Raw genomic sequence first — 72,089 nt, forward strand, 5'->3', positions numbered from 1 at the left:
GCTCCAGTTTCATCACTAATTATTAAAAAAAAAAAAAAAAGTCCTGCTAATGTTTCAGCATTATTGTTCTTTGGAATCCAGTCCTTAAAGTCTATAGCTGATAAAAATAAGAAAAACGCTTACTTCACTCTGTATAATGGGCTCTAATTTCATCCATCTCATTAGAACTGATTCAAATGAATTCTTTTTAATGGCTGAGTAATATTCCATGGTGTATATGTACCACAGCTTCCTTATCCATTCGTCTGCTGATGGACATCTAGGTTGCTTCCATGTCCTGGCTATTATAAACAAGTGCTCGGGGCTGGTGCACTGGGAAGACCCAGAGGGATTGGGTGGAGAGGGAGGTGGGAGGGGGGATAGGGATGGGGAATACATGTAAATCCATGGTTGATTCATGTCAATGTATGGCAAAAACCACTACAATATTATAAAGTAATTAGCCTCCAACTAATAAAAATAAATGGAAAAAAAAAGAAAAGGCAAGGCACAAATGTGAACAGGAGTTTCTGTTTCTCCTATGCTTCTTCAATCTCTCCAGCTTAACAGTACACGTAAGTTATGACTTGAGGAATATGGCAGCATTGGATGGGAAGCAGCAGTGAAAACTCAGGTTGCTATCCTGAGAAATGTGTCTTAGGACCCTTCCCCATTAGTCCTTATGAGGAAAGAACTGAGATAATCATATTGGTGAGGACAGCAGGCAAGTTGCATCTTGTGTGTGTGTGTGTGTGTGTGTGCGTGCGTGCTCAGTCATGTCTGACTCTTTGTGAACCCATGGACTGAATGGGATTAGTGGAATCTTCCAGGCAAGAATACTGGAGTCAGTGCCATTTCCTTCTCCAGAGGATCTCTCTGATCCAGGGATTAAACCCATTTCCTGCATGGGCAGGCAGATTCTTTACCACTGTCCTACCTAGAAAGCCCTCCAATCTGTGTACTCAACTTTCAAAGTCATTGCCCAATAGGAAGAGAGAAAGGGTTCATGGTCTGTAGTTGACCTAAAGATAAATGAGATAACATAACTGTGATAGTTAAAGACCATTTAAGACCACCTTGGTTAGTTTCATATGCAGAGCAAAGTGATTCAGTTTTATATGTAGTGGAGGACAGGGAAACCTGACATGCTGCAGTCCATGTGTTCACAGTCAGACACAACTCAGCAACTGAATGACAATATATATGTGTGTGTGTGTATACACACACACACATACACAGGGCTTCCCAGGTCGCACTAATGGTAACGAACCTGCTTGCCAATGCAGAAGGCATAAGAGACAAGGGGTCTATTCCTGGGTCGGGAAGATCCCCGGAGGAGGGCATGGCAACCCACTCCAGTATTCTTGCCTGGAGAATCCCGTGGACAGAGGAGCCTGGCTGGCTACAGTCCCATGGGGTCACAAAGAGTTGGACATGACTTAGCAACTAAATAGCAGTATGTGTGTATGTGTGTGTGTGTGCTTTCCCAGATTCTTTTCCATTATACTTTATTACAAGATATTGAATACAGTTCCCTGTGCTATACAGTAGGTCCTTGTTGCTTATTTTATATGTAGTAAAATGTATTTGTTAATCTCAAACACCTAATTTTTCCCTTCTCCATCCCCTTCCCTTTTGGTAACCATAAGCTTGTTTTATTTGTTTGTCTGTTTCTATTTTGTAAGTTCATCTTATCAATTTTTTTTTTTAGATTCTGCATGTAAGTGCTATCATATGATATTTGTCTTTCTCTGCCTGACTGACTTCACTTAGTATGAAAATCTCTAGGTCCACCTGTGTTTCAGCAAACATTTTTGAGTACTTGTGATGTTCCAGATGCTTTTCTGGGAGCTGGGAACATAGCAGGAATCAAAAAAGACAGAAAATTTTGGCCTTATATTCTAATGAAAGATATCAGACAAAAAAGAAGTACTTAATTTAGAATAAAATTGAAAAATGCTATGGAGATGTTATTCACAATAGCCAAAGGGTGGAAGCAATCCAAGTACTCACTCTGCCCTCTTTGGAGAGCTACGAATGTCAAATAAAATAACAGAGAAAACCACTTTGGGTAACTAACCATTCTAGGGCCTCCCAGGAGATGCAGTGGTAAAGAATCTGCCTGCCAATGTAGGAGACACAAGAGACTCAGTTTCAATTCCTAGGTTGGGAAGATCTCCTGGAGTAGGAAAGGGCAACCCATTCTAGTATTCTTGCCTGGAAAAATCTATGGAAAGAGGAGCCTGGCAGGCTATAGTCCATGGGGTCACAAAAGAGTCAGATATGACTAAGCACAGGTAGGCACACACCCAGGCCCACACAACAAATCATGGGAGTGCAATGAACAATCATGATTGTTGTTATATTCTTTCCACTGTCATTTTGTAACAGAATTCTTCTTCCTCTCTCCAGCCTGGGGAAAGAAAAAAAAAAAAAAAAAAGTCTGCCAAGAGTCTGAGCAAAGGGAGGCTGTAAAGTGAGGTGTGCAGTTTATTTGTCAGGGTCCCTCATGAGGAATTTAAACCCTTTTGAAACATCTGTTGCATTTCAACATAGCAAGTGCAAATAACAGAGAAATAGTAGCATCTGGGTGAGACATGAAAAATATCTGCTCCTATTTTAAAAGAGAGAGAGACGAAGTAAGATGGCTGTATTTCTTAAGCTATAGACTGAGCACAGGATTGCTGGGAATCTCGTTCATCTGCTGCTCAGGTAGCTGTGTGATGAATGTGCCCCTCACATCGCCATCTGCTCCGGAGTCAGCTGGGTTCCAGGGCCCCTTGCTGGCTGGGTCAGCACTTTTCTCTGTGGCGGGTGCTGAGAAGTTGACTTGCTCCGTTTCCCACTCCCTCCTTTGTGCCAGTCTTTGCTTCTAGGAAAGAAGGAAGAAATGGTCCATGAAGTTTCATTTGCCTTGGGAAAAAAAAGAAACCTCTTGGCGATATTGCAGGCTGCGATGCTGGCAGAGGGGAGCAAAGAAGGGAACTGTAGCCAGCCCAGCCCGCTGACTGGAAGAAGCAGAGGAGACGGATGGGGACACAGCACATCTGGACTATTTTAGGGGAAGAAAAAGCCTTAAAAAAAAAAAAATCTAAGCAAAGATTTGTTTATCCCCCTTTCGGAATGAGTTTCCTGGAGCTGTTTGGGGTCTGGCCTGCAGCAGGTGGGCGCAGGGGCAGGGAAAGATGGACCAACTCGCCCCCTCCCACCTGACCCAGATGTCCGCCCCGAAAACTGGACATCAGGACAGGTAGCTGTCATCACAGGAGGAGACGAGCCTGCGGCACTGCAGCCAGAGATGGATGCTGGGGTTCTTCGGGGAGCTCAAGGAGCATGCATCTCGGGCGGGGCATCGGCGTGCTTTTCCTGGTCAATCACAAACTCAGCCCACCCCTGAGTCCTTTTGCCAGACTCTGGGAACCCATGACACGTCCCTTCCCAACAGGCACTAGGACATTTAGGCACACTCCTCAAAGCTCTTAACTTACACAGCAAGGACCGGTAGGACCACCTGGAGCTCATATTATTCTTATTCAGTCATGATTTTTGCTCCACAAATTCTATTTTGAAACCGTACACCGTGCTGAAATTTTATGGTGGCTCTTGAGGTGGTTTATGCTTTTATCACAGATTGTTCCTTTACTTTCTAAAGTTGTCACTGAATTTCCTTCCGTTTCCTCAAACTATAGACAAATGTGTATAAACATAAAACTAGGTAAGTGATGACATCAACTTGGCTTTTTCTAAATTTTAAAGGATGGTAGTTATCTCTTGGTCTTAGGAACCAAAAAATTGGTGCAACTCCAAATAAAAGTAATAAATCTATTCTCTTCCTTCACCCTAGCTACCCTGTTCCTATTAGCAGTACCTATTATAATAACAAGCACTGACACCCCTTGAGTTTTTTTTTCTTCAAAGTAGATGAAATTTAGTCCTTTCCCTTCCCATTCTCTTATTTCTGAAAAAGGGAAAGAGAGAGAGAGAAGGGGAAAGGAAAGAAGGAAGGAAGGAAGAGGGGGTGGGAAAAGTGAACTGGCAATGGTAATACCTCTTTTAAAAGTCAGAAAAACTAAATTCTCCCAATACTTAATAATCCTTTTTCCTCTTTGTAGGGACTGAAGGCTGAGTTATGCAAAAGTGTGACAATTAAAAAAATTCTGAGTCAGGGAAAGTTTACCTTAGCCTGATTTTATGCCTTTAATACACGCTTATATTCTAAGATCTGCATTTAGAAAGGGGTTTTGAGATAGTAAAGAAGTTAGGAAAGCCACGAAATACATTTTTTTCTAAATCATATAAAAAGCACTTCTTTAACTCACAAAGATGTGCAAGTGAAATCCATGGAGGACTTAACTAAGTACTACAGCAGGGCGGCTGCCATGGTAGGTTTCATGGACTGAAGAAAGAAGGATCTACCTGAAAGACTGCATTCCCCCATCCATCTCTACCCACTCCTCCTCACCTTCATCCCTCCCCTGGACCAGGGCAGGAACTTCCCCCAGTTACTGGTGTCTCGTTTCCTTGATTGCTTCCCTACAGTCCACTCCCCTTCAAAAGGTCAATGACCTTTGAAACTACCATCAGAGCACATTAACTCTCTCGCTCAAAACTCTCCAATGCTGCTGCTCAGTCTGAAAATAAAACCCACCCCCCTGGCCCAGGACCTGGCCAGCCCCCCATTCGAATTTCCACCTTAGCTCTCCCAGGCTGTCTCCCCTCCCCCCAGGAAGCAAGGGCACCATGGTGCTTTTGATTTCCTGTTCCTGCTGCAAACCTGCCTTGTTCTATCTTAGAACAGTATCCTTCAAATACCTTGGAGATTCTTTTTGTAACTAAAACTGGAAAAATTGTGCTGCTAGCCCAAGATTTTGGCCATAGGACAGGGATGAACTGTGTAAGAATCAGGTTTCAAGGAACAACGATATAAAAAAAAAAGAAAAGAAACTCGATGAAGCCATATTCTACTCACACACTTCGGAGCTCAACTCACTGAAACCAGCAGTCATGCATTTATTATTTGTGTTTCCCATTTGCCAGAATGAAAGCCCCAGGGAGCAGCAACCTCACCTGTCTCATCCTCTCCCTGCCTAGAACCACACTGGGGACTTAGTGGATACAACATAGCTGAGTGAGAAAATGAGAGGAAAAAATGGACACTCACACATTACAGTTTTACATATTGACTCACAGCTGTTTCATGACAAGGTAGGAGAATGAAGGATACAAATTCTAAGTTGAAAAGAAGTTTCCTCTTTTCCTCTCATTTAAAAGATGCAAAACCAAAAATGGTGACATTTTCAAGCCCTCATGGATCTACCAAAATAAGCCCAACTTCTTGCAAATCCTTTGCAAGATTTGTGGCCTTTGGCACACCCTAACTGACACAAGTTTGAGGCCTTTGGCACAAATCCTTTGCAAAGACTAAGGCCTTTGGCACACCCTAACTGACCATTCAAACAACTCTTCAGTTCAGAAGGAATTGCTTGACCCATGGCGGTGATTTAGCTTTCAGAGAGATTTGCCGAAAGGCCATGTGATGGAGTGGAAGGGTTTTGCAGCAGTATCTGCAATGCTGGCAATTCCTGGATGACTCAAAAAAAAAGCCTGTGAGTCTCAGGTTCCACATCTACAAAAAAGCATAAGATCTGCCTCGACTTTCCTCTTTAGCATCTTTGGAGGTGTTAGATGTCTATCAAACCCTGTGAACTTCCCTGGGGGGGGGGGAGGGGGGAACATAGCATAGGTATGAAGTACATCTACCTTTTTCATGGTCTTACCTGTGTGATTAAGTTAAAATGTGATGTACTCTTATTTCTGCAAGATGTGCTCTTCCTCAAGGAGCACAATAAGATTATTTTTCCTAAAAGTCAATAAATCTGGGAGCAAGACAAAGAGGAATGTAGTTGAGACTCTGGCCTTGTAGAAATCTAGAAGATAATTCCAGCTAAGAACCAGGTTGAAAATGTGGATTCAGTTTCCTGAGTCAGCACTCCATTGTGTATTCTTGTGATTTTGCTTGATTTGATACAAATTCCCAAAACATCCAATTCAGTCCTATTAAAAAGACCATATAAAGACAGACTACAAAAAAAAAGGCTACAAAAAAAAAAAAGGGTCCAGGTGGCTCCCATTGCTGGCATCACTTAGACCTCCTCTTCCTTGTGACCATGTGAACAAGTACATTGTCCAAAACTTATTCTCCTTCCACAGTAAAGCTTAAGTAGACAGTGGTGGCATTCCTTGTTCATTGTCTAACTCACATGCATTCTTCTTTGTTTACAGAACTCTCAATTGTTTTCAAGCAGCAATATACCAGCCCCAAGCAATATACTCACTTGTCCAGTTTCTTAGAAGTTCAAAATACTGATATGATACAGTTCTGGCTAGTGGGATGAAAGTCAAAGTCTATTGGGAGCCTCTGAGACAGGTTTGCTTCTGTGTGAAGGGGTAAATACTAATGGCTCCATCCCTCCCTTACTATCTTGCATAGCCGGCAGTAGATGCAGTGGCCACCTGGTAACCACAGGAAGCTACTCTTGTCTTCTCTTATCTTGACCAGGGCCCTGGTATGGAGGTCATAGCACAAAGGTGAAAGAGTTTGAGTCAGAGATGGCATCCCTGAGCAGCACCTAGTCCTCTTGATGTCTGAGAACAAGGAACATCTATTTATCACTGAAATTAATTCATGCAATAATCATAGTCAAAATTATTACTAAGTGACACAATGACCATATTATCTGAGAGTAGAGAAATTGTTCTATAAATAGAAATAGCCTCCTGGATCATTACAAATGAAGGTTCCCTGAAAGATCCCCCGCTTCCAGGGAAAAATATCCCTAAATCATCTCCACCATTAGTCTCTATTCTTCCTGGTTTAAAAACAGAGATCAGAAATATTCCTTACAGCCTGAATCCTTAGCCCCCAGAGCCTCATTGTTTCCCACCAGCCAATTCCCTCAGCTCTTCCACATCTGCCCTTTGTGATTTTCCATCCATCAGTCATTTGCTTTGTCCACGTTTACAATTTTCCAAACTCTGCCCGTTCCAATTAGATGCCATGGTGGCAGACATAACCCGGCAGCCACAACCTGCAAGGGGCTAACATCAGAGGCAGCAGGATTCCTGCAGGCTCTATTCCCATGTATGCCATCCTGAGTCCAGGACTAGATAATTTCACTCATCTAGAAAATTAAGGTGAATAAGAGAATAGAAAAAACTTGAATGGCATATGGTCTAGCTTCCTGAATTTGTGTGATTATCCATTATCAAATAGCAGGCACTGAGTTATTAAGTCTATTGACAGATGCAATGTAATTTTCCTCAAACAGATAACTGATCCTGGAGCTGATAAGGTCTGACTGTGCAGTGCATACTCCCTCATATTTGGATCAGTCCTCACTTTCTTCATTCACTGCCCCATGTTATCAAATTACTGGTACAAATATATACACAGACACAGAAGTAAAGCAACATAGAAGGCCTTAAATTTATACTCAGGGCTCTCATTTACTTACTTAAAATTTCCTGACTCTGAGCTAACTTTCTAGTCTTTGGAACAAGAAAAATAAAAATAAGTAGGAAAATTACAACATGAAATGTTAAAAAGATATCTGGGTCTGGGAAAGGTTTGAAATAAATTCACAGAAATATGTGAGAATGGGCTCCAAGTTTAGACCATTTTAAAGATTTCAAAGTTTAGAGACAACACTGTTGTGATACTGCTAAATGTGTGAAGGGCTTGCCTTTTCCTTTTATAACCTCTGGCAAGTAGGTTCACATTTCAGTAATAAATCAACACTGAAATGTATCTCAAATTACAAAAGCAAAATAAAGTCATTGGGACAATACCTAATACAAACTGACTGAGAAGATATTTTGGAAACATTTGAAAAACTCTCCTCTGAGTATACACAGGAGGCACTCAAAGGGCAAGCCTGTTTCCAGATTATTTTTCAGAAAAAAATCTTCTTAGCTTTTGAAACCAAAAAGCAAAATCCTTCTTGTCCTACAATATAGCCTCAGACTCTAAGTCAAAACAGTTGTTTTTTCTCTGATTTATCTCCCCAGCTACAATGACTTTGTCCATGCTCTGGGTTCCAAAGTGTTAATGATAACTTAAAAAGAGTATCTAGGTGTTTACTTACCAGATACACACTATTGTATATAAAGTAGATAAACAAGGACCTACGGTATAGCACTGGGAACTATACTCAATATCTTGTAATAAAATGGAAAAGAGTCTGAAAAAGATTTCCTGATGGCTCAGCAGTAAAGAATTCTCCTGCCATTGCAGGAGACATGGGTTTGATCCCTGGGTCCAGAAAATACCTTGGAGAAGGAAATGGCAACCCACTCCAGTATTCTTGCCTGGGAAATCCCATGGACAGAAGAGCTTGATGGACTACAGTCCATGGGGTCACAAACAGTTGAACACAACTTAGGAGCTAAACAACAACAAATACATACATATATATGTATATGTATACATATATATAAATAGAGACGCACATATTCTCTGTATCTATATTTTCTATACCTATATTCTATCTATATTTATATTCTATCTATGTGTGTGTATATATATATATATATATACGACTGACTCACTTTGTGGTACACCTGAAACTGACACTACATTGTAAAACAATTGTACTTCAGCTTTTTTTAAAATGGGTAAATAAATATCCATAAAAATGGGTCTGTGTGTGTGTTAGTCACTCAGCTGTGTCTGGCTCTCTGTGACCCCATAGGCTGTAGCCTGCCAGGCTCCTCTGTCCATGGAATTCTCCAGGCAAGAATACTGGAGTGAATTGCCATTCCCTTCTCCAGGGGAACTTCTGACCCAGGGATTGAACCCTGGTCTCCTAAATTGCAGGAAGATCTTTACCATCTGAGCTACCAGGGCACATTATGATTAGGAATTCAGGAGATTATATCACGGCCCCTTTGGGAGGAAATAACATGCATCGGTGTAGGGGTGGGAATCTAGCTATTTTTGTGAAGATGTAGGTAAGACCCTGTGCCTTCACTGTGGACATTATAGATTGGGGTTGAATTCTTACTGGAAATCAAAATATTTTAGCAGTTCAAATATGTTACTTTTTGCTTGACAATAATTAACTGTGTATTGAACTCCAAAATAAATCATCAATTATATCTGACTATAAGAATATACTCAAATATAAGATCAGATAAGAATATTATTTAAATCTAAACATAAGACCAGAAACTATAAAACTCCTAGAGGAGAACATAGGCAAAGCACTCTCCGACATCAATCATAGCAGGATCCTCTATGACCCACATCCCAGAATATTAGAAACAAAAGCAAAAATAAACAAATGGGACCTAATGAAACTTAAAAGCTTTTGCACAACAAAGGAAACTATAAGCAAGGTGAAAAGACAGCCCTCAGATTGGGAGAAATTTTTTAATCTCAAAAATATACAAGCAACTCCTCCAGCTCAACTCCAGAAAAATAAATGACCCAATCAAAAAATGGGCCAAAGAACTAAACAGACATTTCTCCCAGGAAGACATACAGATGGCTAAAAAACATGAAAAGATGCTCAACATCACTCATTATCAGAGAAATGCAAATCAAAACCACAATGAGGTACCATTACACGCCAGTCAGGATGGCTGCTATCCAAAAGTCTACAAGCAATAAATGCTGGAGAGGGTGTGGAGAAAAGGGAACCCTCTTACACTGTTGGTAGGAATGCAAACTAGTACAGCCACTATGGAAAACAGTGTGGAGATTTTTAAAAAACTGGAAATAGAACTGCCATATGACCCAGCAATCCCACTTCTGGGCATACACACCGAGGAAACCAGATCTGAAAGAGACACATGCACCCCAATGTTCATTGCAGCACTGTTTATCATAGCCAGGACATGGAAGCAACCTAGATGCCCATCAGCAGACGAATGGATGAGGAAGCTGTGGTACATATACACCATGGAATATTACTCAGCCATTAAAAAGAATTCATTTGAATCAGTTCTAATGAGATGGATGAAACTGGAGCCCATTATACAGAGTGAAGTAAGCCAGAAAGATAAAGACCATTACAGTATACTAACACATATATATGGAATTTAGAAAGATGGTAACGATAACCCTATATGCAAAACAGAAAAAGAGACACAGATGTATAGAACAGACTTTTGGACTCTGTGGGAGAAGGCGAGGGTGGGATGTTTCAAGAGAACAGCATCAAAACATGTATATTATCTAGGGTGAAACAGATCACCAGCCCAGGTTGGATGCATGAGACAAGTGCTCGGACCTGGTGCACTGGGAAGACCCAGAGGGATCAGGTGGAGAGGGAGGTGGGAGGGGGGACCGGGATGGGGAATATATGTAAATCCATGGCTAATTCATTTCAATGTATGACAAAAACCACTGCAATGTTGTAATTAGCCTCCAACTAATAAAAATAAATGGAAAAAAAAGAATATTATTTAATAAACATAGTGATCATGGCCTTGGGATTTCAAATATTCAGATATCATTGCACATTTAAGAGACAGTCCCCAGGTAGCCTCTTTGTTTTCCTAGCTACCAGCCTTTGATATATGTTTGAGGATTTAGTTAAGATTTTTCCCCTTTTTAAACCTACTAGGAAAACATTCTATTTCTTCTTGACTGGTCATTTTCAAAGATGAAAGCATTCAGGCTATTCATTTTCTCCCATGAGTTGAGTCTTTATTCTGCAGAACTAAAGTTCCATAGAACATTTCAGTTCTCAGAGTTCTACGTGAAGTGTTGTTAGTGTAATAGATTTAGGAATGATTTTGTTTCAGAATTCCTCTTCCCTTCTTGAAGTACCACATTCAGACATAAGTTCAAGTTGGAAGAAGAAAATAAAAATATTAATTACCCAGAGCTGCCTTGATCCTGACAGCTGCATTGAATGTGTGGGACACTGGTGGAGGCTTCCAAGGAACATCAATATTTATTATGAAGATATGCGTATTGATTGAGCTGTAAAATGATTCAAGTAATATATGCCATCCCAATAATTGAGTTCCATTCAAAAGAACACCAATGTAGCCACAATGAAAATTGAAAAAGATGATTTTGATTTATTAAATTACTCTATGCAGCCACAAGATATTGAACAAAGAGAGGAAAAGTTAATATAAGTCTATGGTCTTGATGCCTTAAAAAGAAGGACCAGAGATGTATTGTGCAGCATAAGTAAGAGAAACCAAGCAGGATCCTGTGGGGCTCTGGGACATGGAAGCCTTTCTGCCCACCTCCAGCCTCCATGAACTTCTCTGAGTTCCAAAGAGCAGATTAGGACAGTCCATAATCCGTATGGGAAGGGAGGGGATGCAGAGGCAAGGGAGGAACTGCCAGGAAACCCTACTGCAGCCTTGGGGCATGGTCCTGGTTCCACCTCAGGGGATACACAGAACAATGTCTTTAAGCCCTTTGTAGAATAAAACCCAACAATGGCATTCTTCATGCCAGAGAAGACCATTTGAGGCCAGAATAAAGGAACAAAAGAAGCTCTAAGATCACCTGATACACCCCCTAATCTTATCAGCAATGCCATCCTTGAACCATTGCCATAAAACTCCTCACCAAACTCCCCAGGGCTGGGACATAGAGTTTTTGTGGGCAGGAGCCTGCTGTGTCTGCCTCTGCCTGGCAAAGCAATTAAGCTATTTTTTTCTACTTTACCCAAAGCTCTATCTCCAGGATTCAGCCTGGCACTGGTACACAGAGGCCAAGCTTTCAGCATCAGGATCTGGCCCCACATTAGTTGGAGGATAGATATTCTTTTGAAAGAGCATTTGGTGGCCCTAAGGCCACATCTTCTTCCTTGAATAGCCCATCCCCTTTCCTGTCCCTTCTCCCATAAGACCTTCCCTGATCACTCCAAGTTTTCTCTTTCTCTTTGCTCTGAACTCCTATATCTGTAGGTGGATATGGTGATAAAGGTGGGTAACAGGTTGAAACTCACATTTAAGAAAAGTCTATGTAAAAATCCTCAACTAGCCAGAATTCCTCCATATACTTTGTATAAATACAGGACAAATCTCATGTATATCATGTACATTCATGGAAGAGATGAGGTCAGTTGGCATGTTTTAAAGGACTTTTAAGAGTCTGTGTCATGGTCAATAAATGCATCTCAGCTTTTTCCATTCTCTTTATCTTTAGTTAATAGTGCAAATTCATATTCAGATGGGGAAAGCTGCCTGTGATATTATAGAGATATCTATTATTAAAGAAACACATAATTAACTTCATAATACCATCATTACTAGATATAAAAGTAAACAGAAACAGGTTTAAATGTAGATCAAAACAAAGAGATTTTATGAAAACATCAACCAAAAATGTTAACTTCTCCCAACTAACCTATCTTATTATTTTTGTTAATAGGGGTATATCGGGTTGAATGGTGGCCTCCAAAATATAAGTCCACCAAGAATCTTTAATATAACCTTATTTGGAAAAGGAGGTAGTTGCAGATGTAAGTTAAAGATCTTGAGATGAAATCATCCATCTCGAGATTGTTTTCCAAGTGAATTCAAAAATCCAATGACAAGGGTCCTGAGGAGATCTAATGAAAGAGACACAGAGAGAGAGAGAGAGAGAGAGAGAGAGAGAGAGAGAGACGGCAGAAACAGAGCTGAGAAGTTTGAGGCCACAAGTTAAGGAGCCCTGGAGCCACCAGACCTGGAAGAAGCAAGTGTCTGCCCCTAATGCCTTCAGAGGGAGCTTGGTCTTGCTGACACTTTGATTTCAGACTTCCATCCCCCAGAAATCTGAGAGAATAAAGCCACCACATTTGTAATAATTTGCTGTAGCAGCCCTAAGAAACTAATACATCATGTTTTATTTGATTAAATGTCACTCAATAAAGGCAAATAAAGTATAATTAAAGATGAAGATTCTTCAACAAGGCATTCCACAAACACATAGTAAGTGTTACCATGTGTCAGGCACTGTGTGTGACTCTGAAGATACAGTAAACATTTTTAAAGATATTCTCCTCTGAGGCCCTCACGGACCTTACTGTGAAATCTGAAAAAGTGTTTTTTCCCCAGTTCTTGTAAAACAATGAAAAGAAATATCAGAGATTTTAAAGAGGAGAATATTACCTGAGGTGGGTGAATGGAGTTCTTTTGATATAAAAGGTCTTTCTTATCAGAACTAAGAGAAGGCAATTTTAATGTGCAGAAAAGATACTGTCACTAAAGAATTGCACAAAGGCTTAGAGACATTCAGTTCAAACCCAGACCTTATCAGTCCCCAAAGATGTAGTTGTTTTCCTTGTCCTCTGTTGATTACAAAGGAAAGAAGAGCAAACCTGGACAAGAAAGACCTGAACGCTTTCCCAAGTAACTATCCTAATGAAAGAGATCTTTTCCACTAACATATTCAAAGAATTAGAAAGTAAAAGTGGCTTTGAGTCTTCTGTTGTTTTTCTACATTTTCCAGATGATATTTTGCATTATGATGTGTCATACCATGTTGTATCAATCACATTACAATATGTCACTTAATGTAACATAAAGCAAAATGATTGACATAATCTACTAGGGCTTGTCACAACATTGCATGTCAACCAGGACATTTTTATGGGTTTTGTAAAGAAAAAAAAAGTTAACATATTTCACAGAACATCACATCCAAGGTGCAACGGGGAGGGGAAAAAAGGCTCCTTTGAAGATTTTTGCAACATTCCTGTGGAGGAAACTGATAAACATCTGCCTAGTAAATGGAGTCAAATGTCATCCTTGTACACATATCAAATGGGCACAATAAACTATTGCCATTCTGTCTCAGGTTCATGGTCAGCTCTTACTGCTCCCTGTTCTTGCTTGTCACAATTAATCCAAGACACCTTATAAGATCACCTTTAAAGGAGGGACCAGAACTGTCAAACCAAAGGCTCACGTCTGAACCAAAGGAGACAGTACAGGTAGGCAGGACTTGGGAATGTTCTAGAAGCCATTATTAGTGCACGTGTGGCTGCACGCAACTACACAAAATGACTTATCAAAAAGGTGGACGTTATTATGAGGACATGGGGAGTTCTCAAGAAACAGAGGATAGGATAGAACTAGACCTTGAAAGGGCTAGAAGCAATAAATACAAATTCAGCAGTATTCCCTCCTCATTCCTGTTTCTGCTTCTCTGTCCCACCTGCTTTCTTTTGGTCATTCTACTACTGCTCACCCATTTGGTAGAATTCACCTTCCATGAGGATGAGCTTTACAAGATAGAGTCCCAACCACAAGGGAGATTTTAATGCATATTTATTGATTTCCTCTGTGAGATGTAGTTCCTCCTCTGGACACTATTCCAGTTTCCCAGCATGCAGTGTGAGAGACTGACCTTACCTCTACTCTAGCTGCTGCTGCTAAGTCACTTCAGTCGTGTCCGACTCTGTGCGGGAAACTCAGTCGGCTTCAGTCAACCAGTGGATTCCCTGTCCCTGGCCAGTGATTGGTTCATGGAAAGACATCGGCCTAAATAGTTAGAATTGGACTGAATCTAGGGTAGGCTTGTCTAGAAAGTTAGGACATGGTCTCACTCTTCTCCTCCAGCTCTATCTGAGTGAGAATGTGAGTTTGGAGCTGCTGTCACCTGCTACCAAGAAGGGAGTAGCCTAGGAGTTTGAGCCAACTCAAAGGAAAGGAAGCCAAGACTTGGCTGACATCATTTTTGAGTCCTCCATCAAATCACTCCAGCAGCCCAAGTCTCTTTGTGAGCAGTTTGGGTACATAAGTCAACAAAATACCTTTATACTTAAGACAGTATATTAAGTTTTCTATTCCTTGAAACCAAAAGAATAGTAGCCTATGTCAAAGACCAACTTACTATCTTCAGAAAAAAATCTCTGGCCAACCTACCTTGAGCCAGTCAGTCTAATTAATTGGCATCTCAAGAGTACAACCATACTTGCTAGGTGCCAAAGTTCGTGGACCAAGTGGGAGAAGAATTCTCAGAAAAGGGGGAAGGGTGGCATCTTGAATAAAATCTATTACCAGTGAAGATACCCATTTACTGGGTAAGTCTGGATACATAGCCCTCTCTGCTTGGGGTTTGGTTTGGTTTTGTTTTTCATTTTTAAGCTGGTCTGTCATATCTCTGCACTTTAAATTCTTCCTGGTATGCCAATGAGGGATGAATTGACTACTCACTCTAAGTAGATTTTCATACCTCACAGATAGGTTTTCATAAGAACGATACATCCAGATGACTTTTGACATTTTTCACAACTCTTTCCCTTCTCTCCCTCTGCCGCTACTGTTTGTGTATGGAGGAAAACAAGGGAAAAAAATTTAGATTCTTCAATTTTAAGATTGCACATTCCCTCACTACCCCACACTCCAAGTTTCTATGGAAATACTCCTCTAAGAACACCCTCTTTCGAGGCTGGTCGTGTGGTTCATCCCCTACTGCTCGAGGTGCAAAGACTCAGCCTTTCTGGCCTTTCTGGATAAAACTTTGACATGATGTAGCAAGAGGTTTAAAACTGCTCATACCCTTTATGAAAAGAATTTCTCTTGGAATTTTACAAGAAGCAAAAATCAGAATCATGCATACAGAATTATGAGCTCTGTTTATTCAAGTGTTTTGCTTTTCTATATTATTTTTATTGAAATATAATTGATATACAATATTATATAACTTACAGATGTTAATAATAAATGTTAATAATAAATCTGTATAATATAGTGATGCACAATTTTTAAATGTTATACTTCATTCATAATTATTATAAAATATTGGCAATATTCCCTGAGTGTTTTGCTTGTTTCAAATAATTTTTAAAACCTGGCTCTGTTGCACAATGGATAGTGCATTGGACTTCTACAATAATGATTAAACACTGGGAACAACTGAATGTTAAAAAACATTGACTTTGTTAAACAAAGTTTGATTTATCCTTTTGACGGGATTCTATCAATATTAAACAATTAAACTCTTATTTTGGAGAAACACTTAAGGAAATGGAAAAATGCATGTGAGGCACAAGTGAAAGAGGCAGTTACCACAATATATATACAACATGATGATCAGTTCCACATACATTCACACAAACTCAAACTGGAAAGAAACTGGTATTGATTGTGGTTACCTCAAGATTCTCAAGAGTAGAATTATGAATGGACTTTTTTTCTTTTTGACATATTTTTCTACATTTTTCAAATGAATGCACAGTGAATAAATTCCACTTAAAATTTGCAGGGGTATTAAGAGCTCATCCTATTTTTGTGGATGTGAAATACAGTTTGTTCTCTAAATTTTGGTTTTAGAGACAGTAAAAGCATGTCAACATAACATAGTTCTGAGATAATATCAATGCCCCACACTTCAGTCATATTAAAGAAAATCTAAGAATAGCTGAAAACAACAGAAACAAACATCACCCACCCAAGTAATGAAAGGGTTTTGTTGTTGTATTCCCTGGCTGAAGAATTTTATTTTTAGCAGAAAAGTGTTCACTTTCATTTCTACCTTTGAAACGCCTCCAAATCAAAGGTCAGAACAACTTCCTTTTTGCATCACTGTAGTATGGCAGCTGTATGATTTATAACTCTGATTATATTTTTGTCTCCTCCAATATGCTAAAGCGAGTGAGGTCAGAGATTCTGCTTTCACTCAGGTTCCTTGTTTTGGTGGCTTGAAGTCAAATTATTCATATTACTTTAATGCAGTTTTGTTTAGCTTAATTATATACTGAAAGTCTGGTACACATAATTAATCAATGCATTGCTAGTGACTGTTGAACAACCCGTATCTGTTGGAAATTTTATTACAAAATACCGGATGTGAGGGGAAGGCTGACAGGAACAGATGAGAGAGAAAAACCATGCCATCTCTTCCTCAGACCAGCGTTATCAAAGTGGTCGTGTGTGTTGAGAGAAATCAATTTAGTTTTACAGATTTGTCCTCACTTCTGGAAAACCCAAAATATATCTTCTATTGTTCGTCCTCCTACCAGGCAAATACACCCAAAAGACCTGCCTCAAATATTTTTACTTCACTTTACACAGATAAAAAGATGCATTCTTGTGCACATCACACAAAAATCCTAGGCACTACTGGTGTGATTATATAACCCAGCACTTTCTCAAAACCTTCCTCTTCTCCCCAAAGTATTCAATCATTAGTTTAATGCCTGCTCCTTTCTTTCATAGGAGAAAGTGGGGGAGACAAATGGCACTGCACTTTTTTTTCTCAGTAAAGGTCTTTTTTTGTTTGTTTGCTTCCTCAGACTTCATGGACTTTTAAGGAACTCTATTTTAAGAATGTGTTTAAATTTATTTTTAAATTTTAAAGTTTGTTTCATCGTACATTGCCATGAGGAGGCGGTAGACATTAGCATCTAGTGCTTTCTTTAAATTAGTTTTTATGGAGTAGAGTTGCTTCACAATGATGTATTGTTTCTACCACACAGCAAAATGAACCCACAGTACATTTACATGCACCCGCTCCATTTTAGACCCCCTTCCCGTCCAGGTCACACAGAGTGTTATCTATTTTATACACAGTATATTCTGAGCACCTCTTTTAATGATAAAGTTCCATTTGTCCATCATTTAACTATCTTTACCCACTGCCTACTGGGAACCAGGCACCAGGCTCGGCTCTCAGCTTCATTTGATACAAAATAAGGATGCTTGTTTCTACCCTGAAAGAGCTTGGGGGAGAGTGATAGAATAACCAGATAAACCCAGGGCTACGCACAGTGAGACCAGTGTGGTTACCAAGGAGGGCAGGGGTCCACCCAGCACCCCAGTGGTCCAGGAAGGCTTCCCCGAGGAGGTGACATTTGACAGCATTTCAAAAGATAGATATCAGGCAGCAGGGATATAAAACCCAGCCCTTTAATTTCCTGGTTCCTCAGTGATTCTTACAGCATTATCAACTCCATTCCAGAAATGAGAATCTTGAGTTGCAGAGAGGTTAAAAGATGAACAGTGTTACACGCCCAGAGAGTAAAATGTCAGGCTGCAAAGGAGCAGCCTATATGCCAACCTTTGCCCTTCCCACTGAGTCGAAACAAAGAACCCAGCGTTTTGCTAGGGTGTGCAATGCCACACAAAGGCACTTCCCAGAAAGTGCATTATTTGTAAATAAAGATCTTTATTACCTCTTAGAGATACCAAGTGAACTTAAAAAAACTGCTTCCTCCAAGCACTTTCCTCAGCCAAAACCAACGCAGCACACGTTAAACACCCAGCCCTAGACGATGATAACAGGGAAACTGGGAATCCCAACGCACATGTTCTTTTCATTCCCCTGAAACACTGATGATTGTGTAACGGGCTCCTGGGCACTGACCTGGTTATTTCTCCATTTTGCATAACCCCAATCTTGCACCTGCAACCTAGTCCCTTTCCTCTTCTGCTTCATTGTTATGGTCATTGCCACAATTCAGCGAAAAAGAAAATATGTCTGTACTGACGTGTCTCTTTATTTTGTTGTATTTACTCAAAAGGAGAGGGAGAAAGAGACAGGGCAGAACTGAAACTAGCAGAAAATAATTCTGTTTGACAAAAGGCAACAAAATTACAAAAGCAGTCAAATTCCACAGAAGTCAACCAAATTTGAAAAGGCTGGGATCCAAATGTGCTTCTGACAGAACCATTGGCTTTAAGAGCTGTCTGAGGCCAGAGTGATTCACCACCCCAGGTCCCAGACACATTTCAGCTACTTCGAGAAACAGACCGGAGCCTTAAGCAGGACATCTGGATTTGGTCACGATCATGATGGTGACTTCCTGTCATTACTGAGCTGGTTTTCCAAAGTGAAGACCCCATCAAAAATGGAGAGCACGCCTCAGAATGGGAGGCCCTGACACTCTCAGAAGCAAGTAAAGGACGTGTGGAGTCCATTTCTGGGCTCCCCATGGGTCAGAAATACTCCCATCGCAACTTCATCTTGTCACACCTTATACACTACTGATACTATGTGTGAAATAGATAACTAACGATTGCCTACTGTCCAGCACAAGAAAGTCTACTCGGGTCTCTGTGGTGATCTAAACAGGAAGGAAATCCAAAGAAACAGGGGATATACATATACATATAGCTGATTCACTTTGCTGCACAGCTGAAACTAACAGCATTGTAAAGCAGCTATATTCCAATATTTTTTAAGAGACTATAGGAAAAAATTGGCAAAATATTGCCCAAAAAATTTAATAAAATAAAAAATGTGAGAATGGGAGAGAAAAGAAAATGCTTCCAGAGACCAATAATAACATTTATAATAATAACATTTATATTGAGGTTTCCATTCTCTCCCCAATACAAATGTCATCTCATAGCTGTTGTTTTGTGGTGTTATGTGTTTTAACTTCACTGTTAAAAAAAATTTTAAGCAAGTGTAATTGAGTCAAACTTCAATTTGAACACAATCAGTTAGAAATGAGTATGAACACAATCTCTCAATTATTTGTCTTATTCAAAAATTTGTGTTTAAAAAAAAACAGGAAAGAATTATTTACCAGCAAGGTATTCCCTGTGTGGGAGAATCACAACTCTGCCATCTGACACTGTTAAACGTGAATACAGTGCCATGTAACCAATGAAAAGACACCCTGCCCTCTTTGTGGAGTCATTCATGGTCCTTGCTCTGTACCAAGACACTGTCTACTTCCAATGGGCCAAAGAACCCCACCAAGTGACCCTGTGTCTTTAGCCAATACAAGCTTTTATCCTTAACCTATCAAGCATCATTTATAATATGTTGGTGTTTTATATCCCTCTCCTAAGAGGGCTTGCCAGGTGGTGCCAATGATAAAGAATCTATGTGCCAGTGCAGGAGACTCAGGCTCAATCCCTGGGTTGGGAAGATCCCCTGGAATAGGAAAAGGCAACCCACTCCAGTATTTTTGCTTAGGAAATCCTGTGGACAGAGGAGCTTGGCAGGCTACAAAAGGTGTCAGGCAGGGTTGCAAGGAATCAGACACCACTGAGCATGCGCACGGATCCTAAGAGTTGAAATGCAATTGAAGATTAGGGGGGAAAAAAAGGAGTATTATTTATTAGCTCTATCCATCCCAGAATAAACCCACATGAATAAAGAAGGGAATGATATTACTTACAAAACAAAAATAGATTCAGACATAGAAGACAAACTTATGGTTACCAAAAGGGAAAGGGGAGTGAGGGAGAGATAAATTAGGGGTATGTGATTAGCAGATACCCACTACTATATATCAAATAGATAATCTAAACAGCAAGGTCCTCCTGTATAGCACAGGGAACTATATTCAACATTCTGTGGCAAACTATAATGGAAAATCATATTTTTTAAGTGTGCATGTTTATCTGTCTATAACTGAATCACTTTGCTGTACACAGCAATTAATGCAACATTATAAATCAACTATACTTCAATAAAATAAAATTTTAAAAAATAGATAACCAACAGGATCTACTGTATAGCACAGAGAACTATACTCAATATTTTGAAAAAACCCATAATGGAAAAGAATCAGAAAAAGAACATACATATCCATATAAATATACATGTATACATATAACTGATTCACTTCGTTGTACATGAAACTAACACACTATATATAAATTCTACAAATATAGTAAATCAACTATATTTCAATTAAAGAAAGAATGAAAAGAGAACAGAGTAGAAAGCTGTTTGGGGGCATGATGGGAGCTGGGGTGGGGTGTGCACACGCATGTACACGTGAGCACACGCTCCCTCCCTCCTGCCTGTGTTAATCCCGACCCCTGGTTCTGAGGAAAGACAAAACACGAGCCTCACTCATTTACAGTTAATCTCAAAGGTTAATTTTGTTGCCTCTACGCGGTAAACAAAGAAGAGATTTCTTCCCCGGCACAGGGCCTCTTGCCATCCGCGAAACAGAGAAGAAAGTCAGTGCGTCCCGAGGATTAAGGAGAGGTCGGAAGATCCGAAGGACCTGGCGCTGACAGATAGGCTTATTAAAAAGCCAGTTCTGGTGGCCAGGCTGCCGCTGACGGCCTGACACGGCCCGACTTCAGAGGACCGGCGCACAATCAGCGGCCTGTGCTGCTCCGGGGACAGCGGGCACGCGGGAGCCTTTTCTAATTTGTCAAAGTTGTATCTAATTCCACAGAACAAAGTTCGCAAAGAGAGATGAGCAGAATCCACAAATTATTGTTCATTCACCGAGCCCGAGATGGAGAGATAGAAGCCCCGCACAGCTAGGGTTTTGTCAGGTAACTCGACCCCTGCCAGGAGGCTTTGGGTAATTCGGCCTTGTGGGCATAACAGTTTCCCTTGTTTTTTGTTTAATAGGATTATTTCTCAGAATATTAAAAAGATAGCATCAACATCTTTCAGTGGCCCCATAAACTATCTCTGGAAATATAAAAAGAATGGTTCAGGTGGTTTCCTTACTCCTGATAGGAGGGACTTTTGTTCTCTCACAAGCCCAAAGGTAAAAAAATGTGGTTTGGTGAGGGGCGTGCCTGGAGCAAACAAAGCAAAATGTGAAGTGTTCTGGAAAAGGTAACGTTGTTCAAACTTACCTTGCCCATCGAAACTGTTCCTTGGAAAATGAGACTGACTAAGAAGTTCAAACTCTGCAAATTTAGGGGTTGTTCCCCAAAGGGAAAGCAGAGACACTGATCTTTTCTCTGTGTCTGAAATGGCCACCAAAAGAAAACACATTCTCCAAAAGAAAATATATTGAACAATCTGGCAGTCTCCAAGAAAATACAGCCTTTGTGTTGGTGAGGAGCAGTGCATCTGAGTAGAAGCAGATACAGGTCTGCCAGAAGCTCTGTTGATCCAAGTCTGCCCAGGAACCAGGGTGGTGAAGCCAAGCCACCCATGCTGGTGGCTTTTCCATAGCAATGCCTGAAGGATTCTTGTAACTCAGTGCTTTAAAATGATTTAAGGAAAAAAAGAGCATGAGGAAGAATTGAACTCACGCAGTGGAATGCACCACATACCACCACTAAACAGTCCATGTGCACATAAAATACAATTCACAGGTGGATAGAATCAGAGTCTAAGTCAGGTCTAGATACCCATCTCTCCTCAAAAGTTCAGTGAGGGTCTTCCCTGATGATCCAGTACCTAACTCTGCACTTCCAGTGCAGGGGACCTGGGTTCAATCCCTGGTCAGGGAACTAGATCCCACATGCTATAATTAAAGAGTCTACATGTCGCAACTAAAGAGCTCACATGCTGTAATGAAGACCGAAGATCCCAAGTGCCACAACTAAGACCTGGAGTGGCCAAATAAGTAAATAAACAAAAATATATTTTTTAAAAGTTATTTGATGGTACTCTGTCTAGAGGTTGTCTTGATCTCCAGAAAGCTCCATCTTCATTTGTTGATCAAGTCTTCATCTCACACCCAGTCTCACTCAAACTGGTCATATCTTTTTCACCCCATAACCAAGATTCTCAGGTCAGATACTTACAATTCACAGAAATTCACTACTTGCCTTATACTGAATTCACCACCGGGGCACTAGGGCTCTAGATGGGTTCTCACTGCGTAGACCATGAAAGTGTAGCCATCACAGCAAACATGGCTCTCTTCCAACACCGTGGGCTCAGCTAACTGCTATTGCAGAATCTGTTCTGCCAAACCCCTTCCCCAGCTATGAGGAGACTGGCATTCAGGATCATCCTACTTTTAGGCAAGAAAAAGAAAAACCTCCAGGTGAAACATATCTGAAAGACAGTTCTTAATTAGAAATGCTTACCTTTCTCCTGCTCTTCTCCACCAAGCAATCCTTTGTTAGAGGAGAATCTTGTTCATTGCTCTCACAAAGTTAGGCCTTGGGGAAGCATCCTGGAATAGTGGATAGGACCTGGGATTTTTAAGATCTATTTTAAATCCTGACTAGGGTAATTCCTTGCTATGAGACCTGGGGCATGAGTCCAACCACATCCAAGACTTTGTTTTCTCATACTAAGTGGAGCTGAAAATAATGCTTCTTCATTTGGAGGGTTGATGTGAAAAATGAACTAGGTATATGAGGATACCTTGTAAAATAGTCTATAAATATTACCTGCTGTGTTTGCATGGTCATTTGGTTTTTCATATGATTATTATTAACTATTTGGCCTCATTAGCAAGTTATGTCCCCACAAGTTCAGTTGACATCACAGCCTTATCCCTTATAAGACATTTTTCCCTTTGCATTTAAATAACATGTGAGGGTGGGATTTTCACACCCCAATCTTTGAAAATATAAAATAAATGCTTATATAGAAAGCAACTTTGCCATTTTGATGATTTTTGGTCAAAAAAAAAAATGTTTCAAACCAGGTGTGCAGAACTAGGCAGAGGACTTGTTTATAAGAAAACCCACCTGCGTGATAATGTTTTGTGGTATTTATTTACCTTTCTCTCCTCCATCTTATAAAAGGGTTTTGAGAGAATTTAAAATATAAGGCACAAAGATCAAAAAACTGAAAAATCATTGACATGGCATGCATGCTCAGTTATTTCCAACTCTTTTCAACACCATAGACTGTAGCCCACCAGGTTCCACTGTCCATGGGATTCTCCAGGCAAGAATACTAGAGTGGGTTTTCATTTCCTCCTCCAGGGGATCTTCCTGACCCAGGGATCGAGCCTGCGTCTCTCGCATCTCCTGTATTGGCAGGCAAATTCTTTACTACTGCACCATGGCCTGGGAAGCCTGAAAATCATTAAAATGAGTAGGAAGAGACAAGAAAAATAAAAAGTCAGTCTATGTTAAAGCAAATTTCTGCAGCTAAGCACAGAAATTAGCTATGAGCCTACTGACAGTCAAAATAGGCAGGATTGTGAGTGAAGTAGCTTTCCTTTTCATTAGAAAACCTCAGAAGGAGAAAAACATTTCCTAACTAATTCTGAAAGAGATTTTTCATAGGAGCCTTCCCATGACTGATTTCAAACAACCTAAAAGGTCTTCATAAAAGGTCTTCCAAACATGGCCACTTTTTATTAGTTATCTGCCCTACTGAGAGGGACTGTGAGTTTAGAAACCCAGTTTGAAAACTACATTTGCTACTTGAAATGAACACTACTAACTGTTGACTCTTTATATATCTTACTGTAATTTACATTTTCAGTAATGATGAACTTACATAATACAAGTTTTACAACGAACTTGTTTTGTTTGTTTTAATTAGCTGAGATACACTGAGCTCTCACTATGAGCGAGGCAAACACTAAGCCCTTTATCTATATTGGCTCATTTAATGCTCCCCCAAATCTTATGATACAGGGATTATTATTTCACTCATTTTACACATGAGAAAATTGAAGCATACAGAGGTAAAGAATTTTTCCCAAGCTTATACAATGTGCAGGTCAACATGGAGTTTGAACTTGAAGCCAGTCCAAGGTTATCTGCCAGACCCCTTACCACTGTGCACACTCACCTTACACACTTTCAGATAGCTTTTATAAAGACTTCAACTAACCATCAAATGAATGCAAAAGTGTATTACAGTTGATCGGAAAAGCAAGTTGCCACTTAATACATATTCTATATTGTACACTGAGAATTTATAAGAGGTAAAATTATGGAGGGCTTCCCTGATGCCTCAGTGGTGAAGAATCTATCTGCCAATGCAAGAGATGCAGGTCCTATCGTTGGGTCAGGAAGGTCCCCTGGAGAAGGAAATAGCAACCCACTCCAGTATTCTTGCCTGGGAAATCCCATGGACAGAGGAGTCTGGCAGGCTGCTGTCCATGGGGTCACATGGGGTCAGACATGACTTAGCAACTAAATAACAAAGTTTATGGAGGAAGAAAGGGATGTTATTCCTAGTCTGCCTGTTGCTGAGACTGAACAGCCAATCAGGGAAACATTAGGAGGAAGAAAGCACTTCATTTGAAAGTTGGGTCAGAAGTCCCCTGGATGTCTGCTTTGCTTCTCTAGAATATCAAGTAGACTTTCTCCCTTGTGCTACAAGCTTACCGTTCCAGAGTTAGAGCCCTGTGTTAAGTAAGATGTGTGACCTTCACTTCCTGGTCCTTGCCCACAAGTGAGGTCACATCAGCAAACTGGCGAGCATCACTGTGTACATTGATCACCTCCAGCAACACATGCGTTATGATTTTAACTGACTTTCAGTCAGCTAAAAAAAATTTTTTAAGTTATTATGAAGAAGAACTAGATCATGGTGCTTTAAAATTCTACAATTGTATGATTCCATGACCGAGTCTTCTTCCTCTGGCAAATTTAACAAGGTCATAAAAATTCCTTTTCCTCAAATCTAAACAAAATATCTTATACGAGAACACCCAAAGGTGGACTATCTCTTTTCTTTTGCCTTCTTCTCAAGTTAAGTCAAATGAAAGTCACTCAGTCATGTCTGACTTTTTACAATCCAGCGGACTACACAGTCCATGGAATTCTCTAAGCAAGAATTCTACCTGGAATGAGTAGCCTTTCCCTTCTCCAGGGGATCTTCCCAACCCAGGGATTGAACCCATATCTCCTGCATTGCAGGCAGATTCTTTACCAGCTGAGCCACAAGGGAAGCCCAGGAATACTGGAGTGGGTAGCCTATCCCTTCTCCAGTGGTTCTTCCCAACCCAGGAATCAAACCAGGGTCTCCTGCATTGCAAGCGGATTCTTTACCAACTGAGCTATCAGAGAAACCCTTTATCAGGGAAAACCTTTGGGGTAGTCTTTAGTTTTTATACTCATTTTTGAGGACACTGGAGGGCTTCTCAGATGGCGCTTGTGGTAAAGAACCCAATTGTCAATGCAGAAGACATAAGAATAAGGGTTCAAACCCCTGGCAAGAAGCCCTGGAAGAGGGCATGGCAACCGACTCCATGGGGTCACAAAGAGTTGGACATGACTGAAGTGACTTAGCACAGCACAGCACACATGAGGACATTAGATAAATTAGTACTCCAAAGTGTGAAGAAAGCCAAAGTATGTTGTTGTCTAGAGTAAGAGGGAAAGAATTATGAAGTTTATAAAATTATAAATTTTACCTGAACAAGGAACAAAATGTGTGTCTTTTACTCCATCATTCAAAGGTACTGTCTTTGAAATGCAAAAGTCATCTTGACTTCTCTGACCATCTGATTCCCTGAATCTAATCATGCTAAGTCCTATAAAATTCTTCCTTCCTAAATCTCTCTCTTAGATGCACTCAGAGAGTCCTCTGACTCTCCCACAGCATCTCTTGCAATCTGTTTCATATTAAAGTTATTTACGTCCATCTTCCACACTAGATCTTTTGGACTGGGGTGCCCTGGAACCTGATTTGTCTTTGTATCTCAAGCAGCATGTAGCACACAAGGTCTGTACTTCAAGTACCCTGTACTTCTCCCTACACACACACACACACACACACACACACACACACACACACAGTGAGCACACACACAGAGTTGTTTCTCTCTTCTAAGCGTTTCTTTTTTATTCCTGTTCCTTTCAACCCAGTGTCCTCACCTCCTACCTTCTCTCCATCAGGAAACCCTTCTTATCCTTTCAGCTCAACTTTTGTTCCCTATTTCCACTTTTCCTGCAGGATTCCATCCTCTGGACGAGAGAACAGTGAGTATCTCACACTGCCAGACTTTTTCCAGATCCTTCTTACCTTTCTACCTGATTGTAAAGTTCTTAAGGGATAAAACCATATCATCTTCATCCTTCTAGTCTGCGCAGCACCTGCTACAGTGGTATGGACACTCATAACGACTTGTGAAATGGAACTAGCTTGAAACATAAGGACCAAACTCAAGAGTAATGTTCCTGAGGTAAGAGATAGATGGGCCCCTGGGCTGGACAGCTGAAGTTTGTCAGATAGAGTAAAATTCAATCTTTGTTATCACCCAGACACCCCAAGGGCAAAGTTAGTGGCAGAAGCTGAGCTTTGCTAAAATAGAGATAAGGTGCCCACCCCTGAGGTCAAGGAACACTTCCCTGTCTGCACATGCACAGGAAGGCTTCTTGGGGGTCAGAAAAGAAGTGGGCCCCCACCCCATAATAAGTTTGGACATCCACACACAAGACTCTGCGGTAGGATCCACCTTAGAAAAGTTGTGAACACATCTTAAGAAGGGTCCAAGGCCCAGTCAGTTGTGAAGAAAGAAACAAAATAATTGGCCAAATATAAATAAAGACGTGGAAGAACTGTTCTATATTAGTAATTTAAATCACCTTCCTACTGTACCCCTCCTCACTCAGGAAGCCCACATTCCTCCTCAGGTGTTTATTTTTGCCTTGCTTCTGACTTACCGTATTCCTCCTCCATCAGGACACCCCACAATCCTCACTGGGTGTGCATTTCTGCCTTGCTTCTGTCTTAAATAAACTGTTTCTCTGTGTACTCTCCCATACACAGGATTGGAGCTTCAGCTTCAGCATCAGTTCTTCCAGTGAATATTCAGGGTTGATTTCCTTTAGGATTCACTAGTTTGATCTCCTTGCTGTCCAAGAGACACTCAAGAGTCTTCTCCAGCACCACAGTTTGAAAGCATCAATTCTTCCATGCTCAACCTTCTTTATGGTCCAACTCTTAAACATCCATACATGACTACGGGAAACACCATAGCTTTGACTATATGGACCTTTGTCAACAAAATGATATCTCTGCTTTTTAATACATTATCTAAGTTTGTCATTATCTAAGAACTGACTCATTGGAAAGACCCTGATGCTGGGAAAGATTGAAGGCAGGAGGAGAAGGGGATGACAGAGGATGAGATAGTTGGATGGCATTGCCGACTCAATGGACATGAGTTTGAGCAAGCTCTGGGAGTTGGTGATGGACAGGGAAGCCTGGCATGCTGCAGTTCATGGTGCTGCAAAGAGTCGGACACGACTGAGCAACTGAACTGAACTGAAGTCTGTCATAGCTTATCTTCCAAGGAGCAAGTGTCCTTTAATTTCATGGCTGCAGTCACCATCTGCAGTGATTTTGGAGCCCAATACAGGAAAATCTGTCACTGTTTCCATGTTTTCCTCCTCTGTTTGCCATGAAGTGATGGGATCAGATGCCATGATCTTAGTTTTTTGAATGTTGAGTTTTAAGACAGCTTTTTCACTCTCCTCTCTCATCTTCATCAAGAGGCTCTTTAGTTCCTTTTCATTGTCTGCCATTAGAATGGTATCATCTGCATGTCTGAGGCTGTTGATATTTCTCCAGACAATCTTGATTCCAGCTTGTGCTTCATTCAGTCAGGCATTTCTCTTGATGTACTCTGCATAGAAGTTAAATAAGCAGGTGACAACATACAGCCTTGTCATACTCTTCCCAATTTTGAACCAGTCCATTGTTCCATGTCTGTTCTAACTCTTGCTTCTTGACCTTCATACAGGTTTCTCAGGAGACAGATAAGGTGGTCTGGTATTTCCATTTTCCACAATTTGTTGTTATCCACACAGTTGAAGGCTTTAGCATAGTCAGTGAAGCAGAAGTAGATGTTTTACTAGAATTCCCTTGCTTTCTCTATGACCCAGTGAATGTTGACAATTTGATCTCTGGTTCCTCTGCCTTTTCTAAATCCAGCTTGTACATCTGGAAGTTCTTGGTTCACATACAGCTGAAATTTAACTTGAAGAATTTTGAGCATAAACTTGCTAGCATATGAAATGTGCACAATTGTACAGTATTTTGAACATTCTTTGGCATTGGCTTTTTTGGGATTGGAATGAAAACTATCCTTTTCCAGTCCTGTGGCTACTGCTAAGCTTTCCAAATTTGCTGACAATACTGAGTGCAGCACTTTAATAGCATCATCTTTAAGGATTTGAAATAGCTCAGCTGGAATTCCAACACCTCCACTGGCTTTGTTTGTAGTAATATTTTCTAAGGCCCACTTGACTTCATACTCTAGGATGTCCAGCTCCAGGTAAGTGACCACACCACTCTGGTTATCTGGGTCATTAAGACCTTTTTTGTACAGTTCTTCTGTGTACTCTTGCCTCTTCTTAACCTCTTCTGCTTCTATTAGGTCCTTGCCATTTGTGTCCTTTATTGTGACCACCTTTGCATGAAATTTTCCCTTCAGTTCAGTTCAGTCGCTGAGTCATGTCCGACTCTTTGCAACCCCATGAACCGCAGCACACCAGGCCTCCCTGTCCATCACCAACTCCCGGAGTTTACTCAAACTCATGTCCATTGAGTCAGTGATGCCATCCAACCATCTCATCCTCCGTTGTCCCCTTCTCCTCCTGCCCTCAATTTTTCCCAGCATCAGGGTCTTTTCAACTGAGTCAGCTCTTCGCATCAGGTGGCCAAAATATTGTAGTTTCAGCTTCAACATCAGTCCTTCCAATGAACACTCAGGACTGTTCTCATTTAGTATCTCCCTTGGTGTCTTCAATTTTCTTGAAGAGATCTTTAGTCTTTCCAAATTTATTGTTTTCCTCTGCTCCTTTGCATTGTTCACTTAAGAAGGTTTTCTTATCTCTCCTTGCTATTCTCTGGAACTCTGCATTCAGCTGGGTACATCTTCCCCTTTCTCCTATGTCTTTAGCTTCTCTTCTATTCTCAGCTATTTGTAAGGCCTCCGCAACCACTTTGCCTTCTTGCATTTTGTTTTCTTTGGGATGGTTTTGGTCACTGCCTCTTGTACAATTTTATGAACTTCTATCCATATTTCTTCAGGCACTCTATCTAGCATATCTAATCCCTTGAATCTATTCATCACCTCCACTGTATAATCATAAAGGATTTGATTTAAGTCAAACCTGAATGGCCTAGTGGTTTTTCCTACTTTCTGCAATGTAAGCCCGAATTTTGCAATAAGGAGCTCATGATCAATTCCTGGGCGGGAAATTAAGATCTCTCTTCAGTATCGCTCATTGCTCTCCTGCCAAGATCACTCCCTTTAAGCAATCATCCTGAATTTCTCAGATCAGTTGCCAGAAGAGCAGTGAGAACCATTTACCTACTGTTATATGTCACCCAATGCCTTGGATACATGATCGCTGAGTTGAGGACAAACATGAACGAGGCTTCTCTGATAGTTCAGTTGGTAAAGAATCTGCCTGCAATGCAGGAGACCCTGGTTCAACTCCTGGGTTAGGAAGAGTCCCTGGAAAAGGGAAGGGCTACCCACTCCAGTATTCTGGCCTGGACAATTCCATGGACTGTATAGTCCATGGGGTCACAAAGAGTTGGACATGACTGAACGACTTTCACATGAGCATGAATCAACAGGAAACCCATTTCAAGAAATCTGACTGCACTATGGGCTACACAGCCAAGTGGCAACATGAGAGAAGAAAGGAAAAGACCAAGCCTAATGCTCATAGAAATTCATAAGCAGAAACTTAAGAAATACCACAAAATGAGCCACATGTTGTTTTCTAGTAAATCATCGGCAACTCTCTTGGGAGGAGCCCAAGATGCTGCTCCGTGGCAGGACATCAGAGGAACTCAGTTGCCCTTAAGAATATGTCTTATGTTCTCTTTAATGACATGGAAACTCCTGGAACACTGGCCTCTCTGCCCCTCAGGTAGCTTCAGCCCTTACTTCTGAAAAGTCTTCAGGAAGAAAGGCATAACTCATCTGCCAGCACCGAAGCTATTTTCCTGGTCTCCAAAGCATGATGTTAATCTTCCATTTTTCTGTGCACTACAATTTTAAAAATCTGTCCCAGAGATATTTGATAGCTGGACAGATGATTCTGTAATTCTTTACTCAGATGAAAAGAAAAGGTTGTGTGAAATCTTCGAGTGGAATTTCCACCCCTTCCCTTTTTATTTGATCATATTAAAATGGTTTCAGTGTTTTTAGAGAGGGTTCCTCTTAAGAAGATGCAAATTTATACCATCTTTCTGCATTCTTAGGATCACATGCTCTGCTAAAAAGCCACACTCTGCTTCAGTTACACTCGCGTAATTCTTCTTGACCTAGATGGAGAGGAATACTCAGAGCAAATTGAGAATTCAGACCAGTTTGAAAGCCAAGGAAAGAAAGTTAATGGCTTGCATGTCATTCCCATGTACAGGATTCTTGGGGACTTTTTTTTTTTTTAATTGTGCCTTGTCTTCCAACAAAAATAAGCTCCTTTTCATTTCTTATTACGGTCTAGGAAAGATCCACACTTAAAGGGAGAGATTGCAATTTTGAGAGACACATGTGGAAATCACTTCCATGATGTCAATTTCCTGAACTGTTTTCAAAAGCCCTTTTTTGGCTTAAAGAGTCTGTGGAGCCCTTTTAAGATTTTATAGACAGAAACTGATCAGTTCCATCATGTTGTGATAAAATTAGAGCCCATATTGCTTAGCTGGACAGACTTTACACACAGAAGCTCTCTTCTCTAGGAGATGGGGTGTAATTGTCTTGGGGGGAAATCACTTCAGGAGGATTTAAAATGAGGCAGGAAGGGCATGGAGTGAAGACAGAGACTTGAACCTCCCTTGCAGAAATTCAAAGATTCAAAGAGAATATTCCGACTCCCTTATTGTGAGCCCTGTTTTGATTCTCACATTCAGGGAACTCATTTCAGTGAGGGAACGACTGGTTTTCTCTCCTCTTCTTTGCATGAGTGCTCAGTTGCCTAGCTGCGTCAGACTCTTTGCAACTCCATAGACTGTAGCCCAGCAGGCTCCTCTGTCCATGGAATTTTCCAGGCAAGAATACTAGAATGGGTTGGCATTTCCTTCTCCAGGGGATCTTCCCAAACCAGGGATCAAACCTGTGTCTCTTGTATTGGCAGGCAGATTCTTTACCACTGAGCCGCCAGGGATTCCCTGAGACTGAAGGGCTGAGGACTCAGTGTGTGGTGAGTCCTGGATTACCAATGCAATTCTCCATTTGACAAACCCCTCAGGCTTTACCCAATACCATGACTTTTTTCACCTGATGGCAAATAAACCCCAGATCACGTCTCAGGTCACAGGATGTCTGGAGCAAATGGAAGTAGCTAAGAGACTTTCCTGTATTCAGAGGCTGGGTCTTCTTACCCACACCTGCCTCCCTGATATGAAGACATCTTATTTTCGTGACTGTCACCTGTTCCTCTTGCTCAGAAAGTCACCAACTTTAAGTGGTTCTGCTTTTCTTTGGGGAATTTCCTTGCTGGTTCATGAAAGAAGAGAGGAAATTTTGTTTAAAATAGTGATGTGTGCATTAGCTTCTGAAATTTTCAAGGCCATGGTCATGAGGTCATGGCCAAATATAACTTTCATGGGTCATACAGGCAATTTTGCCTTCATGGCTCCTTCTTCCATGGATAAAAAATACTAAAATTAGTGGACTTCACTGGTGGCCCACTGGATAAGACTCCAGGCTCCCTATGCAGGGGGCCTGGGTTCAACCCCTGGTTGGGGAACTAGATCTCCCATGTCACAGCTAAGAGCTCTCATGCCATAACAAAGACCCAATGCAGCCAAATAAATAAATATTTTTTTAAATAAAAATCATATTTTGCTATAAAATGCATATATTGCTATTAAACATTAAAATATTTTCTTCTATCTTAAAGTTTACTTTTTTCTTCTAATTTAATGTGCCCTTAAAACCATCATGAATCCCAGGACCTATACCTACTGGGTAAATCAGCTCTGATAGCAAATACTTTTCACCACTTGGATGGTTGCGTGCATGCATGGCTTTAGTTGTGTCAAACACTTTGCAACCCCATGGACCCCCACCAGGCTCTTCTGTCCATGAGATTTTCCAGGCAAGAATACTAGAGTGGGTAGCCATTTCCTCCTCCAGGGGATCTTCCCAACCGAGGGATTGAACTCGCATCTCTTTTGTCTCCTGCATTGCAGGTGGATTCTTTACCACTGAACCACTGGGGAAGCTGTAACTTGTGTGGTTATGATTCTCAAATCCGATCCCTGGAGTTGGCTGAGTGGGGCCTCAACTTCTTCCAGCGGAAGATGACAGGATTTGAACTTTCTAACAGAAGCAAAAGATATTAAGAAGAGGTGGCAAGAATACACAGAAGAACTATACAAGAAAGATCTTCACAACCCAGATAATCACGATGGTGTGATCACTCACCTAGAGTCAGACATCCTGGAATGCAAAGTCAAGTGGGCCTTAGGAAGCATCATTATGAATAAAGCTAGTAGAAGTGATAGAATTACAGTTGAGCTATTTCAAATCCTAAAAGATGACGCTGTGAAAGTGCTGCACTCAATATGGCAGCAAATTTGGAAAACTCAGCAGTAGCCACAGGAATGGAAAAGGTCAGGTTTCATTCCAGTCCCAAAGACAGGCAATGCCAAAGAATGCTCATACTACCACACAACTGCACTCATCTCACATGCTAGCAAAATGATTCTCAAAATTCTCCAAGCCAGGCTTCAATAGTACATGAACCATGAACTTCCAGATGTTCAAGCTGGTTTTAGAAAAGGCAGAGGAACCAGAGATCAAATTGCCAACATCCAAGAAAAAGCAAGAGAGTTCCAGAAAAACACCTATTTCTGCTTTATTGACTACACCAAAGCCTTTGACTGTGTGGATCACAACAAACTGTGGAAAGTTCTTAAAGAGATGGGAATACCAGACCACTTGACCTGCCTCCTGAGAATCTGTATGCAGGTCAAGAAGCAATAGTCAGAACTGGACATGAAACAACAGACTGGTTCCAAATCGGGAAAGGAGTACATCAAGGCTATATACTGTCACCCTGCTTATTTAACTTCTATGCAGAGTACATCATGAGAATTGCTGGACTGGATGAAGCACAAGCTGGAATCAAGATTGCTTGGAGAAATATCAATAACCTCAGATATGCAGATGATACCATCCTAATGGCAGACAATGAAAAAGAACTAAAGAGCCTCTTGATGAAGGTGAAAGAGCAGAGTGAAAAAGCTGTCTTAAAACTCAACATTCAGAAAACTAAGATCATGGCATCTGGTCCCATCACTTCATGGCAAATAGATGGGGAAACAATGGAAACAGTGAGAGACTTTATTTTGAGGGGCTCCAAAATCACTGCAGATGGTGACTGCAGCCATGAAATTAAAAGATGCTTGCTCCTTGGAAGAAAAGTATAACCAACCTAGACAGCATATTAAGAAGCAGAGACATTACTTTGCCAACAAAGGTCCGTCTAGTCAAAGCTATGGTTTTTCCAGTAGTCATGTATGGATGTGAGAGTTGGACTATAAAGAAAGCTGAGCACTGAAGAATTGTTGCATTTGAACGGTGGTGTTGGAGAAGACTCTTGAGAGTGCCTTGGACTGCAAGGATCCAACCAGTCCATCCTAAAGGAAATCAGTCCTGAGTATTCATTGGAAGGACTGATGCTGAAGCTGAAGCTCCAATACTTTGGCTACCCAATGCAAAGAACTGACTCATTGGAAAAGACCCTGATGCTGGGAAAGACTGAAGGCAGGAGGAGAAGGGGACAACAGAGGATGAGATGGTTGGATGGCATCACCAACCTGATGGACATGAGTTTGAGTAAGCTCCAGGAGTTGGTGATAGACAGGGAGGCCTGGTGTGCTGCAGTCTACTGGGTCACAAAGAGTCAGACATGACTGAGTGACTGAACTGAACTGAGCCTACATTATCTCCGAGACTGTCCCCCTAACCCGTGGAGTTAGCATTATTTTTCCTATTTTCACAGACTCAGACATTTTTAAGTTATTTTCCTAAATTGCCTCAACTGGTCATTGACAGTGTTTCTTAGAAAAGTGAAAAGAATGAGCACCAACAATTACCATGTTACCCTATATTAAGTGTTTCACACACAGTCTGCCATTTGATTCCCAACAGCTGGGAGGTGATACCTGAAATGTCCATCCAAGCTAGCCAGCCTATGGAGAACCTGGCCAGGGGGGAGGGCATAAGTGTCACTAGGAAAAGTTGGGAAAACCTAACACTAAGTCCAAAAGATAGAAGCAGGGCTCCAAGGGAGAGTCAAGGGCCAATGGTACTGATGAATTTATTTGTAAGGCAGCAATGGAGAAACAAACATGGAGAACAGACGTGGGGAGAGGGGAGGAGAGGGTGAGATGTATGGAGAGAGTAACGTGAAAACTTACATTATCATATGTAAGATAGATAGCCAATGGGAATATGCCATATGTCTCAGGGAATTCAAACAGGGGTTTGGTATCAACCTAGAGGAGTGGGATGGGGAGGGAGATGAGAGAGAGGTTCAAGAGGAAGGGGACATATGTATACCTGTGGCTGATTCATGTTGACATTTGACAGGAAACAAAGTTCTGTAAAGAAATTATCCTTCAATTAATAAATAAATAAATTTTTAAAAGTCAAGGGCCTCAAGGCACATAGGAGCCTGGGGAAAATGGGAAGACTAGTGACCTGTAGCTGGAGCTAGGCCAGCATTCCCATGGACCCTCATGTTAGCAAAAAGACAAAAGAGAAAGTAGATCATGGCCTTCCCATTATGCAGCTGTAGAAACTGAGAAATGAGGGCCTTCAGTGGTTTCAGGTCACACACCTAAGTGGCAAAACTGCATTTGGCCTGTAATGCCACATTCGTTCACAGAGCAGGCATCTATAGTAACACTAAATCTCCATTCTGAGGGTGGCTTGTGGCCTCCAAAGAAGATATCCCTCCCAGTAATCCCACTACTGGGCATATACCCAATTAAGACAAAAACTCTAATTTGAAGAGATACATGTACCCCAGTGTTCACTGCAGCACTATTCACAGTAGCCAAGACATGGAAGCAACCTAAATGTCCATTAGCAGAGGAATGAATAAGGAAGATGTGGTATGCATAGACAATGGCATACTATTCACCCATAAGAATGAAATAATGCCATTTGGAACAGCATGGATGGACACGGAGATTATCATAAGAAGTGAAGTAAGTCAGAGAGAGAAAAACAAATATGATATCACTAACACATGGAATTTTTAGAAGTGATACAAATGAACTCATTTAAAAGACAGACTCACAGACATAGAAAACAATTTAGGATTATCAAAGGGGAAGGGAGGAGGGAGGAATAAATTAGGAGTTTGGGACTAACAGATATACACTATTATATAGAAAATAAACAACAGAGATGTATTGTATAGCACAGGGAAATATTTTCAGCATCTTATAATAACCTATAATGGAAAAGAATCTGAAATATATATGTATGAATCACTTCGGTGTAAACCTGAAACTAACACATTACAAATCAACTATACTCCAATTTAACAACAACCAAAAAAAGATATCCCATTCCTTTGAGCAAGCTATTGCATGAAAACATGCCAAATTGGTCTCTGCTAAGTTGAATAATTGTGCATGTATCCCCAGTACAATACTTATAGCTTAAACTCAAGAGGAAACTCATAGCCTTAGCCAGCATTCTATGCTCAATGGATACACAGAAGCAATAGAGAAAGGTACAATTTCCCCTTTATATCTTGTCAAAGAAAAACTTGGGAGAAAATGGAGAGAAAGAGGCAGAGAAATCTGACTACTCAGTCTGCAGTAAAAAGACAAAAAGGGGCCTCAGGCATTTTAAGTCATCTATGTATTATGTGTTTGACATTTCCCAATCAATGGAAGCCCTCAGGATCCCCGTTTCTGTGGAAGGAGCTGTCTCTAATACTGGCTGGAGGGAAATTGTCTGAATGAGAGTCCATTTCAGCTGCCTGCCTCCAGCCACTTTTCTGAATCCGAGTGGCCAACCGCCTGCTTATAGCACAGAAGACAAAGCGCTACAAGAGTGGTGATTAGAATGGGCTGGCCAGACATGATGGCCATGCAGAGCCACAGCTCAAAAATTAACCATATAAGGTCTCTTCCACTCCTGCCAGTGACTGATTTTAGAAATGAAATCCAGTTCACTAGGTTTGTTTACTAAAAAAAATCTCAATTTCTGTTATAGAATTTAAAATATGCATTTCCACAAATGTTTTGTGTATCTATTCCTTTTATGCAGTTTTTCTAACAGTCACTCATAGACCTAGGGAAACTTTCATCTTAGTTTCATAACCATCTAGATATGTCACCTGATTAATTCAGTCATTTAATTGCAAAACCAACCAAGGAGAGTCCTTTATTTTCCTCTCTTTTTAAAAAATATTTATTGGGGTATAGTTGATTTACATTATTGTGTTAGTTTCAGGTGTACAACAAAGTTAATCAGTTATACGTATACATATATCCAGTCTTTTTTAGATTCTTTCCCCATATAGGTGATTACAGAGTACAAAGTAGACTTCCCTGTGCTATATAGCAGGTCCTTATTAGTTATCTGTTTTATATACAGTAGTATCTATTGCTCTGCCCAATGTCCGAATCCCTGAGCGGGAAGAGAGAAAGCTTCCAAGACAGTGCAACTCGCAAAAGGGAAGTTTATTGCTGACTCGAGCCAGGGCTCCTGCGGCATCCAATGCAGTGGTGCGGGGTCAGAGAGCCCCGAGCCTAAGCTGTTACCCAAATTTATAGGGTATGCATAAGCTGTTGGTAGCTGGCTTAAGCAGATTGGTTACATGTTTGCAAAGCAATTTTATTGGTACAAACTTTCACGGGCTTTTTTTTAAACTTGGGCGTTCATGGGCTTTTCAGCTTTCCCCTTGTTTCTTACTGGGCGCATGTTGACTGGCCGGCTCCAGGCGGCCCGATGGGGTAGGGAATCCCACCACCTCGGGGGAAACCGAAACGCAGGCCCGGGCCGCCTGTTAGCCCTGGCAGCCTCACATCTATATGTCAATACCAATCTCCCAACTTGTCCCTCCCCCGTGCTTACCCCAGTAATCAGTAATCAAAAGTTTGCTTTATACATCTGTGACTCTATTTTACCAGACCACCTGACCTGCCTCTTGAGAAATCTGTATGCAGATCAAGAAGCAACAGTTAGAACTGAACATGAAATAACAGACTGGTTCTAAATTGGAAAAGGAGTACGTCAAGGCTGTATATTGTCACCCTGCTTATTTAACTTATATCCAGAGTACATCATGTGAAATGCCAGGCTGGATGAAGCACAAGCTGGAATCAAGATTGCTTGGAGAAATTTCAATAACCTCAGATATGCAGATGACACCACGCTTAGGACAGAAAAGAACTTAAGAGCCTTTTGATGAAAATGAAAGAGGAGAGTGAAAAAGTTGGCTTAAAACTCAGCATTCAGAAAACTAAGATCATGCCATCCAATCCCATCACTTCATGGCAAATAGATGGGGAAACAATGGAAACAGTGAGAGATTTTATTTTCCTGGGCTCCAAAATCACTGCAGATGATAACTGCAGTCATGAAATTAGAAGACGCTTGCCCCTTGGAAGAAAAGTTATGACCAACCTATTCAGCATATTAAGAAGCAGAGACATTACTTTGCCAACAAAGGTCCATCTAGTCAAAGCTATGGTTTTTCCAGTAGTCATGTATGGATGTGAGAGTTGGACTATAAAGAAAGCTGAGTGCTGAACAATTGATGCTTTTGAATGGTGGTATTGGAGAAGACTCTTCAGAGCCCCTTGGACAGCAAGGAGATCCAACCAATCCATCCTAAAGGAAATCAGTCCTGAATATTCATCGGAAGGACTCTTGCTAAGCTGAAACTCCAATACTCTGGCTACCTGATGCAAAGAACTGACTCACTGGAAAAGACCCTGATGCTGGGAAAGATTGAAGGCGGGAGGAGAAGGGAATGACAGAGGATGAGATGGTTGGATGGCATCACTGACTCGATGGACATGAGTTTGAGTAAGCTCCAGGGGTTGGTGATGGACAGGGAAGCCTAGCATGCTGCAGTCCATGGGGTCACAAAGAGTCAGACACGAATGATCGACTGAACTGAACTGACTCTATTTCTGTTTTGTAGATAAAGTTCATTCGTACTCTTTTTGTAGATCCCACGTATAAGGGAGAGGCCTTTTATCGAATGTCTACCCACTCTAATACAGCTAACACACTAAGTGCTGTAGCTTAATCACTCAAGAGCTATGTCACATCTGGAAATGCACAAATGAATTTTTCACAAACCCCTGGAGCCTGGTAAGAAGTTTTTAAGAGCCAAGAGGAGACACAAAGCCTCATTCTCAACAGCTTTCAGGAGGAGAGGTGGATCCTAGCCTGTGTGTCAGAGTGCTTTTCCTTGTGTGATCACCGGTTGAATACAGTTCCAGGAGGAAGCCAAGAGGACAGGGCAGAGCCATTGCAATTGTAACTATGGGAGTTTGAGAGCTCCCTCCTGGGAGACCCCACGAGCTTTGCAAAGTTGATCCTGGCCCAGTCCCTGTCTCCATACAAAACAGAACCTGAGTGGTCCCACAAACCAGACTTTTCAGCTCCCCTGAAACCTGATGTTCATTTACTGAAGCATTTATTTTACATCTGCTAGCATATGTAAATCTCAGTTTTGGCACTGGATCACGACTACAGGCTGGGAACACTTAATGCACTAACATCCACATAAAATAGGAAAGCATCCACCACCACCAAGACGATCTACGGTGTCTTCTCAAGGCAGTTGGCCCACAGATGCTCAGCCTGCTCTGACACTGTTTACTTGACGTTCAAGTTGGGATCCAAATTCTAACAGGCCATCCAATGGCACATTAACATTTCATAACGACTCTGTGTGTGTGTGTGTGTGTGTGTGTGTATCTGCACTCATGAATTTCTGGAGAAGAGAAGGAATTGAAGTCATAGCTGACAACATCTGAAACCTCAGGCTGTGTCCCAGCTGCTCCAGCTGGCACTCAACCCCTCAGCAAGGAATTCGAGAACTTCACATTTTCAAGGAGTCCATTTTCAGCGTGCACTCCGGCGTCTTAGCATGCTCTCTTGGAAAGCAGAGTCAATCCTAGGTCACCATTTCAATGTAGCTTCCTTTGTACTAAATCCTACTTTCAAGAAAATTCTTGCCATGGTTCACTGGTGTTTAACCTATCATATAATATCCAGGTTTACTGTGTTAGAAGAAGCAGAACAGTATTAAGCTTTTTCCCACAAGCCTGTGATTGCATTTGACCTAGTAACCTGTATTAGATTAACATTTATTCTACAACTGCACAGCAAGCCCTGCACCTTGGTGAGCTACAGTTTATAGAGGACACTAACCATTTTTACAAGTGGAGCAGGAAAAGGGAATTGAATCTGAGGGAGTAATTCCAGGCAAGTATGTTGCTGCAGCAGTTAAATTGTTTATACGAGGAGTAGGGGAATTACTTCTGACTGACCTCTCTTTTTATCTGCTTAAAAGACAAAGTGCAGGTCTCCATCACTGGGGCAAACTCTGGGGAATGTGGCTTTAAAATGTATAGGAGTCGTAGGGCCCCACCAATCCACCAATGAGGAGCAGCTTCAAAGGCAAAGCTGAGCAGGAATGTAAACAAAATAGAGTCTCCGGGATTAGGACGTTTTAACAGTAGCCAGGGTTCAAAGGTTCTCCCATCCCCCTGCTCACAGGCCCTCCGGGTCAGGTGGGACCCAAGTGAAACACAAGTTCAGGATGGGAACAGGCTTTCCCATCACGGGTGTTTTGATGGAACGGCCTCTTGGTTTGCCTTGGCCCCAGCTCAGTGTGTGGCAGATTCAGTAAGGAACAAGTCAGGCTTTGAGGGAAGCTGAAAATGGCAACGAGGGGTTGGTGCAGGCATCTGTTTGGGACCAAAAAAAAAAACCACACTAAATCCATGAGGAAACAATTATCAGGAAATCAGAATCAGAACTGTCTAAGCATCCACCCAAAATAACAATGAGAGGAGGTCACCCCACAGTATACAGTATCATGAAATGCAATCCAATTTGCTATTTCAGTGAACGCTGGATTCACCCGCACATCTGGGATATTGGGGGATGTTCCTCCTAACCGAGGCTGAGGGAAGCTGTTTCAATGTGTTGGACTCCTCCAAGAAGGTCCAATGGTGCCTTGAAGTGAAGCAAGCAACACAGCAATAAAGAAAAAGCAACATACTTACACTTGAAAATAATGCGAAGAAAGTACTAACGCATCCCTCACCCCGTGTCCCTCTCATGGAAACAGATGTGCCAGGAGTATTTCACAATTCCAGCATTTCTTTGTCTACTTGGTAACTTCATCTCAATTTGCAATGGAACGATCCAGAAGTTTCTGAGTATTCATGCATGCTTCTTAGAAGTGCCTAAAAAGAGTGTACTAAACATTACCCAGACTCCTCCCCAGATACTGAATCAGAGTCAGCCAGAATGAGGCACCATCTTCTGTACCTTGAACCACTCCCACAAAGGACTCATGAATGCTCTCAGCTGAGGACCAATGCTCTAGAACCCAGGGAATGTGAAAAATCTACCAAATGGGGGTCTGTTGAAGAGGTGTCAGTCAGAGCTCAGTCACAGCTATTTAGGCCCGGCAGTACAGCCAAAGCTAATTCTGTTCTATTTAGGAATCAGTTCAATTAAAAGTTGATGAAACATTGGTGTAGAAACACCGCAGTCAATAGGTGCAATTCCGCAGCTGTCAGTGTCGTGTGGGAACTCAGCGCTGGAGTTGCCCACCCTCTAAGATTTCCCTTCCCATCACCTGGGAAGGCAGGTGGGTCTTCATGTATCAAGCTGTCACTTGGGCCCCACCACCAGCGCCGCAATTTGGGACTTGGCAGGCCCTTTTAAGCTGCTTCATTCAGAACAACAGGAGGGTGTTTCTTAAATTTTCCACCAGAAGCCTGGATGGCTTCTCTAATCAGATGCCCCAGAAGGGGTTGCTTTTTTGTTTTATTTTCTTTGCGAGGAGCTAGTAAAGAATACGGACAGGAAAAAGAGGGGCCGGTCAAGGCAGGTGAGCAGGGAGAAATAAGCAAGGTACACCTGGGAATTTTCAAAAGCAGCAAAGAACGAGCTCTGAGTCTGGGGTAAGAACGGCATCTGCCCTGGAGACACCACCTACAAACAGGCCTGAACACAGAGCAAGGAACAGCTCAACTGAAGCAATGCCTGCCAATACGATGAGCACTGGGGTGAAAAATCCGCGTGTGCAAATGCCCTACTTAAAAGCCCGCCTACTCCAGTGGGTGAACAGGGAAGATGCCAGACAGTCAAAGGAGGTGGCTAAATATACAGGATGGATGTGATTCCCACTACGTCCCCTCACCAACTAGTACCAGAGCCTTGGCCTGATTCTCCCACCTGGAGTGTTCAGAGCAAGAAAATGACACCAAAGAAGGTGCTTCAGAGACAGATAATCCTACCGTCAGTGGGCTAAGGGGACTTTCACCTAAATTCACCTTAATCCCAGGCATTTTAATTCTATAGGTTACCTCACTCCTACTAGTTTACCCTTTGGGGGAAAAATAGGAGAAGGATTGAAAAACCTGAACATTGCTCATAGAAACAGAAACAGCTCTGGGCAGGCATCTGCAAGATTTTGTCATTTCAAAGTCATCATGCAGAGTGCCTCCTAACTACACTTATGTGTGCCACAAATAGGCAAAGGTATGTAAATATTCACCCTCTTCTGTATTTATACATGCAAACGCCTACCCAGATATACCCATATTTACACAATTACAAAGTAGATAAGTGATCATGGTAGTGGGGCAATGAAGTGCAGAGAGTCTCAGAATTCAAACCAGAAAAGACTTATCCAATTCAGAAAAAAATGATCCAAATCAATCCCCTCATTTTACACACAGGGAAACTAAGCCTAGGAGAAGTAGAAAGTAACTTGCCCAAGGTCACATATCACCTCCTAGGAACTGAGTCCAAACTGGACCGCCCTCTCCTCTCTCCCTGTCTGGTGTTCTTCCTGCAATACCACACTGACTCCATGAGAAAAAAGGGTGGAAAACCTGACTTCAGACGTCACCCTGTCAGTATCAGGATGGGTCATAAAGCATCCAGAGCAGCTTCTTTAGATGGTGTGCAGAATGTCAAGTTGTCGGCTGTGTGTAACGCATCCATTTTGCTGGAGTCTCTAGTGTTAATTACCTCTTCGAGATACAATATGGCTTCATGCAGCTTTGGAATCTGTATCCTTCATTAACTGTTTCCCCATTAACCTTGACTGGAATCACATTCCCCCTCTAGCCGGTAAGATGTGTTTTATTTGTAAGCATTCCCATTTTCTCTTTGAAATCATTCTCATATCCTTATTTCATTGTAAATGGTCCTGCTTGCAATAAAGTGCCACTGAACATATTTACTATTTGCTGCTTAATTTTGTCCTCTTGGAAGGAGACCGATGTCCGCTCCAACAATAGTTAATATACCTTTGAGCACACACTGTGACCTTTCTCCTGCTCATGCCTGACTTCATTCTCAGATCTCATTAAACAGAAGAAATTATCTTTGGAAAGAGCAAAACCAGAAATTGTGCAGGTTTTGTGCTCAGCTGTAGAGAAGAATTTGATTTAAATAGCCCCATGATGGCACACATGTAGAAAATAGAAGAGGATGAAATTTCCAGCTAAAATGGCCTGTTTTGTCTACCTACTGGGCAGTAAGTATTATATGCACTGTAGTGTGGAGAGGATTTGAGTGATTTTGTGAACCTGACTGTCCTACTTTGTATATTACAGTATGCGAAGCCTTTCATTGATACACAAGCTTGTTATGAAGCTTGCCTGACCACACCCCAAACCAGGTTTGCATCAGGCAGGGTCTTACCAAGAAACTGATGAAACAAAGGAATGAGCCTTTAGGATTTATCAGCCCTCTAAAAGAGCCCTGAGAAAGACAGGCAGAGGAAAGGAATTTTTTTGAGGAGTAAAAGAAAGTTAAAGTTTGGAGAAGATCAAGGATGGAGTCAGTATTTAAGAAAACAGATCTGGGTAAGAGCAGAGGCTCTGAGTTACTTTATTCCCCAATTCCAGCAATGGGGAAGTGAAGTGAAGGTTGCTCAGTCATGTCCGACTTTTTGTGTACTGTACATGTACTGTAGCCTGCCAGGCTCCTCTGTCCATGGGATTCTCCAGGCCAGAATACTGGAGCAGGTAGCTGTTCCCTTCTCCAGGGGATCCTCCCAACCCAGGGATCAGAACCCAAGTCTCCCGCATTGCAGGCAGACTCCTTACCTTCTAAGCCACCAGGGAAGCACCACCAACAGTGGGGAAAGGGAACCCAAAAACAAATAGTGAAAACCAAAGATGGTGATGGGTTGGGAGAGGAGAGTAAACCAAAGAGAAGTTAACAGAGACAGTCTCGCCACTGGACAGTGACCCTGTGCTAAGGGGAGAGGACAGGACCAGAGATTTGGTCCAGAGTAAGTCAAATATCCAAGCTCTTCCAAGCTCTATCCACTTTCCAGTTTTAGGCTCTGACTCACTAAGCTCTCCCACCACAGATTTTGCTACCACTCTTAGTGGTTTGATTTAGGTGATTCTCCTAAGACTAGCCTCTCAGTTCCTTGACTTTTGGTTGCTAATGACAATTTTCCTCTTTCCACCCCAGCCAACCACTCCTGTGCTTATACCTTAGACTAATGATCCTCAACGCTGGCCACACATCTGAGTTATTTGAGACAATTTTTCAAAGTTATAATTCCCAGGTCCCACAGTTGTATTCAGAGTCTTTGGAGGGGAAGCCAGTCATCAGTATTTCTCACAAGCTGCCCTGGCAATTTTTATATACAGCCAGGGCTGAGAACCAATGACACAGATACTGTTATTATCAATAACTGCATCAATCACAACTTTCCTATTTTAAGTACCTCTCTGTCAGGCTAGTCCCCAATTTCAGTTTGCTTATTCTTAAACTTCAATTCCAAAATCCTTCGGCCCCACTGGGACTTCCCAACAGTAGACTCCACGATTTTTGCAGTTTATCCACCCAGCTCATGCCCACATCTCTCTCTCTACTTAGCTTAGAGTCCTGTTGCCATCATCATGTCTATCTTGCTTAACAAATGCCCTTTCTCCTCTGTGAAGCTTGCCTGACCACACCACAAACCAGGTTTGCATTAGTCAGGGACTTACCAAAACAGTGACGAAACCAAGAGGGATCATATGGAGAAGAGTTTTGTAACGAGACTATTTCTAAACACGTAGGCCGATAAAGGGAAAACAATGAGGGGGAAGGAAAGAAGCAAAGTTGACATCAGTGGAAAGCAGATAGCAGCCTTACATTCGAAAGAATAAGAAAAGTGAGTGAATTCTGGGGTCTAAAAAAGCCAGAGCTATGAGAAGGCTGCCCTGTAGGAGCTGAGGGAAACTTTCATAGAGGGATATAGCCATGCTGGCCAGGGGCAACTGGGGAGAAAGTGGAGTGAAACAAGCACCTCTCTGCCCTCGTGCCTCTGAGATGATGGGAGAGTAAAGACATAATTAGTATGTTCAGCACAGTCATGGGATTCAAGGTGATCAGTAACGCTGGGGGTATAATCTCCCTCTGTACATGCCATTGGCCTAACCCCATCCAGAGGCCAAGGAATCCATGAGTGGCACTCTCCCAGAGCACTGAGCTGGGAGGATGAAGAACAGGTCCAAACAGCCAAATGGAGAGTGCCCAGCACGTATTAAATTCCCTTTCTGCTTGCATCTCCCTGCCATCCAAGCATAGCTGGAAAATTACACAGCTACACTGGTTGATCAGTCTCAAATAAGACTAAGATGGCAGATGTCAAGTGAGCCCACAACACTGCCCAGAAGCCCTTCTATGTTATCTGTAAATTTGAGTTCTCACCTCTCTGGAGGACTAAGAGTCTCCTCCCCTTATTAGTCCCATCTCACTATCTTCACCTGACATTTACTAATAAGATAGAACCAACCAGAAAAAAAAAAAAAAAAACATGATTCATCTTCCCACTAAATCTATCTTCCACATCTGTTTAGATCTTCTCTATCTTCCCTTCTGTCCCGGAGATGACCTGTCCCCCTTCCTGGCCAAGGCCATCCTCCCTACTTACAGAATCCATCCTCTCAACTACTCAAAAATTTTGCTTCTGAAAATTAGCTACCTTCTCTTTCTCCTACATCATAAAACAAAATAAAGTAATCCTTGAAAAAAAGCTTTGCTTACATCCCCACTGATCACCTTGTAATCCCATGACTGTGCTGAGCATACTAATTATGTTTTTACTCTCCTATCATCTCTGGGAGGAGAAGGCAATGGCAACCCACTCCAGTACTCTTGCCTGGAAAATCCCATGGACGGAGGAGCCTGGTAGGCTACAGTCCATGGGGTGGGGAAGTCACACACGACTGAGCGGCTTCACTTGCACTTTTCACTTTCACGCATTGGAGAAGGAAATGGCAACCCACTCCAGTGTTCTTGCCTGGAGAATCCCAGGGATGGGCGAGCCTGGTGGGCTGCTGTCTATGGGATCGCACAGAGACAGATACGACTGAAGTGACTTAGCAGCAGGAGAATCTCCAGGAGCTCTTTCTCAAGATATTTGCATGATTCACTCCTTCCCTTCATTCAGGTCTCTACTCATAGGTAACTCATCCTCTCCAATCACCCAACAAATATAGTCTCTGCTTCCTCCTCTGCCCTTCTCATACTGTTAGCCAGATTAACTTTTCATCATAGCCATTATCACTATGTTAATAGTAGGTATATTTAGTTATGTTTTCATTTTTCATAGTTCTTAACTAGAATCTATTTGTCTTTTTTTAAATTGAAGTATTTTATTAATTTACAATGTTGTGTTGGTTTCAGGTAAATAGCAAGTGGTTCAGATACAGATATAAATAATATTTTTCAGATTATTTTCCATTTTAGGTTATTATAAGATATTTAATACAGTTCCCTGTACTATACAGTAAGTCCTTGTTGTTTATCTATTATATATACAAATATATATATATAAATGCATATCTGTTAATCCCAAACTTCTAATTTATCTCTACCTATTCCCCTTTGATAACCATAAGTTTGCTTTCTATGTCTGTGAGTCTATTTCTGCTTTCTAAATAAGTTCATCTATATCATTTTTATAGATTCCACACATAAGTGACATCATATGATATTTGACTTTGTCTGACTTACTTCACTTAGTATGATAATCTCTGAGTTCATCCATGTTGCTGCAAATGGCACCATTTCATTCTTTTTTATGGCTAAGTACTATTCCATTGTGTATATATACCACATCTTCTTTAACTAGTCACATGTCTTGACATTTAGGTTGCTTCCATGTCTTGGTTCTTATAAATAGTACTGCTATGAACACTAGGGTGCATGCATCTTTTCAAATTAGAGTTTTCATCTTTTCCAGATATATGCACAGGAGTAGGCTTGCTTGGTGGCTCAGAAGTTAAAGCATCTGCCTGCCAATGCAGGAGACCTGGGTTCGATCCCTGGGTCAGGAAGATCCCCTGGAGAAGGAAATGGCAACCCACTCCAGTATTCTTGCCTGGAGAATCCCACAGACAGAGGAGACTGGTGGGCTACAGTCCACAGGGTCGCAAAGAGTCGGACACAACTGAGCAACTTCACTTTCACTTTCAGGGTTGCTGGATCATATGAAATCTCTATTTTTAGCTTTTTAAGAAACCTCTATACTGTTCTCCAGAGTGGTTGTACCAATTTACATCCCCATCCACAGTGTATAAGGGTTCCTTTTTCTTCACACCTTCTCCAGAATTTATTATTTGTAGAATTTTTGATGATGGCTAGTCTGATTGATATGAGGTGATACCTCATTGTAGCTCTTATTTGTTTTACTCTAGTAATTAGGATGTTGAGCATCTTTTCATGTGCCTGTTGACCATCTGTATGTCTTCTTTGGAGAAATGTCTATTTAGGTCTTTGCCCATTTTCTGATTGGGTTGCTTTTTATTTAATATTGAGTTGTAAGAGCTATTTGTATATTTTAGAAATTAATCCCTTGTCAATCTATAAATAAGTTCCATGAATATCTTCTAGGTCCTGGTTACTACTATATATCTAGTACCTGAGATAGTATCTGATATATGATAGACTTTGGATGGGAGCATAGGGGGAAGAAGGAAAGGACGGAGGACTCAAGCATAGAGGTGAGTTGATGAGACTATTTGCTTGCCAATCCTGCAGGACTCAGGCTTCCAAGGTGAAATGGCCCAGGTCTCAATAGCTTAAAGGTGGGTCTTCATATGCTAACGATTGTGCGTGTGTGCGTACTCAGTCATGTCCAGCTCTTTGCAAAGTCATAGACTATAGTCCACCAGGCTCCTCTGTCCATGAATCTTCCAAGCAAGAATACTGGAGTGGGTTGCCATTTCCTACTCCAGGGGATCTTCCTGACCCAGGCAACAAAACCATGTCTCTTGCATCTCCTGCATTGGCAGTACTGCTGCGCCGCCAGGGAAGATCCATCCTAGTGATGGGTGTAAACAAATACAGGGAAATGGGTGTGCATAGTGAAGATTGTGTGTGTGGTTAGTCACTCAGTCATGTCCAACTCTTTGCGACCCCATGCACTATAACCTGCCAGGCTCCTCTGTCCGTGGAATTCTCCAGGCAAGGATACTGGAGTGGGTTGCCATTTCCTTCTCCAAGTGAAGATTACAAAGTCCTATGTTTGATCTTGCTTATAGAACTTCTTTTCTTCCATTTTTTAGTTTATATGTATTTTTTATTGAAATATAGTTGCTTTACAATATAATTTTAGTTTCAAGTGTATAGCACAGTGACTCAATTATATATATGTGTGTACATGTGTATATATGTAGTATATATACCTATATATATATATATATATATATATATAGTTATATATTCCTTTTCAGATTCTTTTCCCTTATAGGTTATTAGAAAGTATTGACTATATTTCCCTGTGTTGTACAGTAGGTCCTCATTGGTTATCTATTTTATATATGGTAGCTGTTTCTAACACTTCTTAACTGTGCCACTTTAGCAAGTTCACGTTACCTTTCTGTGCTTCTATTTCTTTATCTATAAATGAAGAAGGATCAAGAAAGTGAAGAGATGCTGCAATGTTTCTGTGAATTCTAAAGCATTGTGTAATTGCTTCTTCTAAACTATAGGATCCCACTGATACTTTAAATTTTTTAACTCTAGCATTTTCCTCTTATTTTCAAACTAAATTGTTTCTTTGCAAAATTATGACCAGGACCATCTCTCATCATACAGGGAAATCACCCACTATAGTCTTAGTATTCAACATGTTATTTAATCTTTTCTTTCTGAATTATGAGCATTTTTATTCTGATGGTCTGGCAGAAGTGTAAAAATGATCATTTTTTAGCCCCAAATTTTATATAGATAAACAAAGAAATATGAATACACAGAGTAAGGCACGATGGCAGGACTGCCAAGTGGGGCATGGAGTTTATGTTAAAGAATCTTTGTTTTCTTTTTTCTCACCAGCTTCTGGAACTCCAAGGAATCCTGGGGATCTCACGGTATAGTTTGAAGTCCTCTGGTTTACACATTATCCATTGAGGTACTTTGAACTCTAGACCAGCCTTTCTCAACCTGGTAATTTCAACTTGCAGAGATCAGTGGAAATTGGAATTCTCCATCTCTCAGAAAAGCATACTAATATAGACAGTATCAAAGTGCCAACAAATAGACCAGGGGCTGCCAGGCCTTCCCTTCTGGACATTATGCTGCCCACACTCAACCATTTACTACCATTATGGAAATGTGTTTGTAAGAGCTCCGACTAGTAGTATAGTGATTCATACATCATTAAACACCCTGTCAGAATCAGTTTCCCAAAATAATAGAACCCATTATTTTTACCTAGGTACATGACATAGAAGAGAGACTGTATATCCAGCCTTTCTTGCAGCTATGCATGGCCAAATAACCAAATTCTGGACAAGAAAATGTGAGAGGAAGTAACATATTCAACCAGGCTGTGTTCTTAAATGATGAGTACCCTCTTTCCTACAGGTGCTTACCTGGATCATGGACTTAGGGAGCCATTTAGGATCATTTATAAACAGACATCCTAAAGATAGAAAAGAACAAAATAGAAGGAGTTAGGTCTTTGGACAACCTTGTAGAACAGAGCTCCTTGACAGCCCTGGACCTCCTACTTCCAGATCTTTACATAAAAGAAAAATAAACTGTCTTATGTAAGGCCCTTTTGTTCAGGATCTCTACATTATGTAGGTTGAATGTTTATCTTAACTAATACAATAACCAAGATCAGAATCAGGAGAGCATCACCTCAGCCCAACCAGTCCTCCAGCCAAAAAGAAATTCAGTCCTGAAATCAGTCATCCAGGTGGATAAATGTAGTCCCAAGGTCACCTTTGGGAGCTACCACCCTCTAGCATTCAAAATCTAACTCCTGCTTCTCACCTTGAGGGTAGGAGTCATTGGAAAAGGCAGGTGCAGACAAATGTGAAACCACAGTTCCTCTCTGTTCTATCTCTGCATGTTCTGCAGGGCCTGTCTGCCTACTTCCAGAACCAGTAGTCACAGCCAGGCCACAGTGCTCCACACCTGGGGAGTACCTCTGAATATGCTCAGCTAGGTAAGGGAGACTCCTAAGGGTAGCAGCTGAAACAAACCAGGGCCCCTGTTTCTAACTGTGCATAACCGCCATGCAGGCTGCAGGAGAGCTGTAGCACTCCGCCTTGCTGAGCATACCCACTCATCCCTAGCCAAAGCCCCAGGCCTCACTCCTCCACCACATCCTATTAGAGGCTGCCTCCTCTTTCCCACAGGAGGTAACTATTGAAATGCAATACATTTTCATGAAATTTTAGTAAGTTTCAACATAATTATGCCCTGTAAAAAGGACACTTTTTAAAATCTTTGTAGCATTCTTTCATAACATCTTATATTCCATGTGGTTTCCCCAGGATTATCCATTTGTACATTTTGAAATCCCAACCAGATGCAATGCCCAAGAAGGTGCATACTGTGGAATGAAGCTCTCAAGCTGAGCAGGGTGACCAACCACCTTTCCCTACCCTGATTCACCCCTTCCTGAACCCTGTTCACCCCATGCCTGTACCCTATCCATCTGGGAAGATTACAGGGTGTTAGAACTGCAGGGAAACTTGGAGGTCATCTGATCTGGTGGTTTCCCTTGCAGCAAAATTGCCATTGATGAAACTTAAATCTTATATAGAACCCTAAAGGTTTAGGACAAATAAAAACAGAAATTTACTACGATATATTTATTTCATGAGTTCAAGTATGCCATACATATTGTATACACATTATACATATACGTATAAAGTATATACCTGAAAACCCTGAGACTAATTTGGTGAATGTAAAAATTGGGAATAGCTACAGTCATATTATTCTTAGCATTTGATCTATTATCTTATTTTGGTTTAGTTGCACTTTATCTAGAGAATACTGATTCATCTAAATATTTGCAAATTGTAACAGATTTTGTATTGTTTTGTTTTGTTTTAAATCAGCTTGCCTTACAGTTAGGGCTTCTGCTCAATCAAATTCATCCAGAAGCTTATAAGAAAAGTAGTAGGAAGTATCTGTTTCAAAGTTGAATTGATAGTAACACCTAATAAATTCTTGCATTTCTACCTATAAAGTCAGAAAGGAAGAATTCATTCTAGCTCTAATGTGATGTTTCCATGATGTGAGAGAGTTAGTGGTGGATACACAGACAAAGCTTAAGCCAAGAGGAGGACCAATACAAATAAGCTTGAGCTGGCACTAAACTGAGCAGGTATAAACGTACTGTGGTCAAGAATGCACTTGTGCAATTTTTTGCAGCAGTCATGTCCGAATTTAAGAAAGACAACAGTCAGATCAGTGCAGAATATCGATATCCCTCACAAAATATGTACACCCATAGGCAAGCTTTTATTCTGATGTTCATTCCAAATAAGTTAACTGAGCAGCATATTTTAATATGCTAATGTTCTTGGATAAATTAAAATGTGAAATAAAACACATCTGTATGTATGCTATTTTATTATAGTGTTTTAAAATTGTTAAAATGTATTCTACAAGGGAATTTCAAATGAAAAGTTGTAGAACTACTAAAACCCTTCCATGGAAGCCCGATCTGAAAACCACTCCTGAGATTCACGAAAGTATCCTAAGTCCAAACAGGTAAATTTAGTTCCCTGAGTCACTGTACCAGGATCAAGACTTAAGGTCTCAGTCTCCAACTCCCATTCTAGTGCTCTTTCAACCAGACCAACCTATGCCTCTCACATCTCCCATTCAAGGCCATGTTCCAGACACGAGCTCTAAATCCTGGTGGCTCAATGTTAGAAACCCATTTAGATGGGTGTGTGCCCAGAAATGTTTAGGCTTTTTTACATGCCCTAAAAATAAGGAAATTATAAACCCAAAATTTATGGCTTGGAGTTGGGCACTCTCCTCATTGATAAATTGCTGGATATGAGATGAGTAGGGTATGATGTCAAAACTCAGGGTAGATTTTTTTAATCCATGGTTTCCTATGATAAGGGCTTCCCTCATAGCTCAGTTGGTAAAGAATCTGCCTGCAATGCAGGAAACCCTGGTTTAATTCCTGAATCAGGAAGATCCGCTGGAGAAGGGAAAGGCTACCCACTCCAGTATTCTTGGGTTTCCCTGGTGGCTCAGCTGGTAAAGAATCCGCCTGCAATGTGGGAGACCTAGGTTCGATCCCTGGGTTGGGAAGATCCCCTGGAGAAGGGAAAGGCTACCCACTCCAGTATTCTGGCCTGGAGAAATCCATGAACTGTACAGTCTATGGGGTTGCAAACAGTTGGACACGACTGAGCAACCTTCACTTTCACTTCCTCTGATAAAATCTGATTTCCAAACTAGTTGGTAAAGGTTATGATAATTTCCATAAGGCATTGTATTGGCTTCCTAGGGCTGCCATAACAAAATACCACAGACTGGGTGACTTAAACCATAAGAAATTTATTTTTTCACAGTTCTGGAGGCTGGAATTCCCAGATCAAGTTGTGGGCAGGGCTGGTTTCTGCTGAGGCCTCTCTCCTTGGCTTGCAGACAGCTGCCTTCTCCTTCTGTCCTCACCTGATCTTTCCTCTTCGCATTTCTGTGTCTTAATCTCTTCCTGTGTGTATATACATGCTAAGTTGCTTTAGTTGTGAGTGACTCTGTGCAACCCTATGGACTGTAGCCCACCAGGCTCCTCTGTCCATGGGATTCTCCAGGCAAGAACACTGGAGTGGTTGCCATGCCCTCCTCCAGAGCCTTTCTTTAGGAGTTTCCAAAGCCGCAGGCAGGCAGTATTGACTGTGTAATTTGCTGATTCCAAGAGTCGGACTGGACTAAGTGACTTTCACTTTTCCTTTTTGCCCTTCCATGAAGCAGGCCCCGAAAAGGCTGGTCCAACCTGCCATAGCCTTGGGTCTAGGATTTACAAGGAGCAGAAGGGGACAAGATTGTTAAAGTGTCACTTATTTGGCCACCCTAATTACATGTCCAATTACATCTTCTCTCCAGTGCTAAGAAAATTCCAACCCTGCCTTCCTTCCCCAAAGCTAGGCCTTTAATACCCCAAATATGACAGTTTATAAAGTAATCACCGTGTTTTCTTTTTTCATTCTGTTTTGTCCTTAAATTTAGGTTCTATGACTTTAAAAATATCAGTTCTGTCTTCCTCTCTTTTTAGCTGATCTTGATCTTTTTTTCCTGCCTTAACTGTTAAAAATCATATTTTCAAGGTCACTGAAAGGCTCAGTAATATACTTCAACCACATAATTCACAGAAATATCTGCCAGGCAGCTAAATTTTCAACAACTCACACTAACCCAAATTTACATTTTAGGAGAACATTAAACTACTAGACAAAATGGTCTTTCTACACTTAGTTTTTCAGATATTTTCTAAAGCCAAGCATCAAGGTGAAACAAAAATCTAGAATAGTCCCTCCTTTCATTGGAGATCTTCTCCTCAATAGCAAACACTATTAATAATGCTTCTCACTGGGATAAACAAGAACATCTTTCCCACTATGACACAAATCACTGAAACTGGAAATATTCAAACCTCAATAACAACAAAAGATTTTCCAAATTCACACTTTCTTTTTGTATTCTTATTCCTGGTGGCAAAACAAAACCAACCAACAAAAAACACTGGGATCATTTGACTACATCTGTTTTCTTCCTGAAAGCATTCTTCCAGGAACTTGTGTGTTCCCATTGTCACTGTCTTTTTTCCTAACTGCAGCCTGGTGTCAGAATGTGTTTTAGTCACTCAGTCATGTCCAATTCTGCAACCCCATGGACTATAGCCCACCAGGCTCCTCTGTCTGCAGGATCCTCCAAGCGAGAGTACTGGAGTGGGTTGCCATTTCCTTCCTGGGATCTTCCCGACCCAGAGGTTGAACCCGAGTGTCCCACATTGCAGGCAGATTCTTCAACATCTGAGTCACCGCGGCAGCCCAACGTCCAGATAAAAAATGACAAAAAAGATCCAGAGAAAGTGCAGAGTATCCGCTCAACATGGTCGAAGCTCTCAGCAGCTGTTTGATTGACCTTGGATGGAGTAGGGGATTCAACACCTACCTCCTTTCAGTTTTTAGTAAAATCTTTGGATAAGGATAAAAAATCAAGTCAAACAGCAGGTTGGAGACTGGTTAGAGCAGGAACAGAGCATTCCCATACTAGAGCATATTTATGCTCTACGGAGAAAAGGGAGTCAAGAGAACATAAATTCAGAAATCCATGGGCCCTGGAAATAAAGGTCACCGTCATCTGCCTCTTTGCTGTCTTTGAGTAAATAGTAGCTGCAACCTGCAAGGCTTCCTTTAAAGCTGCACCTAACCCAGCTTTCCTGAGATTCGGGGCTCATAGTTTATTCTTGGAGGAATCAAAGACCTTTAGTAGCTAAGGTGAAATAGATGATCACTGCCCTCCAGCTCTGTGGGATAGCTGAGCACCCTGCTCTGAACTTTATTAGAGCATTCATCACATCGTTGTAATTAATGTTTACATCTCTCTCTCCCACTGGACTGTGAGCTCCCCAAGGGCGGGAATCATTTCTCATTCATCTCTCTATTGTTCTGTTCCGGGCGTATAGAAGACTTCCTATAAGTGTTTGCTGGGAAATGGATGGATGGATGGAAGGATAGATGGATAGTTGAAGGAAGTGGTCCTGGAGTTTTAAAAAAAAAAAAAAGCAAAAACCTGACACAAACACACAAGAACAAAAAACAAACCAAAACTCCATCTCCCTATATTTGCCTGTAAAAAGACATCCTCGCACTATAACAAAATCTGTATTGAAGGACATTTTCTTGGGTATTTTTTTAATACTATTCAAATAATCTCATTCTAAATCTTTCTGCTTTCTCTATGAAGGAAGATTACTTTAATTGTACAACATGTCTCAAACATTAGGTTGGAACAATATTCCATAAGATGTTACAGAAAAACCCAAACGAACTTTCCAGTCAATATTTCCAAAATAAGATTTTGGGTGATCATGTGTTATTGGAAAGGCAGAAACTTTTCCACTCCAGTGTCAGGATGACCAACAGTACCCAGAAAATGTGATCCCAGAACAGGAAGAAGAAGGCAGCAAAGGGGATGGGGGACAGGACAACCTTGGGGGTTTAATTGATTAGTCTCTGTGACAGTTACCATGGTACCACCCCTGACCCCTTGACTCAAGGGAGTTCTCATATGGAAGGAGAGTTCCCCAGACTCTATCAACTGTGACACCCTCCCACCCCATCCCAGTAATTTATATAACCAACTGTTTACCCCATGAGAATAAAGCTGTAGGGAAGTCCAGAACTTTTTTAAATCATATGGAAAATTATGGGAATCTTGCTTTAAACCAAGGATAATGATTTAACCTAAGTCATTTAACCTAAGAGAAGTTATTGCTCTTAGTTTACTACTAGTTTAATCCCTCAAGGACACTTATTCCCATATGCTCTTTTCTTTCTTAAGCATCTACCTCTTCCCTTTCCCTCAACTCATCTACTCATGACCTATACTTCATCCTTGTCATTGGAACCTACAGTCCCCATAGACCTTATTTAACCCCACTAATGGCCCTGAGAACTAAAAAGAGTTCTGACCTTTGGTCTAGGCACATAAATATTCATTGCTATTTATTTCCACTGCACTTTTCTAAAGCGTTTCTCACATTTCACTGTGGCCAGATATATTCCATGAATCCCAAGAAACCCAAGAGACCTGAACCCAGATGGGCCAAAATATCAACACAACTCCCCAAACCCTTCCAAAGCTTACGTTCATCACCTCCCAAACCTTGCACAGGGACCCTCAGGTACCATAATTTAGAGGGGAAATGTGGTTCCTATTAAAGAGAACTGTTGTCTCATATTTTGGAAAGTTGCTTTTCCTTCTTCTTTTTCCCAACTTCAAATTAAGTCTGCACTTTTGTGGAAAAAAATAAACAAATAAAGCCCTTACCATGTGAGGAGAGAAGTACAAGATGACTTTATTAACCTGAGTGTGAGCTCACACATCATCTGAACAGCCCCGTGGCTAACAGGAAGGGGACAGAGGAGACGGGAGGTCTCACTGTGCTTTATTGGAAACACATCTGTGCAGATGGCAAGCTGGGGGCACATCTTCTGTCTCTTCCACTGGGAACATGGAAAAGGAACTCCCCATGCTCTCATTTAAATTTCACGTATACCTTAGAAGATTGTTGGTATTTTGGTAACTAAAGTATAGGAAATAGAATTCGAAGAGACAGCCTAGACTTATAAGGGACTTAATTTTATAATTGCTGTGTTATCTACTCATATTTCCAATAAATAAAGTTTCCATTGCAGGATCAAGAATGACAGTCTCTCACCAGCTTCTATCTCGGTCCATTTTGTGTTTTCTCTCTGGAGGTCTGATTTGTAATCAAACAACCAATGATACAGGTAGATAGAAGGGGGAAATTTTGAGGTGGGGGAAGGGAATATCCTAACCTTTTCAGCAACATTTTGTTGCTGAAATAAAATTCCAGGAAACCTTGTCAACCACTCCATGAAATCAAACTTCTGCACTAAAGCCAGTCCAAAACCATTTAGCATTCAATTGTTCTCTAAATGCTTGTCATCCGGTTGCCTTATCTCCCCAATCGCAAGGAAATCTCACTCAAGTGGAGACCATGTTTACTTTTCCAGCAGAGAGTTTGTGCAACCCAGAACAAGGTCAAGGCATGTCTGTTGGTTGATGGCAAAGTATGCCTCTTTTGACTTCACTTAGTAAAACAAGATTGGCCAGAAATGATCAAAGCAATGTATCTTATATTCAAGATAAAATTCTAATGCCCATATTAAATAAGTAGTTTAATGAGAAAGTATATACTAGAAAACCACAAGGGAATATAACCACCAGGAAACTAGGTTTTTGAATAGATCATATATAGTCCCTTTGAGCTCTTATATTTTTGTATGTAGAGCCCAAATACAAGAATTTAATATCACTCAGAGTCATGTTATTTTCAATCATATTTCTCCAGATTTTTATCTGGATCCCCAACTTTGAAGGAACACATTGGAATAAATGCATTTGGGGTAATTTTGGAACAGGACCAAGAGTGCTGGAATTATATGCAAATAAATCTGAAAAATAAGCAGAGGGGCTTTAAGTCACTGGCCTTTCCTTCTGATTCAGCTTTGAATATTAGTGAGAACTTTGTGGGGATTTAGAGCACGAGAGCCCATAGGAGGCAACATAGAGGATAAGAAGGATAGCCCAGTAGCTAGTAAAGCTGCTTATAGCACCTTTACCACCCCACACCACACATAGCAGAGAGGAGAGCTATGAGCCAGGTAGGAAGCAGAGTCTAAGTTTTACAACACAAAGACATATTTCTTTGGGGAGATTGAGAAGAAATCAAGTTGAAATTTGCAAATCAATGAATACTAGTGGATATAGCAAGCCAAGGGTCTGAAACCAAGAGAGCAGAAAGATACTGTATCAGTTTGCTAGGGCTGCTGTAACAAAGCACCACAAACTGTGTGGCTTATACAACAGAAACACATTGTCTCACAGTTCTGAAGGCTGAAGAGCAAGGTCAGGTCTGAGACGAAGGTTGGTTCCTTCTGAGAGCTGTGAGAAAGAAACTGGTGCATGCTTCTTTCCTGGCTTCTGGTAGCTTGCTGGCTATCTTTGGAGTTCCTCAGTTTGTAAAAGCATCATTCCAATCTGCCTTCATCTTCACATGGCGTCTTCCTAGGCATGTGTTATTCTTGTGTCCAGATTTTCCTCCTTTTATATCAGTCAGAATGGATTATGGCTCACCCTTTTGATGACTTCATTTTAAATTTGATTACATCAGTAAAGATTCCATCCCCCAAAAATGTCACATTCTGAGGTTCAGGGGTTAGGGCTTCAATACATCTTTTTTGGGAGGGGGGGTGGAGAAGGTCACAATCCAACTCATGATCAATAGGAATCAAAAAAAAGAATCAGTGGTCAAAAAGACATTGTTCTGGAGCCCAGTGGCTCTGGTGGAATAAAGCAGAACCAATAATAATTGAGATTACAGTTCAGAATTTTGCAAGAGTTCCTTAAATATTCTTCCTGTCTGCAGTCTCTCCTCACTTTCATCTGCTATCAATAATGCTGCCAGCTTTCTTACTGCACATAGAGATGCAGCCATCTGTATACTCAGACCCATCCATAGCTACCCATCGTTGCTGTTAAAGTATAAAACATAGCTCAGTTTGATGGACCAACTCCTCATTTGGCACCTTAGAAAGTTCAGGCCAGGAGAGAAAGAAAGACTTGACCAGTCTTTCATTTGCCAAACCAGGGGTCACTCAAGCCTCAACTCCTCCCCTTTGTCTGCCCTGCTCCTTGAGTCCTAATTAAAAGGAAACTCTCATTCAGATTGGTCAGACCCATCCAGCAAAATTAGGTAATCAGAGAGCAGATTAAACCTTCCCTTTAGTCCAAAAGTATTCTCGAGATGGAACTAGTCAATGTGGAACAAAAGAAGCTGCATACCCAGAAACTATCTCCCTGGCCTCAGGAAGAACTATACCTCAAGCAGGGGGATTTTGCTCAAATGCTACCTGGTTTTCTTCTTTGGCCCCCTCACTTCTTGCACACCTTTTCCCTCTGCCTTTGCCTCCAGCCACCCTATTCCTTGAATCTAAAATCAGGACATGTGGTCTAGTCAGCATGATTTCTGATGAGTTGGTTCATGCCCACCAATCTCATTTAAGTAGAGATTTTCATCACACTTAATTAGCATAATTAGTAGTTGACCTCAATGACCAGAAAACAGAAAAACAATCAAAACCTAAGTAAAAGTCTGGCTTTAAGGATGGATGCCATTTGTTTGGATGTAGAAGGAAGTCTCCTGAACCCAAACTACAGCCTTAAAATGCAGACAACACAGTCTCCTGAACCCAAAATACAGCCTTAAAATGTAGTAAACTCTAGGACAGCTGCCAGTGCCTACCCTGCTTTAGGGTGAAATCCAGCCAAGGGTCAATAAATGCATCTGTTTTCAATTCACCTGCACCGTGAAGGCGAAGGCATCACAGAAGGCAAAGGCAACTCCGCCGCTGGCTGCACTCCGACGTGGTCCCCATTCAGAGGCCGATAATTAGACTAGCTAAATCTTTTAATCTCACAATTGGAAAGCATGACTTCACGTGGCTCTGTGAATGTTAATGACCAATAAAACCAGCTGTAGCACCACATTTGGTGCAGTTTATTAATGTGCTATTTCAGATGAGCTGAAATAAAAAGAGACTCCATTATCCAACTTGAGACCCCTCTCGTGTACCACCGCTTAGACAAGGTTTTTACTCTACAAGAAACCCAGATTCTCAATCTATCCTTTTCCCTGAAGGCTTAGTTTTTTGTTGTTGTTATTTGGTTTGTTGGTTGGTTGTGGGGTATGTGTGTATATGTGTGTGTAGCAGCATTTTGGCTAAAAAGCAATTAAGTAAAGATGAACAGTCCTTAGGGGCCAAGACAACGGCAACTCTTCTCATCCTCCACAATCATTGCTTCCCAGAACTCAGACATCCGCCCCTACTTTTTGCTCAAAGGTCTACATCTTTCAATCATGAAATTCAGTGGGCTTGACCACTGTACTAGTGGGCTTGGCCCACAGAAAAAAAGAATAAGTGTCCTACATCTAAGGACTGTACACGTAAAAATCCAATCAACGGCTGCCTCAGCAAACATTCATGAAGCACTTACCCTGTCAGACATGGGGTACATGGCCATTCAATGAAGTAGAACAATTTATTTATTCTTTCAGTCAGCAGCTATCTGGAGACCAAGTACATGCCAAGCTTAATTCCAGATGCTAGAGACGTGGAGCAGGACAAGTCAGACCACACTTTGCCCCCATGGAGCTCACTGTGAGTTAGTGAGACAGATCACAGATGAGCACATAAATGCTCGTTGTTGTGTTGTTGTTGTTTAGTTGCCTAGTCGTGTCTGCCTCTCTGCAACCCCATGGACTGCAGCACGCCAGGCCTCCCTGTCCTTCACTATCTCCTGAAGTTTGCTCAAGTTCATGTCCATTGCATCAGTATTGCCACCCAGCCATCTCATCCTCTGATGCCCTCTTTTCCTTCTGCCCTCAATATTTCTCAGCATTACAGTCTTTTCCAATGAGTTGGCTCTTCACATCAAGTGACCAAAGTACTGGAGCTTCAGTTTCAGCATCAGTCCTTCCAACGACTATTTAGGGTTGATTTCCCTTAAGATTGACTGGTTTGATCTTGCTGTCCAAGGGACTTTCAGGAGTCTTCTCCAGCACCACAGTTCAAAGGCATCAATTATTTGGCTCCCTGCCTTCTTTACTGTCCAGGTTTCACAACCATAAGTGACCACTGGGAAGACCATAGCCTTGACTATACAGACCTTTGTTGACAGAGTAAAGTCTCTGCTTTTCAGCACACTGTCTACGTTTGTCATAGCTTTCCTGCCAAGAAGCAACCTCCTTTGATTTGATGGCTGCAGTTACCATCCACAGTGATTTTAGAGCCCAAAAAGAGGAAATCTGTCACTACTTTCACCTTTTCCCTTTCTATTTGCCTTGAAGTAATGGGGACAGATTCCATGGTCTCAGTTTTTTGTATTTAGTTTTAAGCCAGCTCTTTCACTCTGCTCCTTCACCTTCATCAAGAGGCTCTTTAGTGCCTCTTGCTTTCTGCCAGTAGAGTGGTAATATCCACATATCTGAAGTTGTTGATGTTTCTCCCACCTATCTTAATTCCAACTTGTAACTCATCCAGCCTGGCATTTCTCAAGATGTGCTCAGCATATAGGTTAAACAAACAGGGTGACAGCAGATAGCCCTGTCATACTCCTTTTTCAATCTTAAACCAATCAGTTGTTCCATACAGGGCTCGAATTGTTGCTTCTTGACCTGCATACAGGTTCCTCAGGAGACAAGTATGACAGTCTGGTATTCCCTTCTCTTTAAGAGCTTTCCACAGTTTGCTATGATCCACACAGTCATAGGATTTAGCATAATCGGTGAAACAGAGATAGATGTTTTTCTGGAATTCCCTTGCTTTCCCTATGATCCAGCAAATGCTGGCAATTTGATCTCTGGTTCCCCTGCATTTTCTAAACCCAGCTTGGATATCTGGAAGATCTTGGTTCTCATAATGCTGAAGCCTTGCATGCAAGATTTTAAGCATGATCTTAAATACTACATAAATATTTTATAGAATGTTATTAAATAGCTGTTGTTCAGTCATTAAGTCATGTCCAACTCTTTTCAGCTCCATGAACTGCAGCGTTCCAGGCTTCCTGGTCCTTCACTATCTCCCGGAGTTTGCTCAGACTCATGTCCATAGAGTCAATTATATCATCCAATCATCTCATCCTCTGTTGTCCCCTTTCTCCTCCTGCCTTCAGTCTTTCCCAGCATCAAGGTCTTTTCCAGTAAGTCAGCTCTTCACATCAAGTGGCCAAAGTATTGGAGCTTCAGCTTCAACATCAGTCCTTCCAATGAATATTCAGGGTTGATTTCCTTTAGGATTGACTGATTTGATCTCTTTGCAGTCCAAGGGGCTCTCAAGAGTCTTCTCCAGCACCACAGTTCGAAAACATCAGTTCTTTGGCATTCAGTCTTCTTTATGGTCCAACTCTCACATCTGTACATGACTACTGGAAAAACCATAGCTTTGACTATATGGACCTTTGCCAGCAAAGTAATGTCTCTGCTGCCATGAAAAACAGTAAAGCCAGATAAAAAGGTAGGCAGCAATTGGATTGCTTTAGTAGATGAAAAAGTTGAGAAATACATTGGACAAAATTATAGAGTCACCTATGTTCTTGCACACAGAAAAAGTACAAGAGGCAAGGTGGTGAGGGTTGTCAATAAAGACAGTAGGGCCATATTGATTAGACCCTTGTAGGCCACTGAAGAGTTTGGAAGAGGAAAGTTTTATGATCTGATTTTTCTTATAGAAGAAATTTCTGGCTGCTGGGTAGGAAAAGAACCACTGGAATTCAAGTTGGAGTGGGGGAAGAAACAGGAACAGAAGCAGGCAGACCAATTAAGAAGCTACCAGGATCATCTCTAGAAAGAGATAGGATGTTGGCTTAGCTGAGGTTGGACATGAAGGAGGGATCATAAGTGATTGGATTCAGGATCCCTTCCTATCAACAGGATCTACTGATGGATGTGAAATAGGAATTTAAAAGAGACAGGATGACTTAAGGTTTAGCAATGATAGTGGCCTTTTAGTTCATAAGACTTTCACATATATTACCTGGTTTAAGATTCACAAGGCCTTTGCTTCTCAAAATGTGACGAGAAGATAGGTATCATCAGCATCACCTGGGGGCCTATTAGAAATCTCAGGCTCACTTCGGATCCAAAGTAATCCACATACACATTAAAGTTTGAAAAGCACTGATCTGAGTGGCAGAAATGATGATGATGACAGAGGTGTTGATGAGGAGCAGGTTGATAAAACAGGCTCCTGGAGGTTAAACGATTTGCTAACGATGGTCAGGATTCTAGGATTCTGACTGCAAACCCTGTGTTCTTCCCATTACGCTATGTTTTTGAGACATAATAGGTTTACAGCCTATTGGGGAATATAAACCCCACTAGGTAACAGTTATTGTGTGAAACAGGTTCATTGGGGGTCACGATTTAGGGATCACAGGACAGGCTTCAGGGAGGAGACCAAATCATCCTGGATGTAAGGGTGAGTAGAATTTAGATAAGGACAAGAGCAGAGGTTGTGTGTGAGTGTGTATGTGTGTGTGTGTGTGTGTGTGTGTGAGTAGGGAGGCGGAAGTCATGGTGAAGAGGAGAGCCACATGAACAAAGCCCAGAGCTCCCCTTGACACTGATAAATCACCCTCCCCATCACACTCTGCCTACCAGACATATTGATCCTGAACTAATCAAGTAGAAAGAGTCATTGGGGAAAAAATAACAGGCTTAAAAAAATAAATCCCCCTCACACAATTACTGCTCCAGAAAGAGTGACCTCTGCCCAGCTGATGGCAAATTTGCCAAAGGGCATGGTGGCGGGAGGGAGGGGCGAGAATATGGGAAAGCAAGCTCCCACCAGATAGAAGCGGGTGCCTGCTGCTGCTTGGTTTTAACCTGTATCCTCTGAGCACCTCCAGTGTAACATCTGGGCTCAGCGCAGACCTGATTTAATAATGTGCTGGGAGTTGGCATTTGCTGAAGTCCCGCAGCAGCAGTAAATAGTCGCAGGGAAGATGCGTACCAGACCTACGCTGCCCCCTTTTTCTACTAGAAAGGCACATTAATATTTAATAGAAGAAAAATAATTCATGCAGATTTGAAAGCAAAATCCATGAAAAGGCACATTGAAAAAGCTGGGGGGAAATGGGTCTGTTTCAGGAAAGCTGGATTCTCCCCCTAAACGAACAAAAGCTGGTGATTTACACCCACAGAGGCAACCTAGGCAAATTTCTCCCACCTGCTTCCTCCTATATTTTGGTTCTATGGCTATAAACATCCCTTAACTTCCCACCCAGGCCTTGTGTTTCTGCCTCCTCAGTCTAGTCCTGAAAATTCACCAGCAAAGGCAGGACCTAATGATCAGAATATCAGATGGGGAGTTGGGGAGGAGCTGAGCCTTCCAGTATCATAATCATTTCTTAGGACAATTCTGGGGCCTCGACTTATGGTCCCTATTTCTGTTAACTACAGAACAGGTGTAAGAAAGCAGTTTGCTTGGGGTCCCTTTAGAAAGGACTATATGCAATGGTATTGATCTAGGTGGGAAACAACATTCTCCATCCAAGGCAGCTGGGAGAGAAAAAGAGAAGACATGTCTCAGACCATTCTCATCCTCCTTTGAGCAGATTTGTTCATGAGGATTCCAGGTAACTTTTTTGCTGGGCCTTCAACCTGGCCTTGACATTGTGCAGTCCACAGAAAGAAGATCTATACTTAGGCCTTTCCCATCTTCCTGCTCTCTTCAAAACTTACTAGTCCTATGTCCTCTCACTGCAGAAGGCTGCTCTTGGCATCCCAGACTGACAGTTGCCAACTGATCCATCCTGAATGTCCATCAGCTCTTTGGTGTCACATCCAAGGAAGTACATTGGTACTTTGCCAAGAGTTCTTTAGAGGTCAGGCCTTACTTCTAAAGATTGATCCTATGTATATCTAGACAAACTATAATTCAAAAAGATCCATGCACCCCTATGTTTATAACAACACTATTCAAAATAGTTAGGCATGGGAGCAACTTAAATGTCCACTGATAGATGGATGGATAAAGATGTGGTACATATATACAGTGGAATATTAGCCCTAAAAAGGAATGAAATAAGACCATTTGTAGCAACATGGATGAAACTAACAATGGACTTTATTTCATAATAAGTGAAGTAAGCCAGAAAGAAAAAAAAAACAGACTCCCAGACATAGAGAACAGATATGTGGTTGCCAAGGGGAAGGGAGTTTGGGAGAAGGAAGGATTGGGAGTCTGAAACTAGTAGATGTAAACTATTGTATATAGAGAATGGATAAACAACAAGGTCTCAATTTATAGCACAGGGAACTATATTCAATATCTGTGCTAAACCATAATAGAAAAGCATATCAAAAAGAATGGCCTATAAATATATCTGAGCTTACCCAATGGCTCAGAGGGTAAAGAACTGCCTGCAATGCAGGAGACACAGGAGACACACATTTGATCCCTGGGTCAGGAAGATCCTCTGGAGGATGGCATGGCAACCCAGTCTAGTATTCTTGCCTGGAGAATCCCATGGACTGAGGAGCCTGCTGGGCTACAGTTCAAAGGGTCGCAAAGACACAACTGAAGTGACTTAGCATGCTCATATATAATATATTTGAATCACTTTGCTACACAGAAGAAATTAACACAATTGCAAATTAACTATACTTCAATTTAATTAAAAAAAAAAAAAGACTGGCCCTAAAAGGGTGACTTGCAGGTGCAGTAGCGTGTTGGCAGGGGAACATGTCAGAGCTTCTGTGTCCCTCAAATTACATGATATAGAGGGGCTTGGCCCTGCTTCCTTGAAGCATATGCTAGAATACAATTCAGTGAATTTCAATCAAAGACAGCCACCCACACCCCCAACTCAATCACCTCTTATGTCACATTAGCCGGCAGGGTGGGCTCTTGTTCCTCTGCCACACCAGGGTCATTTCTGTCTCTCTGCATCCTACAAATTGCCTTCCAAAAGAACCTCCACTTCTACATCTCAGTCCTTAACTCCCCTCAGCTCATGGCGTGAGCCAACTTGCTTTGATGATGAGAGGACAAAGGAGTTGTGGAAGCCGACAGGTGGGCCCAGCCTGCCTCTTTGAGACAGAGCAAACCCCGCAGCAGAGGGCAAAACAGTCCCCCGAGCACAGGAGATGGTTGTGGTTATCCCTTTCCCAAGCCCATAGGGGTAATTCCCAAGCCACATCAGCAGGTTTTCATTTAGCCCAATTTTGCCTCATTTCCTCTGAAATCATTACTGCCATGATTTAATGTTCAGTCTGAGAACAACACATCTTATCCTCTCTCCCTTTCGTACCACGAGCTGACCTCCCCTGAGGATATAACAGAGACCAGCATGGCGGGCCAGCACCATTTAATAAATGCAAAGCAACATGATTTCACAGGGCAAACGTGTGACGACATTTTTTCCATGTTAAAATAAGTTTTGTGACAAAGGGACCTTGGACTTTTTTTTTTTTTCCTATGAATAGGTCCATTATAAGCTGCACCTGACCAAGAATCATTTTAGAATTGTTCTTTCCCGAGCTTTCTACTTAGCAAATATTTCCTGATGCTAAATCACCCTAAGCTACATTTTATGTCACTGTGAATTTGCTCAAAATAACTTCTATCCACTTCTTTGGATTCTACTTGGCAACGTCTCTCAGTGAAGATTTGACTGTTGAAGAGATTGTTGTTGTTGTTTTAAATCTAGGAAGTTGTTAAGCAGAATGATTTGGGTAGGTGGGGTAGGATTTAGAGGGGGAAAAAAGTCAGAATCCCTAGGAGTTTTTCCACTAAAGCAAAGCTTATTTAGAATTTGCTTATTTTCTTAAAACCAACAGGAAAGAAAGAATAGTGCTCACAGAGTGGGCTATTCTCCAGCTAGAGGCCCAGTGGAACAATTTGCAGAGAGACTAGGTCAGCTCAGCCTGTCTCTGCCTCCAAGAAAAATACTCAGGAGAAAGCTCCAGCTTCTCTGGGGGGCCATATCAGCAGGTAACCACGGATGGAAACGGAGTATTAATTATCCCTTCCTGTGTTTTATATTTTCCGATTTAACAGCCATCGGAAAGCCAGACATTGATAAAAATGACAGGAAATATTCTTAGTCAATTAAATCGCCACAATGTCAGGCCTAACATCTGTTCTCTGAACCCTGCAGAAATGTGTGGCATTAATATTTAATAAAAAAAAATAGCCCTGATTTGGACCCAACAGCCATTTCACACTGTTCTCCCAGGACATTCACTTCAGGTCTTATAAGCCTACAGAATTTAAATACATATGGCTCTCCCCAGTGGCCCTCCTCCTTGGTGCTCAGAGGGGTGCTCAGAGGAAGCTTGGCTTTTCCCCTTACTGGACCACACACCTTCCAATCCTACTGCGTTCCCCAGTGGTTTCTGCTCAGTGAAGGCAGCTGTCACAGGGTTGACCTTGGACCACACTCACCTATAAATGGAGAGACATCACATGAGACGACAGCAAAGCTCTGTATTCCAGAGTTCGGCCCCACCAGCTGCCCCTCGTCCCTGCGGGCCCCAGGGCTTGGTTGTCTCCCTCTACGAAAGGCTGAGTTCACCAGGGTATCTCCCCAGCTGCTGTTTTCTTCTCTATCTCAGCCAACAAGGAGTGGCCCCAAGTGGCCCCAGCATCCCTGGACACCTGTCACCTGCGTGCCTTCACTGCTGTTGGGAATCTCCACCACCATTTCCCTTCAGTATTCACAGTACCTTACGTGGGACCCTAAGAAAAACCCATTGGTTAGAATTTTACCCCTCTCTTTCAACAGTACCATCACCTTTTCCCCTGTTTCTTTCTTACCTGGAATTTATGTACAATGGGTGACCAGAGTGCAGCCCCAGGATTTTCAGATGAAAAACCCCACTTGCCAGAATGAGGACAACTACCCTCCCTTTTTTCCAGCAGGCCTATGAGAAAGTCACTTCAAGAATTTTCTTTCATTTTCTCCATTTCCAGTCAATCTTATTTCCCAGGAGCTCCACCATACACTCAACTCAAGTTTAGGAGAGTGGGATGGGAATTGCCAAGGCCATCTGTTTGGAACAAAAACAAAGCTCCTTTTACACAAAGCATGCCTGGGCAGAGAGAAGGAAGGGAAAGTCCACACCTGGCTGGAGGCTGGCACAGCTGAGGCGACGGAAATGATGTTACCTTAGCTTTGAGAGGAGGTGGCATCATGGCTTCAGTCTCACTCCTCTTCCCTCCTGAGTTCTGAGCAAGTGAGCCAGTCTACTCAAGGGTCATGAGGGAAAGGGGTGCCAAGGTATTTGTTTTGTTAATGTCCAAACAAATGCTCAATCAACCACAAAGACTGGGTTCTCTGTTCAAGCCAGTGGGGAGGGCACAGACTGAATTTCGGGGCAAATTGGAGGCTTCCTTCTCCAAGTTCGTATCTAGCCCTTGGGACCTGTACAGAACCTATCCTAACACATGGCCCAGTAGTCAGGAGAGATGCCAGGACACGAATCGAGAGAGAAAGGGACCTGTTCGGTCTGATGACCACGTGCAGACAGGAAGTACATGTGCCCATCTGTTCTGGACACAGGCAGAGGCTCCAGGCCACAATGAGCAATGTCCCTTCACACAGCTCGTGGACGGCAGCCTCTCGGACACCCAATTACCTACCTCAGCCCTCGGGAGTGGGGGAAACCCAAAGCGTTCACTCCCATACTCCCTACTTTAGGGAACAGGAAAGAAATCTCTTTATAAGAAATGTGAGGAGGAGGGGGCTTGGTTAGAAAGAGAGAAGCTATCCAGGTGTTGGTAAGAACAGTCTCAAGGAGAACGAACCAATCTCAGTACACTCTAAGAAAGTTCTGGAGCCATAATCCACCTTACCTGAAAAAGAAAGAAAAAGGGGCCCTGAGAGAAGCCACACCCTAGAATGGATACCACCACCCACCCCACCCTTCACCCCCACCACTTCCTTCTGCAATCCCACTGCTAGTGAAGAAGCATCTAGCAAAGGAGAGGATCGCAGGAATCCTTCGTCTTCATTCCCAGAGTGGTAATCCCACTTTGGAAGTACAATGAAAGCCTGATTCCAGCCATAGTTCAGGAAGATTCTAATGATGGAGTCAGCACCCCAGAAAATAAAGCTTTTCCTTTCACACAAAAATCAAATAGCAAACTCTGGGATAAAAAGATGTATTCTGCACTTCTGTGGTGCATGTGATTACAAGTGACTTTATTATACTGTACAGATAAAGGAAAATGAGCCAAACAAATGTCAAGTGCAGAAAAGTGTTTGCTTCAAGTTACTTGAATTTCAACAAATAACTTTCTCATAGTCATCATTTATAAGTGGCATCTTTCTGCAGAGATAGCATGGGATTATGTTAAAAATAAAGTTACGAGTGGAAAATCAGATCATTTGAAAGTTCTAAATCCTTGACAGCCCACTCCCTGGGATACTCCATCTGATGTTGACATCTCATCCATTCTTTTGTCTTAACCCATAAAACGGGGAGTATTTAGATTTAATAGGATTTTCCTCTCTCCCTGATATTTCAACACAGCAATAGAAAATCCATCCCAAAATCTCCCAGAGAGTCAAGCACATACATAGCTGCCAACACAAGGGCTTGGCATCTTATGTGGGTCTGGCCTCATCCTGGAGCAGATGAGTGTCTAAAGTTAGCATCAAAATCAGCTTTGTCAAGTTCTGTTTTCCCATTGTCATCAAGTATTTAATGCTTTAACTCAGTTTCAGGTTGCTTTCTCTTTTGCATAGGGACCTAAAGCTTTAGCCTGGAGTTCCCCAGCCTCAGCCTCTCCAAACAGAAAGTTAAGGATCCCTAGACACTCATAACAGCTAACATTATTGAGTGCTCACTGTGTCTGAGTCATTTTACCTCATTCATTTAATACTCTGCCTGATGAAGGCACTGGTTTTTTCCCCATTTTGCAGATGAGGAAAGGCAAGTAGGGGAAAAGATGCCTGCCTCATATCACACAGCAAGCAATAATAGAGGCAGGAACAGGACTCATAAGTCCTCCTCCATCAAAAGACCTGATATCCAGCCTAAAGCAGTACATGGTCCTGTGTTCATCACCACCTGCAGAGGAGTCACACTGCTGTGCCCCAGGTAATCCCCAGCTTAGTCTACAGAGGCTTTCAATGCTCAACAATCAGGTTTAATTTTCTCAGAAACTACACCCAGGTGCTCAGCAGGACCTGGAAGAAACTTGAAAAGGACTCTAAATGTATCCCTTTTCCAAAAGGGGAAAAAAATCAAAGGGAAAAAATGTTAGCAAAGACCCAGTTCTTTTTTTCACTCGTTGAAGAGAAACCACACACACACACACAAATGGCTGTCCATTAAAAGTTCCACCTCACAGGTTAGGATGGGATTGAACAGGAAGAAAGAAGTTTCTCCTGCAGTCATGCCAATGCAATATGCATTTCCCAGAATTCCTTGCTAGTGGCAAGAGAGAAAGAGCTGGTCTCCCTGGGCTCCAAATCTATCACCAGAGCCAATGTGGTAAGTCCTCACATTTACATAGCATTTTGCCTTTCTAAAGCTGCTTCACGTGTCATCTCTACAGTCTTCCTGTTAAATGTATAGCAGGAACTTTCAACCCATTTTACAGATGAAAGAATGCAAAGTCAAGATTTTGATGTGCTCAAGGTTCCTTCTCAGGGAAGATTAAGACAGGATGTAAGAAGTCTTGAAGAAAAGCTAAAAGAATTTTCTCTTTCCTAACTTTTCCCATGCCTCCTTTTCTGGTAGCAGGGACTTTAGGCAAATGTCACAAGAGACTTTACTGATGATAAAAAGTTTCTCTCTGACATCTTCCACTTCTTTATACCTTTATTAGTGTTCCTCTCCTCTAGGGCCTCTGGCCTCAAGGTGACCTCAGCCCCCCACACAGAAATCTGCCCAGGTCACTTCAACTCCTTCAACTCCCATACTATTCCACAATCTGAAGTTCTCCGTCTTCCTTCCCATCAGTCAAAATTATCAGTTCTTCGTAGACAAGTAAGCCAAGCTAGGGGTTCAGAGGAAAGGAACCTAAAGGAATTAGTTCACAGTAAAGCATAGATGTTTGTTAGCCTCCAACATTTTCAAAAGTTGTGGCATTATTTTTAGAAGATAAAATTGGTTGGCCTTCATGAATCTCCACTGCTCAACTAACTGAGATCCTCTTCAGTAAAATGAAGAGACTCAGGACACTCCTGAGTAAATGACTACATTATATGAGCTAACCTTCCTGGGAGTCTAAACTAGGAACTCATCATAGGATATGTTGAGCCTCTCACAGTTTCTTCGTTTTCCTCCCCATTTCTGGACTTAGATATGTTAAAAGCTCGAAATTACAACTCCCATGAGGGTAGCACCATGACATTGGTGGAGGCTAGGAAAAGGAAGAGTTACGAATGTCAGGTTCAGAGTTTATAAACTAGACACTATGCTTTAGAACTCCTTGGGACAGAGGAAAACTAATGACAAAACAGGAAAATGTCAAGTATAGATTACCACAGTGATAGCTAAATGCCACCCCCCAAAAAAGAGTCTACCAAAGACTAATGCAGCTGGCCAGGAGATTAAACAAAACAAAAACTGGACCATTTTTAAGGTTAATAATCTGCAGATGGATATCTTTTTTTTTTTTCTCAGAAACCACCTTGGCATGTTAGAATAGGAAAACAAAATGATGGAAAACAGACAGGAAAACAGACCAACCCAGCCAGATAGACTCATGACAAAAGTAACTCAACTAGGGGAGTAGCAATTATGGTTTCCATTTAGTGAATGACACCATGTGCCATATGCTGAACATGTACACCTCATCGAGTCATCCCAATATTCCACAATAGGCATTATGTCCAATTTACAACAAATACACAGGGACTCAGGCAGGGTAAGTCAGTTGCCCAAGGTTCTACGACAACCTCAAGATTAGAATCCAGACAACTTCAAGATTAGAATCCAGGTTTGTCTGATTCCAAAAGCCGGAATTCAACTATTATACTAATTAGAAGTCCATAAACTCTTGGTTCTCTGGACATGTTCTCAAGCGTCCAAAATAATGATTCATGAAAATTTAGTAATTTGGTTCTCTTTTTGTAGAAAGATGATAGGCCTTTGGGCACACCTAACTCAGAAAAGCCTCTCTCTGGCACTCTGGACCAAAGCACTGCAAGCATATTCACTGGGTGGATCCCGAATTCCTGTGAAGCACTTAGAAATGCTGATTAGCAAGAAACATCCGAGCAAATGCACAACAAATACTTACTCTGTCTTCTTTCAAACAATGATTGGATTAGCTATCCACTTAATGCAGGTTTAACTAACAATGCAGTACTGACCTTTTCTGCTAATGAAGGAGACAGCAAATAGAGTGAGTAGGAGATGCCTCATTGAAATGGGCATTTGAGGATTGCCTCAAGGCAGAGTATAGGCTAAGAGAAAGGTCCAATTATCCTGAACTACCAAACAAGAGCCTGAAGTTTTTAAAGCAATTTTCTATAGCATTCTTATGCAACCAGGCTTTCTCTGCAATAAGAGAGTCACTTTAGTCAACACAGAGAAACAGATAATATACAAAATTGAACTTGACATTATATGTCTCAACTACTAAGGATAATGTACATTCTTTCATTTCAACAATTACAAAATAAATTGATTTAGCCTTTCTATATAATTTTTAATTGGGGAGGGGTGTTAAGAGTTACATAAAAGCTATAAGCATGAGAATTTTTCCTTAATTTCATGCATGTACTTATCTAAAACAA

Source organism: Odocoileus virginianus, chromosome 2, assembly GCF_023699985.2.
Source record: "Odocoileus virginianus isolate 20LAN1187 ecotype Illinois chromosome 2, Ovbor_1.2, whole genome shotgun sequence".
Lineage (NCBI taxonomy): Eukaryota > Metazoa > Chordata > Mammalia > Artiodactyla > Cervidae > Odocoileus > Odocoileus virginianus.